The following is a 72,089-nucleotide window of genomic DNA, read 5'->3' on the forward strand; positions in this document are numbered from 1 at the left end:
GCACCATCTCCTCAACCTGAAGTACCAACTGCTGAAATTCCTCACCCTGAGGAAAATGGTGAGGAAAATGCACCTGAACAAGACAATGCATTCGTCGTGCTCAACCCAGAGACTGCCATTGTTGTCTCCCCTCCTATTCCTCAGCAAAATCTTCAGCCCGTTCAGCGTCAGCCATTCTCCAAGCGTCCAAAGTTTCAAAAGTAAAATTTCTTTGAAGAACGCATGTACTTCATTGGAGAGAACCCCTATGACAAGCATCAAATGAGGCATCTGAAGTTTTGGACTAGGACTCAGATGAATTACTATGCCTCTGTGCTATGTGGACGAAAAAGGATATTCCAGCACATGCATATTCCTCATGTTGAACTTGAAGCAATACCGTGCCTGGAGCCAGTCCTCAGTGTACTCCATGATGCAGGTTTACTCCCAATGTGCTCCGACATATCTGATTGGAACATCGAGCTAATTCTTCAGTTCTATGCCACTCTTCACATATCTGGCAACCCTGAAGACATTAACACTTGGGTGTTTGACTGGATGTCACAAAACACTCACTACAAGGCTCCTGCTACTGAACTCCTCAGAGAACTGCCAGTACCAATTCCCTCAGATGAGGCTGTGAAGCTTTATGGTGAGCGTGAGCTGCCAAATAGAATGATGGAAGTCCTCATGAAGCCTTTGGCTAAAGGAGAATCTCCGAGAACAACCTTCCTCATCCACGAGCTCAAGTACACACACATGTCTGTCTACAGAATCCTCTGCAGTGTGCTCGCGCCGATCAAAGGCCATGACGATGAAGAAGATGTTGTAGGCCTCATGAAGAATATCCTATTCAACATCATTCATGGTATTCCTATCAACATCCATGACTTCTTCTTGAGGACTTTGGTCGACAATGCTATGTGCCCTTTTGATCACAAGATATATGCCCCATGGATCATGAGATTCATCCGGACAAGGACATGCATCAACTGTTGGAATTATGCCCTAGAGGCAATAATAAATATAGTTATTATTATAATTCCTGTATCAAGATAATCGTTTATTATCCATGCTATAATTGTATTGAATGAAGACTTATATACATGTGTGGATACATAGACAAAACACTGTCCCTAGCAAGCCTCTAGTTGGCTAGCCAGTTGATCAAAGGTAGTCAGGGTCTTCTGATTATGTACAAGGTGTTGTTGCTTGACAACTGGATCACGTCATTAGAAGAATCACATGATGGACTAGACCCAAACTAATAGACGTAGCATGTTGATCGTGTCATTTTGTTGCTACTGTTTTCTGCGTGTCAAGTATCTGTTCCTATGACCATGAGATCATATAACTCACTGACACCGGAGGAATGCTTTGTGTGTATCAAATGTCGCAACGTAACTGGGTGACTATAAAGATGCTCTACAGGTATCTCCGAAGGTGTTCGTTGAGTTAGTATGGATCGAGACTGGGATTTGTCACTCCGTGTGACGGAGAGGTATCTCGGGGCCCACTCGGTAATACAACATCACACACAAGCCTTGCAAGCAATGTGACTTAGTGTAAGTTGCGGGATCTTGTATTACGGAATGAGTAAAGAGACTTGCCGGTAAACGAGATTGAAATAGGTATGCGGATACTGACGATCGAATCTCGGGCAAGTAACATACCGAAGGACAAAGGGAATGACATACGGGATTATATGAATCCTTGGCACTGAGGTTCAAACGATAAGATCTTCGTAGAATATGTGGGATCCAATATGGGCATCCAGGTCCCGCTATTGGGTATTGACCGAGGAGTCACTCGGGTCATGTCTACATAGTTCTCGAACCCGCAGGGTCTGCACACTTAAGGTTTGACGTTGTTTTATGCGTATTTGAGTTATATGGTTGGTTACCGAATGTTGTTCGGAGTCCCGGATGAGATCACGGACGTCACGAGCGTTTCCGGAATGGTCCGGAAACGAAGATTGATATATAGGATGACCTCATTTGATTACCGGAAGGTTTTCGGAGTTACCGGGAATGTACCGGGAATGACGAATGGGTTCCGTGTGTTCACCGGGGGGGGCAACCCACCCCGGGGAAGCCCATAAGCCTTGGGGGTGGCGCACCAGCCCTTGGTGGGCTGGTGGGACAGCCCAAGAGGGCCCTATGCGCCAAGGATAGAAAATCAAAGAGAAAGAAAAAAAGGAGGTGGGAAAGGAGAGAAGGACTCCACTTTCCAATCCTAGTTGGACTAGGATTGGAGGAGGACTCCTCCTCCCTTGGTGGCGCAGCCCTTGGGGCTCCTTGAGCCTCAAGGCAAGCCTCCCCTCCCTCCTCCTATATATATGGAGCAATTAGGGCTGATTTGAGACAACTTCTTCAAGGCAGCCCGACCACATACCTCCACGGTTTTACCTCTAGATCGCGTTTCTGCGGAGCTCGGGCGGAGGCCTGCCGAGATAAGATCATCACCAACCTCCGGAGCGCCGTCACGCTGCCGGAGAACTCATCTACCTCTCCGTCTCTCTTGCTGGATCAAGAAGGCCGAGATCATCGTCGAGCTGTACGTGTGCTGAATGCGGAGGTGTTGTCCGTTCGGCACTAGATCGTGGGACGGATCGCGGGACGGTTCATGGGACGGTTCGCGGGGCGGATCGAGGGACGTGAGGACGTTCCACTACATCAACCGCGTTCACTAATGCTTCTGCTGTGCGATCTACAAGGGTACGTAGATCGGAAATCCCCTCTCGTAGATGAACATCACCATGATAGGTCTTCGTGCGCGTAGGAAAATTTTTGTTTCCCATGCGACGTTTCCCAACAGTGGTATCAGAGCTAGGTTCATGCGTAGATGTCTTCTCGAGTAGAACACAAAAGTTTTTGTGGGCGGTGATGTGCGTTTTGCTGCCCTCCTTAGTCTTTTCTTGATTCCGCGGTATTGTTGGATTGAAGCGGCTTGGACCGACATTACTCGTACGCTTATGAGAGACTGGTTTCATCGCTACGAGTAACCCCCTTGCTCAAATATGACTGGCAAGTGTCGGTTTCTCCAACTTTAGTTGAATCGGATTTGACCGAGGAGGTCCTTGTATAAGGTTAAATAGGAATTCATATATCTCCGTTGTGGTGTTTGCGTAAGTAAGATGCGATCCTACTAGATACCCATGGTCACCACGTAAAACATGCAACAACAAAATTAGAGGACGTTTAACTTGTTTTTGCAGGGTATGCTTGTGATGTGATATGGCCAACGATGTGATGTGATATATTGGATGTATGAGATGATCATGTTGTAATAGATAATATCGACTTGCACGTCGATGGTACGGCAACCGGCAGGAGCCATAGGGTTGTCTTTAAACTAACGTTTGTGCTTGCAGATGCGTTTACTATTTTGCTAGGATGTAGCTTTAGTAGTAATAGCATGAGTAGCACGACAACCCCGATGGCGACACGTTGATGGAGATCATGGTGTGGCGCCGGTGACAAGAAGATCATGCCGGTGCTTTGGTGATGGAGATCAAGGATCACGTGATGATGGCCATATCATGTCACTTATGAATTGCATGTGATGTTAATCCTTTTATGCACCTTATTTTGCTTAGAACGACGGTAGCATTATGAGGTGATCTCTCACTAAAATTTCAAGACGAAATTGTGTTCTCCCCGACTATGCACCGTTGCTACAGTTCGTCGTTTCGAGACACCACGTGATGATCGGGTGTGATAGACTCAATGTTCACATACAACGGGTGCAAAACAGTTGCACATGCGGAAAACTCGGGTTAAGCTTGACGAGCCTAGCATGTGCAGACATGGCCTCGGAACACATGAGACCGAAAGGTTGATCATGAATCATAAAGTTGATATGATTAGCATAGGGATGCTTACCACTGAAACTATACTCAACTCACGTGATGATCGGACTTGAGCTAGTGTAAGTGGGTCATGAACCACTCAAATGACTAGAGAGATGTACTTTTTGAGTGGGAGTTTAGCAAGTAATTTGATTAAGTTAAACTCTAATTATCTTGAACATAGTCTAAGTACACTTTGAATATATTTGTGTTGTAGATCATGGCTCACGCGACAGTCACCCTGAATTTTAATACGTTCCTAGAGAAAGCTAAATTGAAAGATGATGGAAGCAACTTTGTAGACTGGGCTCGTAATCTTAAGTTGATCCTACAAGCTGGGAAGAAGGATTATGTCCTTAATGCTGCGCTAGGAGATGAACCACCCGCTACGGCTGACCAGGATGCTAAGAACGCTTGGTTAACACGTAAGGAGGGCTACTCAGTAGTTCAATGTGCAGTCTTGTATGGCTTAGAACCGGGACTTCAACATCGCTTTGAGCGTCATGGAGCATATGAGATGTTCCAGGAGTTGAAATTTATCTTTCAGAAGAACGCCCGGATCGAGAGGTATGAGACCTCCGATAAATTCTATGCTTGCAAGATGGAGGAGAATTCGTCTGTCAGTGAACATGTGCTCAAAATGTCTGGGTACTCAAACCGTCTAGCTGAGCTGGGGATTGAACTCCCGCAAGAGGCTATCACTGACATAATTCTTCAATCACTGCCGCCAAGCTATAAGGGCTTTGTGTTGAACTACAACATGCAAGGGATGAACAAGTCACCCGGCGAGTTGTTTGCGATGCTGAAAGTCAAACAGTCTGAACTCCGTAAAGAGCATCAAGTGTTGATGGTGAATAAGACCACTAGTTTCAAGAGAAACAGCAAAGGCAAGAAGGGCAATTCAAAGAAGAGCGGCAAGCCTGTTGCCAATCCGACGAAGAAACCCAAAGTTGGACCTAAGCCTGAAACAGAGTGCTACTATTGCAAGGGTATGGGTCACTGGAAGCGCAACTGCCCCAAGTATCTGGCTGATAAGAAGGCGGCCAAAGAAAAATCAGGTATATTTGATATACATGTTATTGATGTGTACTTAACCGGCTCTCGTAGTAGTGTCTGGGTATTCGATACCGGTTCTGTTGCTCATATTTGCAACTCGAAACAGGAACTGCGGAATAGGCGAAGGCTGGCGAAAGATGAAGTGACGATGCGCGTAGGAAATGGTTCCAAGGATGATGCAATCGCCGTCGGCACAGTTTCACTTCAGTTACCATCGGGATTAGTTATGAACTTGAATAATTGTTATTTAGTGCCTGCGTTGAGCATGAACATTATATCTGGATCTTGTTTATTGCGAGACGGTTACTCTTTTAAGTCAGAGAATAATGGTTGTTCTATTTCTATGAGTAACATCTTTTATGGTCATGCACCCAATGTGAGAGGATTGTTCATATTGAATATTGATAGTGATACACATATACATAACATTGAGACCAAAAGAGTTAGAGTTAACAATGATAGCGCCATGTTTTTGTGGCACTGCCGCTTAGGTCATATTGGTGTAAAGCGCATGAAGAAACTCCATACCGATGGACTTTTGGAGTCACTTGACTTTGATTCATTTGACACGTGCGAACCATGCCTCATGGGCAAGATGACTAAAACTCCGTTCTCCGGAACAATGGAGCGTGCCAGTGACTTACTGGAAATCATACATACTGATGTGTGCGGTCCGATGAGCGTGGAGGCACGCGGCGGATATCGTTATTTTCTCACCTTCACTGACGATTTGAGTAGATATGGTTATGCCTACTTAATGAAGCACAAGTCTGAAACATTTGAAAAGTTCAAGCAGTTTCAGAGTGAAGTTGAAAATCATCGTAACAAGAAGATCAAGTTCCTACGGTCTGATCGTGGGGGTGAATATCTGAGTTTCGAGTTTGGTGCTCACTTAAGACAATGTGGAATTGTTTCACAGTTGACACCGCCTGGAACACCACAGCGCAATGGTGTGTCCGAACGTCGTAATCATACTTTATTAGAGATGGTGCGATCTATGATGTCTCTTACCGATTTGCCGTTATCGTTTTGGGGTTATGCATTAGACACAGCTGCATTCACTTAAAATAGGGCACCATCAAAATCCGTTGAGACGACACCATACGAACTGTGGTATGGCAAAAGGCCAAAGTTGTCGTTTCTTAAAGTTTGGGGATGTGATGCTTATGTCAAAAAGCTTCAGCCTGAAAAGCTGGAACCCAAAGCGGAAATGTGCATTTTCATAGGTTACCCAAAAGAGACAGTTGGGTGCACCTTCTATCTCAAATCCGAGGGAAAAGTGTTTGTTGCTAAAAACGGAGCTTTTCTTGAGGAGTTTCTCTCGAGAGAATTGAGTGGGAGGAAGATAGAACTTGATGAGGTTGTCGAACCTCTCATCCCTCTGGATGGTGGCGCAGGGCAAGGGGAAACCCGTGTCGTTGCGACGCCGGTTGAGGAGGAAGTTAATGATGATGATCATGAAACTCCGGTTCAAGTTCCTATCGAACCACGCAGGTCGACGAGACCACGTGCTGCTCCAGAGTGGTACGGTAATCCCGTTTTGTCAATCATGTTGTTAGACAACAATGAACCTGCAAATTATGAAGAAGCAATGGTGGGCCCAAATTCCAACAAATGGCTGGAGGCCATGAAGTCCGAGATAGGATCCATGTATGAAAACAAAGTGTGGACTTTGGAAGTACTACCTGAGGGCCACAAGGCTATTCAGAACAAATGGATCTTTAAGAAGAAGACGGACGCTGACAGCAATGTGGCCGTTTATAAAGCTCTACTTGTGGCAAAAGGTTTTTCACAAGTTCAAGGAGTTGACTACGATGAGACATTCTCACCCGTAGTGATGCTTAAGTCCGTCAGAATTATGTTAGCAATAGCTGCATTTTTCGATTATGAAATATGGCAGATGGATGTCAAAACGGCGTTCCTTAACGGTTTCCTTAAGGAAGAATTGTATATGATGCAACCCGAAGGTTTTGTCGATCCTAAGAATGCTAACAAGGTGTGCAAGCTCCAGCGATCCATTTATGGACTGGTGCAAGCATCTGGGAGTTGGAACAAACGTTTTGATGAGGTGATCAAAGCATTTGGGTTTATACAAGTGGTTGGAGAATCTTGCATTTACAAGAAAGTGAGTGGGAGCTCTGTGGCGTTTCTAATATTATATGTAGATGACATATTGCTGATTGGAAACAATGTAGAGTTTTTGGAGAGCATAAAGGATTACTTGAATAAAAGTTTCTCTATGAAGGACCTAGGAGAAGCTGCTTACATTCTAGGCATTAAGATCTACAGGGATAGATCGAAACGCCTGATAGGACTTTCACAAAGCACATACCTTGATAAAGTTTTGAAAAGGTTCAAAATGGAACAGTCCAAGAAAGGGTTCTTGCCAGTTTTACAAGGTACAAGATTGAGTAAGACTCAGTGCCCAGCAACTGATAAAGATAGAGAGCATATGAGCACCGTCCCCTATGCTTCAGCCATAGGATCTATCATGTATGCAATGCTGTGCACTAGACCGGACGCTAGCCTGGCCATAAGTATGGCAGGCAGGTTCCAGAGTAATCCTAGAGTGGATCACTGGACGGCGGTCAAGAATATCCTGAAGTACCTGAAAAGGACTAAGGAGATGTTTCTCGTGTATGGAGGTGACGAAGAGCTCGCCGTAAGGGGTTACGTCGATGCAAGTTTTGACACAGATCTGGACGACTCTAAGTCGCAAACCGGATACGTATTTATTCTTAATGGGGGTGCGGTAAGCTGGTGCAGTTCCAAGCAAAGCGTCGTAGCAGATTGTACATGTGAAGCAGAGTACATGGCTGCCTCGGAGGCGGCTAAGAAGGGTGTCTGGATGAAGCAGTTCATGACGGATCTTGGAGTGGTGCCAAGCGCACTGAATCCAATAACCTTGTTTTATGACAACACGGGTGACATTGCCTTAGCAAAGGAACCACGATTTCACAAGAAGACCAGACACATCAAACGACGCTTCAACCTCATCCGCGACTACGTCGAAGGGGAGGACGTAAATATATGCAAAGTGCACACGGATCTGAATGTAGCAGACCTACTGACTAAACCTCTTCCACGGGCAAAGCATGATCAACACCAGAACTGTATGGGTGTTAGATTTATTACAATGTAATTCGCATGATGATGTGAGGGCTAGATTATTGACTCTAGTGCAAGTGGGAGACTGTTGGAATTATGCCCTAGAGGCAATAATAAATATAGTTATTATTATAATTCCCGTATCAAGATAGTCGTTTATTATCCATGCTATAATTGTATTGAATGAAGACTTATATACATGTGTGGATACATAGACAAAACACTGTCCCTAGCAAGCCTCTAGTTGGCTAGCCAGTTGATCAAAGATAGTCAGGGTCTTCTGATTATGTACAAGGTGTTGTTGCTTGACAACTGGATCACGTCATTAGAAGAATCACGTGATGGACTAGACCCAAACTAATAGATGTAGCATGTTGATCGTGTCATTTTGTTGCTACTATTTTCTGCGTGTCAAGTATCTGTTCCTATGACCACGAGATCATATAACTCACTGACACCGGAGGAATGCTTTGTGTGTATCAAACGTCGCAACGTAACTGGGTGACTATAAAGATGCTCTACAGGTATCTCCGAAGGTGTTCGTTGAGTTAGTATGGATCGAGACTAGGATTTGTCACTCCGTGTGACGGAGAGGTATCTCGGGGCCCACTCGGTAATACAACATCACACACAAGCCTTGCAAGCAATGTGACTTAGTGTAAGTTGCGGGATCTTGTATTACGGAACGAGTAAAGAGACTTGCCGTTAAACGAGATTGAAATAGGTATGTGGATACTGACGATCGAATCTCGGGCAAGTAACATACCGAAGGACAAAGGGAATGACATACGAGATTATATGAATCCTTGGCACTAAGGTTCAAACGATAAGATCTTCGTAGAATATGTGGGATCCAATATGGGCATCTAGGTCCCGCTATTGGATATTGACCGAGGAGTCAGTCGGGTCATGTCTACATAGTTCTCGAACCCGCAGGGTCTGCACACTTAAGCTTCGACGTTGTTTTATGCGTATTTGAGTTATATGGTTGGTTACCGAATGTTGTTCGGAGTCCCGGATGAGATCACGGATGTCACGAGCGTTTCCGGAATGGTTCGTAAACGAAGATTCATATATAGGATGACCTCGTTTGATTACCGGAAGGTTTTCGGAGTTACCGAGAATGTACCGGGAATGACGAATGGGTTCCGGGTGTTCACCGGGGGGGGGACCCACCCCGGGGAAGCCCATAGGCCTTGGGGGTGGCGCACCAGCCCTTGGTGGGCCGGTGGGACAGCCCAAGAGGGCCCTATGCGCCAAGGATAGAAAATCAAAGAGAAAGAAAAAAAAAGAGGTGGGAAAGGAGAGAAGGACTCCACTTTCCAATCCTAGTTGGACTAGGATTGGAGGAGGACTCCTCCTCCCTTGGTGGCGCAGCCCTTGGGGCTCCTTGAGCCTCAAGGCAAGCCTCCCCTCCCTCCTCCTATATATATGGAGCAATTAGGGCTGATTTGAGACAACTTTTTCAAGGCAGCCCGAACAAAGGCCGAGATCATCGTCGAGTTGTACGTGTGCTGAATGCGGAGGTGTTGTCCGTTCGGCACTACATCGTGGGACGGATCGCGGGACGGTTCGTGGGACGGTTCAATAGGCGGATCGAGGGACGTGAGGACGTTCCACTACATCAACCGCGTTCACTAACGCTTCTGTTGTGCGATCTACAAGGGTACGTAGATCGGAAATCCCCTCTCGTAGATGAACATCACCATGATAGGTCTTCGTGCGTGTAGGAAAATTTTTGTTTCCCATGCGACGTTCCCCAACATCAACTTCCACGCTGATTTCCAGAACCATGTTGGTTATATGCCTCCTATCCGGGTCAACAAGAAGACTTTCGAGTCAATTGAAGGAAAAGGCAAATCTGTGATTGAAGAAGGCAGTAGGCCCCTTGATGGCCAGTTCAGAGAGCCAGAAGCTTATTCTTCATGGGATGATACTGAGACTCGTCCGACAAGCCCCGTTCCTCCTCGCGTGATGAATACCAGAGAGCTCCTCCTCAGTCTTCACCAGAAGGTGGATCGCAACCACAAATGGGTCAAACGCCAGTTTGGTGCCATTGTGAAAACCCTCACTGAAACACAGAACTCTGTGAAGCTCAACCATCACTATCTGCATGAGGTTTTCGACCGCACGTGGGCTACACTTGCACATATGAAGACTCAGGCTGAGCTTGAAGAAATGGACTTTGAGCGAGACTTTGAATGGTCATGGCCTCCCAAGAAGAAGTTCAGGCCTATTCCAGTGCCAGACCTTGAAGACAGCTCCTTTTCTTCATTCCGCACTGCTGAAACTGATGAAGAACAGCTCGGCACTGCTACCGGTCCAAGGAAGAAGACTACTCCCAAGAAGCATCACGGCTCTTCCTCAACCGCCAAGAAGTGAAGTCTTCACGGGCGTTAGTCCTCAGTTTGTCCCTTTTTGTCACTTGATGACAAAGGGAGATAAACTTGAGAGTTAGTCTTCAAGCGGGATATTTTTGGGGCTTATGAACTATATTTAAGTTACAAACTCTTGGCTCTTCTGAAGTTTTTATGTAATGAGTTGTAACTTAAGCCCGATGGTACTCTGACGCTTTTGAATGTTTTTCTTCGCATGCTTATTCCTCAAGTTTTAATGCACGCATGCTGGAATTCGTCAGATACCATCTGTCATCATGCATCTTCATTTTCTTCATATGATATGTTACATGTATGCATGATTTACAAGACTCAGGGGGAGATCTCCATGATATAAATCATCAAATGTGCATTTGCTGTAAAAAGCAAAATCCTCAAAAGATGCACATCTTCAGGGGGAGTCTCTCTGAATCTTGATTTCAAATTCCTCAAATGAGCATGTACACTTCATATTTTTGATCCCTGTTGAAGACTTAACCTAATTGTCATCAACCACCAAAAAGGGGGAGATTGTAAGTGCATCTAGTGCCCCTTAGTGATTTTGCTGGTTTGAAGACTTATAGGTTAAGTATCTAATGTGTTCGTGAGTGTACACACGATCTATAAGTCATTGAGGAGTTTGAGATATTTGAAGAATATCGACCCCTAAAAATATATGTCTTCAGTTGAAGAGATTGGTCTGAAGCTGAAGAAATGAATCGCGAGGAATCTGCGATGAAATTGATATTCCTCATGAAGATACTGATATTGAGAAGTCCGGTGGTTCCTGAAGAAAATCACTCTCAAGAATTGAAGCATGAAGATTTACACTTTCTGTTTTACTTTCTTCGCATTCGAGTAATAGGAACACCGTACTGTTAAAGGGGGTCGAAGTTACACTATGGAATGAATTTCCTCATGATGCTCAACCCAAGCCTAATCCTACCAAAAGCCTCAAGTGAGGAATATGAGTGACATGAGGACTCTCACAGTTGAGGGTTCTGACCGTTTCGATAGCCACGCCAAGTCACCGGTCTTATCCACTCCAACGGTCATATTACTTAAGGACATTAGTGTCAAATCATGTCGGGATGCTCCCAGGCTATAAATAGCCACCCCCCACAACCACTAGCTGGTTGGCTGCTCCGTTAGAAACTGACACTTGTCATAAGAGCAACCCAATTCCTCAGAGCCTTCGAGAGTAATTCATCAGTGAGGAAATACACCATCCACCGAAACCACAAACCAAACCTAGTGATTGAGCATCACTGAAGAAGTTGTTCCTGTGTGGGACTGGAGCCTTTTACCTTTGAGGACTGTGCATCCTCCAGACGGTTAGGCATCATGGTCTAGAGCTTTCCAGCAGTCAATTGTGGATCGCTGGGTGACCAAGTTTGTGAGGGTTTGGAAGTCTGCCCTGAAGACTTACCACGAGTGTTGGGCGAGGACTGTGTGTCCTTAGCTCAAGGAGAATACGGTAGGGACTGTGTGTCCCTGGACTGGGTGTCCTTTGGTTTCAATACCAAGCCGCTCCAAACCAGATGTACGACTGTCACATCAGTTGGAACTGGGTCATCAACGACTGTCTTCACTGAGAAACGGGTTCTAATTCTTCAACTCCTTACTTTCCCCGTATTATGTGTTGATGATTTTCACTATGACTGTTTGAAGAATTTGCTGAAGACTTTCTCTGAATTTCCTCAACCCCAAATTCTTCACGTCTGTTAGTCCTCATCTGAATTCTGCGTGCCTGCTCACTGTGCAATCTGTTTCACATTCTTCACTCTGAAAAACTGCTGTTGTGAAACTTTGCACTTCTGATCCTTTACTGTTTCCGCTGTAATTAGTCATCAGTGAGGAATTTCCTCAAAAGGAATTTCTCAGTGATGAAATTCTAAAAATCTCCTATTCACCCCCTATAGTCGATATAACGCACTTTCAATATTCCCGAGAGCGCCACTCGGGAACTCAACGATTGCGGAGAGGCACCACTGGGTAGAGGGGGACACTTGATTGGTAGCATAGACTTTTCCAATGGTGCCGCTCGGGAGAAACAACTTTTCCCGAGGGGGACTCTTGGTAGAGTTGCCACCTGACTCATTGCACATGTCTATGTCAAGAGCAGTCACATCCAGCGAAAACTATGGCTTTCTCCTCTTTGCCTCATGTGTGATTCGAATTCGTGTCGCTGGCGTGCGAGCGCATTGTAGGAGCCAGCTGGATAGAGCGTGTGTTTGATAGAGAGAGGTGCACAAAACCTTTTGTGTTGGGCTCGAGCTGACAAGTGGGCGCGCACGAGTCACCTTTTAAACTACAAATTGAAAAATGGGCCGGGGTGTGGTGATCGGTGACGTTGCTGCTGACTAGACATAAAGGAAGTTGTCCCTCACATGTGGACCAGGTTTAATTGAATAATCACTCAAAGATTATTTTTTAAATATATGTCGAGATCCTTGCCGTAGTGCTCAACAAAGTCTCGATGAAGTCTTGGCGTCGTCAAGCGCAACCGAACATGACACGCGGCGACATATTGTCGTGTCTTCACTGTTTGGCTCTCGCCATATAGGTTCATCGCCGTGATTTTGGTGTTTGTAGTGTGGTTGTTAGCTATGTTTCAGGAAATACATCTTTTTTGTCGTGTTCTAGATGTCGCGGAGGGTGGTACTCGACATATGTCTTTGTTGAGAGCTTGTTGTTTGAATCTCGGCGCACAACCAAACACTCGGCGTAAAGTGAAAGTGAAATTTTAGTAGTGGGGTGTACAAGATAACTCTGCTTGCATTTTAAATCGATTTACCAAAGAGAATAGCTTGTAAACAAGACTTGTGAAAGGCGGTAAATTGTGAACACATATCAAGCAAGATGCTTTCTTCTTTGTGAGTTTGGTGTTAAGACCCAACAATTCAATCTACCTCGTGCTATTTCTTGTGCCTATTTGATTATGAGCCTGTTATATCACGCACAAACATTTTGTAATAATAACTAGTGAAACTAAGAAGTATTTTCGTGGGTCTACTCCTACTTTTTTTTTGATTGGTTTAAAACTTTATTTCTCATATAATAGACATGTCGTTTACAAGGAGGTGGGAAATAAAATCCGGGACTGAAGAATCCCAAGAACCAGAAGATCTAGTCCTAAAGCTTTGTTTAGCTAACTCATCAACTACCCGGTTTGCCTCTCTAAAGCAATGCCATTTTTTAGCAAAGTCGATGGATAATTGCTTGCACTCCGCAATAACAACACTGTAATCCCCATACAATTGCCCAAGAGTTGTATGGATTCCACCACAAAAGAACAATCAGATTCAACCTCCGCTTTAGTGCATCCAATGCTAGATAGGAGATAAATGCCATTCTGATAGCAAAAAGTTAAGCGGCATCAGCATCACACACATGCGGTATGAACCAGTTGACTGCAACAATAACGTCACCCTTATCATCTCGGACCACAGCTCCACTTACTCCTGAAAGTGTATCCGCATGAAAAGATGCATCAACATTCACCTTCACCATGCCACAAGTTGGTTTCTTCCACATATGATTTCCCAGCCTCATCGATAGCTTAGAGGTAAGTGATCCGGTGTAATTGGTTGCTAAAACTCTAATGAACATGGCTGTTTTCTCCGGTGTTTGTGCTAATACCCCTTTCACAATCTGTCATCGCTGTCACCACAAGAACCAAGCTGCATCAGATACAAGTTCTGTCGTAGGAATGCCATCACTTATTGTGACTAGTTTGAGAAGAATTTCCATTGTTACAGAGCCGGGTCTGTCCTCAGTGATTGCCTTCTATATTGTATCAGTTAAACCCAGTAGCGACCAGACCTTCTGAACTTCTCGACAGTTAAAGAATGTATGTTGGATATCTTCCATCCCAACTTTGCAGTGAGGGCACTAGAGCAAAAACGGAATATATCATGTAGCCAATACGCCAAAACATGACAAGACTCCCTGTAAAACTTTCCATTCTAAGGGTTTGACCTAATCAGGGACTTTAAGTTTCGAAGCCTCTTTTCATATGTTGGGGCTACTGCTACTTGGTTGGGTTAAAAACACAGATCTGTGTTTAATCATTTTTTAAGAAAGAATTTGCATTTAACCTGACACAGTAGTTCGATGGGCCACGAATGTTATTAGGGCATGACCATCGCTCCACAATGGACAGATGCCCCAGCTGTCCACGTCGACCTGCTTGGTCCAGCTAAGTCAAACCTGATGCTTGCAGGCCAGAACGATCTCCTGCAGAAGAGGCAGTCTCTTCACGGACAAAAGCATGAGAAAGTGGTAAAATGGCAGGAATCGTGTCCAGGGAGAGCTGGTTACCATGGTTTGTTTTTCACATAAAAGAAGGAAAACTTTTGAGAGAAAAAGTTGATGGTGGTCCACATGTGATGCCTGCGTTGGACAAGGGCAACTGTGATAGTAGTCTCATCGTCTATTTTCTTGCTGAAAGTACTGAGACTACCGTATAGTGATGCTACCATAGCTCACGCCTTTAACGAACTAGGACGCGAGTGTGTGTGCGCACGGATCAAAGCTGCTTGGAAAGTGGAAACAATTATTTTTTTAATTGTTTTAAAAAAGTATTTTTAAACTTATTTTTAAAAAGAAAGTAAAAAAAAAAAACCTGCCTGGAACGAATGATCCCGAACGATTGCCTGTCCTAAAAAAAAAGATAAAAAATCCCGAACGATTCGCGTGCAGTCTTTTAAATTCTTTTCTTTTTAGTAACACCCAACGCTTCCGCTTCTTGCTTCATTCAGGAACCGCGGAGGGGTCGCTGCTGGGTGCTCGCTAAGCCCAATCGCAGGATTGGAGCTCTCCCCAGGCGATCCACGGTCCGCATCGTCTTCCTCCTCCGCCCCGTGGTACGGTTTGCTCCGCTTCCCTTTCCTTTCCCTACCAAATCAGTTGCCGCTGCCGCTGCTCTGCTCCGGCTGCGGCTTGGGGTTGGGTGGGGCGAGGGGTCCGGGTTTTTTGGGGGCATTTGAGCGGTCCGGCGTCCGGCGTCCGGCGGCTGTCCCTTTTGTTGTTTGTTCCCGTGGGTGGGTCGGCTGCCGGAGTCGAGGTCGAGCCTTTCTTCGTCCTCCTCCTCCTTCTTTCCCCTCTGGACTGGAGCCTGGACCGTTTGCCGGAGCCGACTGTCGCCACCATCGCACCTTTCTTTTTCCTCCTTTCTCCCCGGCCCCTCACTCAAATACGCTCGCCACGACGGTGCCACCAGAGTCTGCGGCATCGTCTCCTCGTGGAGAAGACGACGTCCCCATGTGACAAACTCGCCGCACGGATCTCTCCCCCACCATGGCCGCATGGTCGGGGGATGTGCGCATGCTTTTCTTTTCGAAAAGGGTCGGGGGATGTGCGCATGCTTTTCTTTTCGAAAAGGGTCGGGGGATGTGTGCTACTGCTACGCTCGCTCAAGGTCAAGTCAGGCTGTCCTGCCCGCGCCATTGGTTTCACTCGCCCACAGCATGTTCGATCAAATACTCACAAGGAATTGTCAGGTTAATTCGTCGTCTATAATCGATCATCTCGTTAGGTCTTCTGCTACATATATATACTCTCTCGTAATGCTGCAATCGTGCGCATCATCTCGTCGTCTGGCGTCTCATGATCTGATGATGCCGGAAAGACGTCACACTGCGCGGGCATCATCTCGGCGTCTGAAGAACATGTGCGCATGCATGTACGGTTCTCTCCGAAACATGTACTGCAATTGTGCCCTTGGGAAACATTTTCTTTCTTCCGCAGAGCTTTTAGCTTGTTTACCCTCTGTGCTCATGAGACCCTTATTCTTAAAATCTGATTGTGCAAGCTATTATTGTGTCCTCTTTTCAGAACACCATTGTAGTCACAGCAAAACTTCGTAGATTGAATTCACGGCATCCTCCTTTTAATTACTCCCTCTGTAGTCTGTTCTTAAATATAACTCTTTTTAGAGATTTCACTACAAACTACACACGGAGCAAAATGAGTGAATCTACACTCTAAAAGTATGTCTATATACATCCGTATGTAGTCCGTAGTGAAATTTTTAAAAAGACTTATATTTAGGATTGGAGGGAGTAAATGTTGTTAGGATAACTTCCGTGAGGATCCTCCCCCATTGGACTTGTTTTTATACCATTAAACTCTTACTCCAGTTGATACTAAATGCTCTTGTGCCAAATTGTGGGCGATGACAAATTATTGCAGTGATCTTTCGGCATGGCAAAGCATGCTACGCTGCTACTGCTTCTAGTTCAGTTACGTTCCTCGTAGATAAGATCCCCCCCACCCTCACACCCATCCCTTCACTCTGTTCAGTTCGTGGGGTTTGAGCCTTTGGGGTTTTTGGACCGCATCATTGGGGACTGATTAATGTCTTCTGTTTGGGTAGGATCATTTTACTGACCTTGTCTATCATACTGGAGGGTTTCGTAGTTTGTAGGTCTGAATCGACTGGTTTATTGAGGTCAGAAGTAAGAAATCGCATCAATTAATATTGGGCTCTGGATGGTTGCTAGCTTTGGTGTACTAGTTGTTCACCGAGATCTGCAGACTTTCAAGCAGACAAAATTTGTGACATTGTTATCCTCTGTTTGCTCACTGGATTTTTTGTGCATTTTGGTGATAATCCACTTTACGTTTCCTTAGGTTGAGATGGTTGGATTCCGCTGAGCTTTTCATTCCTAATGGTGTTTATTTTCTGAAGGTCCACAAAAAGATTCGTTTGAAGTCATTTAAAATTGCAGTTCTAATATTCCTGAAATCGATTATTTTGTGAGGCCATTCATCAATTAATTTCAAAAAATAAATGACCAAAAGAGTGTATTTCCCTTATGACTATGGTGTATAAAATTGCAGATATTAATGGGGTTAGAATGAAAACGTGGATGTTGGTATTTAATTTGTGACGAAACCGTTGATCTGTTTCTCGAATTTACAGGAAAATGTTATTTTTACAAGTAGTAGTTATTTCCACAACTTTTTTTTCAAGAAAACGCAGTGAGATACATGCGTTTCTTTGTATTGAAAAGGTAGAGTTTATGTTACAATCCTCCTAGGAGGGGCATTACTGGTAATGGAAAACCTATAGCTAGTGTACATCCCAGGTCTGGGGGAAGATGACGCGGAGACCAGCCGCTCCTGCCTTGGTCCAGAGGGACGCTTCGTCTTTGATCCTCGTAACCAGGTCGTTCACCGAGGGTTGGGTGCCCTCGAACACGCAGCTGTTGCGGTGCTTCCAAATCATCCACGGGGTCAGCAGGGTCACGGAGGCGAAGCCTTTGCGCATGGGCTGCGGCATACTCCGCTTGGCGCGATGCCACCAGGCAAGAAGGGAAGGCTCGTGGCTGGGGGCGGTGCACGGCAAGCGGAGCCAGGCGATGACGTCTTGCCATACCTGCCTGGAGAAGGGGCAGCGGAGGAGCAAGTGGTCCATCGTCTCGGGGTCCTGGCAGCACAAGAGGCAAGGGTCGTGGTGCTGCAGCCCACGACGAGCTAGGCGATCGGAGGTCCAACATCTATCCTGGTCAGCAAGCCAATGGAAGAAGCGCACCCGGGGTGGTGCCCAGCTCTTCCATAGGAGCTTCCAGGAGGCGCTGGGATGGATCCCTGGAAGGTAGCCTTGTAGCAGGACTTGGCATTCCTGGTCCACTTCCAGGTGAGCTGGTCAGGCGTGTTGAGCAGGATGGTGTGCGCAATGGCGTTCCAGAGGCGGATGTACTGGTCAATCTCGTGGACGCCGAGAGTGCCCTCGATGTCGCGAGCCCAAGCATTGGCATTGAGCCCCTCCGCGACGGTCCACGCCTTCCTCTTGCGCGTGGGGATGCAGGCGAGGAGCCGCGGTGCTATCTCGCCGACGGATCGGCCGCCGATCCAGCGGTCGTCCCAGAAGAGGGCCGAGAGGCCGTTCCCCAGGGACATCGTGGTGCAGGCGAAGAACAGGGCACGTTCATCCGCCGAGAACTGCAGGTCGAGCCCACTCCATGCTCTGTTTTGGTCGGTGCGGCTGAGCCATAGCCATCGCAGGCGGAGAGCCAACCCGGTGCGCTCGAGGTCCGGGATGCCAAGGCCTCCAAGCTCGATGGGGCGGAAGTTCGCCGCCAGTTTACATGGCAGTTGCCCCCATTGGCTGCCTCACGGCCAGCCCACAAGAAGCCGCACTCAATCTTCTCTAGTTGCTTGATGGTTTTCTTGAACGGTGCAAAGACGAGCAGTTGGTGAATGGGGACTGCGCAGAGGACGGATTTCACCATCGCGAGGCGCCCAACCTTGTTCATGAGCCAGGCCTTCCAAGACGGCAGTTGGCCCCGCACCTTGTCCACCAGGGGCTGCAGCTGCGCCGCCGTCGGTCGCCGGATCGTGAGTGGAATTCCCAGGTAGGTGACCGGGAGCTCGGCGATGGGACAGCCGAGCAGCTGTACTGCAGCGGTTGCCGCATCCTCGTCGCAGTGAATGAGGGTCGCCGTGCTCTTGGCAAAGTTGACGTGGAGTCCGGAGGCGCGGCCGAAGAGGTGCAGGATACCCTTGACTGCGGTGATCTTGGCCGGCGATGGATGGCAGAACAGCACGACGTCGTCTGCGTACAGCGAGATCGCCGGTACCGTGCGCCGCGGGTGGAGCTGCTGCAAGATACCCAGCGAGGTGGCCCGGTTGACGAGCCGGCCGAGGACGTCCACGGCGAGGACGAAGAGCATGAACATGGTGCTACCATCTGTTCGGACATGGTGTTTGCATGTACATGCAAGCATGAAAACTCACAAACGGTGTTTTCAGTGCGCTCTATACACTAGTTGAATATCTTTTCTACCAGCTCCAGTCTTTTTTTGTTATTTTGAGCATACTTGCATTAAACGCCCCAATAAATTGATTATTTTTTGTTCTCTTCTTCAGGATGGATCCTACTAACTGCAAAAGGCAGAAGCATGAAATCGGGTGTGATAGCTCGCCGAGCACCCAGTCCCTGTCAACCATCATCAGTCATAACAGATCTGTACGTCTTAGATTTCTCAAAGAATTCAAGGAGTTGAAGTACGGGAGTGTCACTGAAGATTACAAGGCAATCAATAGAAAGAGGCATGAACTTATCAGCACGCTTGAAAAGCTGCAACTTGTACCTATCAAGTTGCCCTATGCCAGTGTAGCTCTCAAGTCTTCAAATGTGACATTACATGATGAAGCACAAACTGGGAACAATATTAATTCTGATAATATTATCGAATTGGATCTGTACAGTGTTGGATATGATACCCATGCTACCATGGACAATACTGGGGCTCAGAAAACTGTTTGCTTACTTGATTCTGATGATGAGGACATGGTTCACTCCTTTGTAGATGGAAATTTATCCGATTCTAAGCAAAATAACTATTTTATCCAAGAATGCATGCTGGCTGAGCAGCCTTGCCAATACCAGGACATCAGTTCTGAAGCTCAACTTGTAGTTGAGCCAGGAAAGGACAGCATGGACATTGACAATGAGGTGCATTCAACTCCTCATATATCTTTTTTTTCTTAATGCATTTAATATAATGCACAATTCTACATTTTTTTAACTACATGAATAAGAGAGGAGGGAAATAGACATTATTCATTCCCATGCTCGCAAATAGCTTATGTGGTCCTTAAACCCATAGGTCGTCTTTTTTATGCACAATTGTCTCATTATTTAGTTTGTCTAAAGTGCTTTACAGTATCAAGTTTGTCTAAACTTATGCCGACATGATAAATTGCATTGTGCTGAAATTACTTATTACTGACTAGCTTCCATCTATATTTCAAGCCCAAGGAAATTGCTTTTATTGATGGCCATAGTACTTCAGAGCCACAAGTGATCAAGCAAGGACAGAATGACATAAACATTTACGCCGAGGTCTGCTTTGATGTTAACTCTCAATTTGCGTTTTTTCTACAAAGTTTGATTAGAGAACTACTGGTAATCACTGAGTACGTAAATATTTATGCCTAGATGCTAATCAACATCATAGTATGAATAACATCAAAAGTCCTTCGCCTGTTGCCCAAGGACTTCCTGTCCTAGTAAGATATTGTTATATTGCACTTGACTCAACTCAAGTTACTCAATGATGTCCCTGAAGTAAATTTCTAATGTGCTTTTTACAGGAATATGTTTTTAATTTTTTGAATATTCCGCTTTTTCTCTGTTTGGTAACAAACAAAATTGATTTTTGTTTCATAACTTTTTTCCAGAAAATATGCCTACTAAGTTTCAAGAAATAAAAACTGATTGATTTAGTTCAGATATGACTATATGAGAGATACTACTGTTTGTTAATCTCAATATCTGGATTTGTAAATGGAATCGTTTCTCCCTGTCATATTCACTATCTTGCATTTCGACAGGGTCGTGACAGGGAGAGAGAAAGAAGGGAAGGAGAAGGTGAGGATGTCCAAAGTAAACAATGCGTGGAGAAAAAGAATATATCTGTTATAGATTCTTATGAAATATCTTGTGAGGTCATACAAAGTGAGTCAACGGCAAATGGACATTATAATCACTATGATAGCAATGACAATCCAGTTGATGACCTGGATGACCTTTGGAATGACATGTCGATTGCATTGGCATGTTCAAAGGTATCTGTTTAATAAACTCATTGCAATTGTCTCTTAGATATCCTCCCTTTTTTGTGTCTTATATCAAGTTAGACTTCAATATCTCATGATCTCATGGCCTTGCTTCCTTGATAATGGTTTTCAACTTTTCATGTCTGGACTGATGAAATGGTTCTCATCAAGTACACCACATATAATATAATATTTGTAGTGCATGCCTATCGAGCACCATTTCTCTATCTACTTGGTGTATATTGTCAAAAATAAAATAAAAATGTGATTGTTGTCTTCCACATAATGCTTGAGGTCAGTTATAGAGCTGGAGCACATGATCTTACTGGTTGTTTTGAAACAGCTAGATTTATGTTTGCCTCCGGTCCTTTTTCGTTCTCGCACACATACTTTTATGCTTTACCATCATCATACTATTGGTTTCTTAATTGTATCCCTTTACGCATCTTTCTTCTGTTGTCTACCTTTACTTGCTTCTTGATGAGACTGACCAACATACTTTATCTAACCAGACCATTGGAAGTGATCACAGTATTGTTCCGCCGGAGAATAATAATTCTGAAGTAGTGGATCGTTGTCATCATGACTTCCTGATGAAAGATGATTTGGGCATTGTATGTCGTGTTTGTGGTCTGATCCAGCAACACATTGAGAGTATTTTTGAGACAAACTGGAAAAAGGTATGGGGTTTCTGATCCAAATTAGTCTAATTTACTTTATTGAGTACTCTCTGGCGATATAATTACTGAAAGATCAAATGGCATTAACTAGTAATAACATCCTGTCAATCAATGCATTGGTTAGTTCTGGATGTTATTACTAGTTATTTGCCATTAATGATTGATAGACCAAACAAATTTCCTATACGAACACCCATTAGGCCATTACATGTATTTTAGCTTTTAAGTAACTAATGCAGTTGGACAACTCGAAAAAAACAACTAATGCAGTTGATTTTGTTTTTTAGTTTCTACTTCTCTCTCTTTGAATGAGGATTTTACTGGGATATATTTCAAATTTTGACTAAGTTAAATCCTATCCCAACCCCACATGTTAAGATGTAGATTTTGAAAAAGAACAATTCAATAATTCAATTTAGTTTCCATATTGGCGGAGCCACATCTCTCATTCCCTCTTTCTTGCATCAGCGTATGCAATCCAACAGAACGTACGCGCCAGAACCTAGAAACTACAATGATCTGGAGGCAACTACCAATCCTTCAGGAAATATTCTTCAGGTGGTCAGTGGTGCTCTATCGATCGACCCTCGGCATTCAGAACAGATGAAACCTCACCAAGTGGAAGGTTTTCAATTTTTGATCAAGAACTTGGCAGATGAGAACAACCCTGGGGGTTGTATTCTAGCACATGCACCAGGTTCTGGAAAGACCTTTATGGTAATTAGCTTTGTTCAAAGCTTCCTGGCCAGATACCCTACTGGAAGGCCGTTGATTATTCTTCCTAAGGGCATTATGGCAACATGGAGAGCAGAATTTCTCTATTGGCAAACTGACGAAATTCCCTTGTATGACTTCTACTCCAAAGGTGATAACTGGTCTGAACAACAACAGTCAAAAAAGAGAAAATGTTCTGAACAACAACGGCCAAAGAAGAAAATACGGTCTGAACAACTCAAAGTGTTGAACATGTGGGAAGAAAAGAGAAGCGTATTGCTGCTAGGGTATCAGCAATTCGCAGGCATAATTTCTGATGAGGACACTTCTGATGCAGTAGCTGTCATGTGCCGAGAGAAGTTGTTGAAGGTCCCAAGCCTCGTCATTCTAGATGAAGGCCACACCCCGAGAAATGAGCAAACTAACTTACTCACTGCACTTGGAAGTATAAGAACTCCTAGAAAAGTGGTGCTCTCAGGAACCTTGTTTCAGAATCATGTAAGAGAGGTTTTCAACATTTTGAACCTTGTGCGGCCAAAATTCCTGAAGATGGAGAAATCTCGTGCAATAGTGAAGCGTATGCTAAGCAAGGTTGATATGTTGGGGAAGAGTGCACGGTCAAAGTACACTTCAGATAAGTACTTCTATGATGTGGTTGAAGGAAACCTTAAAAAGGATGCAGATGATAAAATGAGAGTGATGATCATCCAGAATCTACGCGAGCTAACTGCGGATGTGCTCCACTATTATAAAGGTGAGCTTTTGGACGAGCTACCCGGACTTGTGGACTTCACTGTTTTTCTGAATATGAGTACCGAGCAGGAAGAGATCCTTAGGAGTTTGATGCGACTAGATAATTTTAGCAGAAAAACAGCATGCAGCGCTATTTATCTTCATCCTTGCTTAAAGAATATTCAGAATGATGAAGAGAAGAATCGAGATATTGCCGTTCAGAAGATTGATTCCATAATTAAAAGAGGAATCAATATCAAGGTTGGGGCAAAGGCAATGTTTGTATACAATTTGTTGTGTCTTTCAGAGGCTGCAGGAGAGAAGGTACTCGTGTTCAGCCGGTATCTGAACCCTCTGGTTTTCTTGGAAATGCTGCTCAGAAGAATGAAAGGATGGAAACCAGAGGTGCAGATGTTTAAGTTAAATGGTAAATTAACGCAAGAACAGCGAGACAAGGCGGTTGAGCGATTTAACCGCTCAGCGGATGCTAAAGTTTTGTTTGGTTCCATCAAGGCATGCGGCGAGGGCATCTCCCTTGTTGGTGCATCACGTGTTGTCATTCTGGAGGTCCATGAAAATCCCTCTGTGACGCGACAGGCAATCGGACGCGCATTCAGACCAGGGCAGTCCAAAATGGTGTATTGCTACCGCCTTGTTGCTGCTGACTCGCCAGAAGAGGAGGATCACAAAACAGCCTTGGGAAAAGAATGGGTATCCAAGATGTGGTTCGAATCGAACGAGCTTTGCACCAATGATGATTTTCAGCTTGCGTCTGTGGATGTTTCAGTCAGTGGGGACAGGTTTTTCGAAAGCCCTGAACTGCGGCAGGATGTCAAATCTCTACACAAAAGGTATGTATATCTTAATCATGAGAATAAATCTAACTAAACCTTTTGTTATTCTGCCAGAAGTTTGAATGCATCAATGAGTACACAATACTTCGTCTTGTTTGCAGGTGAACAACAGCGACAAGCGCTAACCAGTGAGAAAGAGAACAGGGGAAGGAACTGAAGCGAACTTTCCGTGCTTCTTTGGGGTATTTTGCTGATCGTCTGAAGTATGTAAGTCTGATCATCTCGAATGTTAAGGTGTCTAGTAGTGTCTATTTGTTGATATTTTCTCTCCATTAAAATTTTAAATGATGATGAATTCCTGGAGTCACGGTAATTTGGTACTGCTAATGACTATTCGGACGCAAGTTATCTAGGTTTCAGTCTTTGTTGTCCTGTGGAACCAATTGCGCGATGTTCGTTGTCTGATAAACAAATGTTTAACTGTATAAGAATTGTTACTTTTATTAATTTTACTGTCACGACCAATTGTGTATGTTACGGCTGCCTGAATCTGATGATTCTATGCCTGTCCATGGACATAATCTGAACATTTCACGCAGTGTCATGATACATTCGTCGACACATCATCAGGTTTTCTCAGGTTTAGAAAACCTGGTATTTTGACTTGCAAAGAAGTTCAGAAGAGTGATACGGAGTGCGGAAGCATGAGGCAAATGAAGCTCAACGTCAACTTGAGGCAAAGAGTGATACGGAGTTGTACATACTTTGCCAATGAAGCTCAACGTTAACATGAGGCAAAGATATTGATGATTAGAAGTGACAATGGCATCAAATTCAAGAACTACACCTTGAATTAGTTTCTTAGCGATGAAGGGACCAAGCATCAATACTCCGCACCATATACCCCTCAACAAAATGGTGTTGCGGAAAGGAAGAACCGGACTTTGATGCACGTGGCAAGGATCATGATGACGGAGTTCAAATCTCCGTATAACTTTTGGGCCGAAGCCATCAACATCGCATGTCATGGATCTAATCGGATCTACCGTCGCAAAGGCTTGAACAAGACTCCTTATGCAATTCTTACTGGTAACAAGACCAACCGAATTACTTTCGGGTGTTCGGTTGTAAGTGTTTCGTTCTCAAGAAAGGTGCTTGTTCGTCTAAATTTGAACCTAGAGCTCAAGAGGGCACATTTGTTGGTTATGCTACAAACTCTCGTGCTTATTGTGTCCTCAACAAGTCTAATGGACTCATTAAGGAGACATGTAACGTGGAGTTTGATGAGAATAATGGCCCACAAGTGGAGGAAAGCAGTCTTTGTGATGTAGGTGATGAAATTCCTCCCCAAGCCATAGGAAGAATGGGTATGGGACAATTCCTACCCGTTGAGGAACCCCTTGTGGCCGAAGGAGAAGGACAATGTTCCAATCTAGTGGAACCATCACCGATGCAAGACCCACACGCTTCCGAAGAACAAAGTGAAGGCCCTCAACCTTGTGATCAAGATCAAGAACAAGATCAACCTCATGATGGTGGTTCACCAGGTGATGTCCTTGATCAAGCTCACACCTCCGAGCAAGCTCAAGATCAAGAGCAAGCTCACGATGGAGGTCAAGGTCACAAAAATGTTCCTCCTCAACTGTCCATGGAGGAGATTCTAGAAAGACGTGCCGCCAAGAATGCTGCCAAGCTTAAACATAAACAACACATCCTGGAGAATGTCTATGGTAGCTTGAAGAGAGAGGTAACCACTCGTAGACAATTAACAAACTTTAGTGCACATCATGCGTTTGCTTCCTACATTGAATCCCTCAAGGTACAAGAAGCGCTCGAGGACATGGAGTGGCTTGAAGCCATGCATGATTAACTCAACAACTTCGAGCGCAACAAAGTGTGGCGATTGGTGCTAAGACCAAAGGAGAACCACAACGTCACTAGAACCAAATGGATCTTTAAGTACAAGCAAGATGCAAACGGTGTCGTCATTCGCAACAAGTCAAGATTGGTAGCACAAGGCTATTCACATGTTGCTTGCATTTGCTTCTCATCACAATTTCAAATTATATCAAACGGATGTGAGCGGTAGTACCGCTCTGGCGGTACTGCCGCCCTCCTGTTCCAGCTCCACTTCCGCTTATTTTATCTCTCTGTTGTCTTCGACACTCGAGCAGTTTTTGAGCGGCAGTAAAACGCAGAAGTGCTAAGTCCGGGCGTCCTTCAGTGCCAAGCGGAAGTACCGCTGGCGGGAACGGTAATACCGCTCCGGTGGATCTACCGCCTCTCGGACCGTGTCCAACTGACTGCGATGCCCGATACTTTCGTGCAAGCGGAAGTATCGCTCCCCTGAGCGGTATTACCTCTTATGCATGACTTGTGGACAGAAAACAGTCAGATTCTTCTCCCCTATATAAGTACTCCCTCCGGTCCTTTTTTGTCTGCGTTTTAGAAAAATCAGTTTTTCTCGCAATGCTCTGCGCATTGGCATGTTTAGCCTGATGTTTCCCTTTATGCCCTGGTTTACATTCCATCGTGTTAGACTTAGAGATATATTATTGTTGTAATCTCAATCTATCTCTATCTCTTCCTTAAACGAATCCTATCTGTATTCCTTTCTTGTAAACCAAGGCACGGGTTTTGCCCAATATAAATAAACACCGCGGCTCCTCTTGAGGAGTAGGAACGCTTCCATCTGACATGGTATACAGAGGCAACCTCTTCCCATCTATCTAGCCACACCAGAAACCCATCGATCGACAACATCGATCGCCATGTCCTCTTCTTCGGCCACCGTCGCCCTAAACCTTGGAGCGCCGCCCGCCGAGAAGCTAACCAAGGGGAATTTCCTCCTATGGAAAGCCCAGGTAATGCCAGGCCTGCGAGGAGCCCAGGTCACCGGCCTCCTGGATGGATCCGATGCAGCGCCCGCAGAAACAGTGGAGCAGCAGCAGATGGACAAGACAATGATCACGGTGCCTAATCCACTTTATGCACCGTGGTTGGCCAGAGACCAACAAGTTCTTAGCCATCTCCTCAACTCCTTATCAAAGGAAATCCTCGCCCAAGTTGTGAGTAAAGAAAATACCTTTGATTTGTGGACTGCCATCATCACCATGTTTGCTTCGCAGTCCCAATCTCGAATTACCAATTTGAGAATTGCCATCGCCACCACCAAGAAGGGCTCCATGTCGAGCACCTCCTACATCGTCAAGATGAAAAACCTAGGCGATGAACTTGCTGGTGCAGGACGACCTGTCTCTGATCCAGAGATGGTGGACTATGTCCTTGTCGGTCTAGATCGTGACTACGACTCGGTTGTGGCGGCGATCAGCGCTGCCAAAACCTCCATCACCGTCGACGAACTCTTAGCTCAAATCTCCGCCTTTGATCAAAGGGTGGAGATGCTCGGCGATGGACCAGAAGCTGGCTACAATACCTCTGCAAATATGGCGTACAGGGGGCGTGGCCAGTCCCATGGCAGAGGACGCGGGCGCGGCAGTAGAGGCCGTGGTCGAGGGAGACGCTCACCCTCGTCATCCTCTCCAAACGGCAACGGCAGGAGAGGCGGTCGGTCTCAGCAACAACAACAACGTCCACCGCACCGAGACTACCCCGAGTGCCAGATCTGTCTCAAGCATCATCGCGGGGGTGCCCGTGAATGCTGGGATCGCTATGAGGAAGATGAATATGAGGACAAGGAGGCCAATATCGCCTCAGACTCCTACGGCATCGACACCAACTGGTATGCCGACTCTGGCGCCACCAACCACATCACAGGCGAGCTGGACAAGCTGACGATCAGAGACAAATATCGCGGCCATGATCAAGTCCACACTGCAAACGGATCTGGTATGAAAATCACTCATGTTGGAAGTTCAGTTGTTAAAACCCCCATGAAAAACCTACATCTAAACAAAGTCCTATATGTGCCCACAACATCAAAAAACCTTCTTTCTGTTCATAGGTTTACTCTTGATAATCGTGTTCTCATTGAGTTCTATCCTTATTTCTTTTTGGTAAATGACTTGGACACGAGGAAAATACTTCTTAGGGGCAAATGTGTGGGAGGTTTCTACCCACTCATATCTTCATCAACACCATCCAATAAACAAGCTCTTGCTGCTGTCAAGCCCTCTTCATCAAAGTGGCATAATAGACTAGGTCATCCCTCCTTAGTTATTATCAAATTTGTTCTTAACAAGAACAATCTTCCTTATTCTCATGAGTCTAGTGTTGAGTCTATTTGTGATCCATGTCAGCAAGCTAAAAGTCATCAGCTACCATACCCTATTTCTACTAGTATTTCCACTGCTCCTCTACAACTTGTGTTTTCAGATGTATGGGGGCCAGCCCCCACCTCTATCGGCAGACACTCATATTATGTTAGCTTTATTGATGATTTTAGCAAATTCACATGGATCTATCTCCTCAAGAAACGTTCTGAAGTTTTTCATGTCTTTAAGAACTTTCAAAAGCTTGTTGAGCGCTAGCTAAACACCAAAATCATTGCCATGCAAACAGATTGGGGAGGTGAATATAGAAAATTAAATCTCTTTTCCCAAGAGCTTGGTATATCACATCATGTTGCATGTCCCCATGCACATCAACAAAATGGCTCAGCCGAGAGAAAGCATCACCATGTTGTCGAGGTAGGACTAGCTCTTCTTGCAAACTCATCTATGCCACTAAAATTCTGGGATGAAGCTTTTCTAACCGCCACCTACCTGATAAATCTGCTACCTAGCAAAGTCATCAACTTTGAGACACCCATCACTCGCCTTTTTGGCATCTCCCCTGACTATAAGTCACTTCGTGTCTTTGGTTGCGCTTGTTGGCCCAATCTTAGGCCATACAACACACGCAAACTTGCGTTTCGTTCAAAAAAATGTGTCTTTCTTGGCTATAGTCCCATTCATAAAGGAGTCAAATGCCTAGATGTTTCTACTGGCCGAGTCTATATCTCACGAGATGTGGTCTTCGATGAGTCAATTTTTCCCTTTGCAACTCTCCATCCCAACGCCGGAGCACTTCTCAAACAAGCCATCCTTCTTCTTCCCCCACATCTCCAAACTTCCGATCATGGGGGCGACAATTGTACTAACCCAACTAATGATTGTATTACCAGAGAGTTATCTCCATGTGTGCAGGATTCTACAGCAGAAATCGGGGCAGAAAACGGTGAAGCAAATGATCAAAATTTTGCAGATTTGCCACCCATATTGCATGCAACAGAAGAAGACGAAGGCGGGGCAGAACACGAGGAAGATTTGGCGGCGGCGGCAGCACCTGGAACTCCTGTGCGCGCGCAACCCCGTACGCCAGTCAGCCCCTCCATCGCCCCGCACCAATCAGCGAGCTCCACGTCAGGCGGGAGCACACCGCGTCCCACGTGCGGGCCGACCGCGCCAGGCACGACAGCGACGCGTCTCACGAGCGGGCCGACCGCGCCAGGTACGACGTCGCGTCCCACGAGCGGGTCGACCGCGCCAGGCGCGACAACAACGGCAGATTTGGTGGGACCTGCATCGGGATCTCTGTCCCCTGCGCGCATGCATGCGGCGGTTGGCAGCGGCGGATCCTCTGCGGCAATTTCTTCAGGGACATCAGCCACACCGCAGGCAACACAGATGTCCTCCGGATCTGCTGCGAACGGCGATCTCGACAGGGGCTCGGGATCTGCGAGCGAGACGGCTGCGTCATCTCCTGTGCCTCAACCAGCGCAAATACGAAGAAGTAAAACCCAACCGGTTGCAACTTCTCGTGTCACGACTCGGTCACAAAGAGGTATAAAAAATCCAAAGGTTCGAACTGATGGCACTATTCCATATGGCATGTTATGTGTAGCAGGGGAACCAGGAAATTTGGATGATGCACTCAGAGATCCAAAATGGAAACATGCAATGGATGAAGAGCACTCAGCGCTCATGAGAAACAAGACTTGGCATCTTGTGCCAGAACAGAGAGGTAAAAATGTCACTGATTGCAAATGGGTTTACAGAATAAAAAGGAAAGCAGATGGCTCCATTGACAGGTATAAAGCTCGTCTAGTTGCAAAAGGTTTTAAACAGCGATATGGTTTGGACTATGAGGATACTTTTAGTCCTGTGGTTAAAGCTGCAACTATTAGACTTGTGTTAGCTATATCTGTATCCAGGGGATGGAGCTTGAGACAGCTAGATGTCCAGAATGCGTTTTTGCATGGTGTTCTGGAAGAGGAGGTTTACATAAGACAACCACCTGGGTATGTTGACAAAAAGGTACCTCATTATGTGTGCAGGCTTGACAAAGCACTCTATGGTCTGAAGCAAGCATCAAGGGCATGGTACTCAAGGTTAAGTTCACAGTTGAAACGTTTAGGTTTTGTTGCATCCAAAGCTGATACTTCTCTGTTTATTTACAACAAGGCAAACACAACTATATTTGTGCTAGTATATGTTGATGATATCATAGTTGCAAGCTCCTCACAAAGTGCCACCAATGCTCTCCTACATGATTTAAGTTCAGAGTTTGCATTAAAGGATCTTGGTGATCTACATTTCTTCTTAGGCATTGAGGTTAAGAAAATTCAAGATGACATAGTGTTAAATCAAGAGAAATATGCCACTGAACTTCTGGTTTGAATGGGAATGAAGGACTGTAAGCCTTCATCCACACCTTTATCATCCTCAGAGAAACTATCATCTTTTGAAGGTGAGCCACTGAAAGAAGAGGAGATCACAAAATATAGGAGTGCAGTAGGAGCACTGCAATACTTGACACTGACAAGACCTGATATTTCTTTTGCTGTTAATAAAGTTTGCCAGTATCTTCATGCACCTACTAGCATACATTGGACTGCAGTCAAAAGAATTGTACGATACATAAAACATTCTGTGAGCTTGGGTCTTCAGGTAAAACACTCCAAATCCACTCTTGTTAGTGCCTTCTCTGATGCTGACTGGGCAGGATGCAGTGATGATAGAAGATCAACATGAGGTTTTGTAGTGTTCTTTGGTTCTAATCTTATATCTTGGAGTGCTAGAAAACAAGCCACAGTGTCCAGGTCAAGTACTGAGGCTGAATATAAGTCATTAGCAAATGCAACTGCTGAGATCATTTGGCTTGAATCATTGTTAAAAGAACTAGAAGTTAAACAGCATCGTGTGTCATGTTTATGGTGTGACAATCTAGGAGCCACATATCTCTCTGCAAATTCAGTGTTTCATGGCAGAACAAAGCACATAGAAATTGACTTTCATTTTGTCAGAGAAAGGGTTGCAGAGAAGAAGTTGGACATACGGTTCATTCCCTCTAGAGATCAAGTCGCAGATGGGTTCACTAAAGCCTTGCCAGTTAAACCATTCGAGGAGTTCAGGAGGAATCTTAATATAGGATAGTTGAGATTAAGGGAGGGTGTTAGACTTAGAGATATATTATTGTTGTAATCTCAATCTATCTCTATCTCTTCCTTAAACGAATCCTATCTGTATTCCTTTCTTGTAAACCAAGGCAAGGGTTTTGCCCAATATAAATAAACACCGCGGCTCCTCTCGAGGAGTAGGAACGCTTCCATGTGACACATCGCATGCACGCGTGCGGTTACTTGCTTCTCTCTCTCCAACGCATTCGCGTCTTTCTGAACCAGCCGCCTCACTCTTCTTCTCCTTCCCAGTTCCCACCGGTCCCATCTACTCTCTCCTCTTTCACTTCTCTCTAGCTGCTCTCATCCGTCTCCTCCACATCCTCTCATTTCTTCCATGGATGAACTCCACCCATCATGGTTGTGGGAGGACAGCCAACCTATAGAGGGCAGTCAGTCCATGGACAACAACTTGCGCTCACGGAGGACAACTTGCTGGTGGACGACAGCTTGCTCGAGGTGGACGACAGCGAGCTCGCATATGGCGACATGATCTCTCTCTTGGACGGCGACATGCTGCAGGAAGGCATGCCCCCATGGACGGCGGCGTGCTCCCGGTTGCAAAGGGCCGCAAGCTCGCGGATGGCGGTGTGTTCCATGAAGATGGCGCACCCACGGACGACGGCTTCCTCCCGCTCGCGTACGATGAAGAGCTCGCGGACGACGAAGCACTCGCGGACGGCGGCGTGATCCATTTAGGCGACGCACCCGCGAACGGCACCGCGCTCGTGGATGACTGCGTGTTCCAGGAAGGTGACTCACAAAACAATCTACTGTTGTTGATTTGCATGTCGAAAAGCGATCAAACAAAGCAGAAAAAAGTCATAGCGAAATCAAATAGTAAGAATCAATTCATACTGTCGTCACTCTTCTCGAATACATAGACGTGATTCATGTCCTCGGCATGGCTGTTGTATTGATCCTCCACCTCATCCCAATTAATGGCTGAAGTGAGGTCGAAGCTAGCCATTGCATTCCCGTGGCAAAAGAGGGATAAACAAAGAAAGTGAGGATAGAATTTGGTGCGGCTCTGTTCATGGTGGTGAGATTTATAGACATGAGTTTTGAGTTTTAATGGTCAAGGCGCTAAGCTAAATTTTGAGCTGCTAACCTATGGCGGGTGTTCAGTTTAGGAGGGAGTTGGTGTTTTTGACGGAAATATTTCATCTGCCAAAATCAAACGAATTGTTTTGGCTCCAATTCCACCAGTTTCAAGCGCAACTGCTATTCTTCCTGCCTCGATGTTCTTCTTGCTCATAGGTCATGCAACCGGTGAAAGATTGGTGCGGATATTGAGGATATTTTGCAAAGAGAAAGAGAGCTGCATGCAGTCGCATGCAGAGAGATGGAGAGGAGAGAGAGAACCGCATGCACGCAGAGAGGTGGAGACAGGAGAATCGTGGGCACGAGAAGAACAAATCCTTGCATGCGTGCAGTAACTACCCGACGTCCCTTCCGTAGCAATAGAGGGGTAGAATCATCCGATTTTTGTTGCTCTCCCCTTTCCTTGGTATGCGAGTTGAGCATAGAACGCAAAGTAAAAAGTACCGGAGGGAGTAGGTCTTCTTCCCCAAGAGACCTCACCTTTCTTCCGCAAAAAGCTTCGTTGTTGCTCCTAAGCTTAATCTTGCCCAATCTCTCTTTCTAGCAATCGATTCTTGTTGATGTTCTAGGGTTTGGAGAAAAAGGCCTTGATCTACACTTCCACCAAAAGAAAAGATGTTCCCCTCATTAATCTCTTGCGTATTTTGTTACTCTTGGTTGTTTGAGCACCCTAGACGGAAGATGTCACCTTGAAGCCATAGTCCATTAGGGTGAAGCTTCGTGGTTTCGTTGGGAGCCTCCAATTCAGTTGTGGAGATTGCCCCAACCTTGTTTGTTAAGGTTCAGTCGCCGCCTTCAAGGGCACCACTAGTGGAATCACGACATATCGCATTGTGTGAGGGCGTGAGGAGAATACAGTGGCCTTAGTGGCATCTTGCGAAGCATTGTGCCTCCACACCACTCTAACGAGGACGTACTTCCCCTCAAAGGGAAGAAACTTTAGAAACACATCATCGTCTTCATCGGTTCCACTTGTGGTTACTTCTTACATTTACTTGCCTTTGTTACTTGTTTGTTATTGTTGTTGTTATCATCATATAGGTTGCTCACTTAGTTGCATATCTAGACAACTTATTTGTTGCTAAACTTAATTTGTTAAACAAAAGCTTAAAATTGATAGTTGCCTATTCACCCCTCTCTAGTCTACCATATCGATCCTTTCACCGTAAATACCTCAAGCTCCTCAGGTAGGGAGTTATTGAAGGTCAGTGTGCTGATTCAATGAGGAATATTTCTACGCATTAGGGGGAGATTTCAAATACCATAAAGAATGCCAGGAAATTAGTGGAATATTCAACACATTCGTGCCTCAAATCCACGTACTCAAAGATGTGAACCACGCGTTTAGAAGATGTACAACATTACTGATTCATTTACCAGATTCATTTACTGAATATAAAGGTATCACACAATCCTGCAATCCTGCAAAAATGTGCGTGAAAGAGTGAAGGTATCAACAAAAATTACTCCACTCCCCGTTCAAAGCAATAGGGGAGAAGTATGGCAAAAGTACATTAGGATTCAACTTCCCGCAAACAAGAATATCGAGGCCTCTCAATCAATAAATGCAAGTCAACTTGACGTTGACAAACACCCACTGGATGGGAAACCTCCACCAACCCAAGCATACGAGCATTCTGTTCCAATTGTCTGCTAACATAATCGTTGAAACTTTATTGTTTGGCAACAAAGTTATCAAATTCATCCAAGCATAAGCTAGCAGGTTTATCAAAAGCAATATCACTCTCATCAAACCTATGCAGAGAATTTACTTCTACTACCTGTATCGGGTTATCAAGACCATGGATCTCTTCGATAGGTGGTAGATTTTTGACATCTTCAGATTTAATGCCTTTCTCTCGCATGGATTTCTTGGCTTCTTGCATATCTTCAGGACTGAGGAATAGAATACCTCTTTTCTTCGGAGTTGGCTTAGGAGGTGGTTCGGGAATAGTCCAAGCATTCTCATTGCATAAGATGTTATTCAATAGGATCTCAGCTTGTTCTACGGTTCGTTCCCTAAAAACACAACCGACACAACTATCTAGGTGGTCTTTGGAAGCATCAGTAAGTCCATTATAGAAGATATCAAGTATTTCATTCTTCTTAAGAGGGTGATCAGGCAAAGCATTTAGCAGCTGGATAAGCCTCCCCCAAGCTTGTGGGAGACTCTCTTCTTCAGCTTGAGCAAAGTTGTATATTTCCTGCAAGGCAGCTTGCTTCTTATGGGCAGGGAAATATTTTTCAGAGAAGTAGTAGACCATATCCTGGGGGCTACACACACAACCAGGAGCAAGAGAAGTGAGCCAGGTCTTAGCATCATCCTTTAGCGAGAAAGGAAATAGCTTGAGGATATAGTAGTGGCGGATCTTTTCCTCACTAGTGAATAGGGTGGCTATATTGTGCAGTTTGGTAAGATGGGCTGCAACCGTTTCAGACTCATAACCGTGAAAAGGATCAGATTCGACCACAGTGATTACTCAGGATCGACAGAGAATTCATAATCCTTATCGGTCACAAAGATAGGTGAAATGGCAAACTTCGGGTCGTATTTGATCCTAGCATTCAGAGATTTTTCTTTCCACTTGCGTAGTAATTTCTCAACATCATAGCTATCCTTACACGCAAGAAAATCCTCAGCTATCTCTCCCTCCATAACATAACGCTCAGGTCTAACAGGCAATTCAGGCATAATAGCAGGTTCTACTTCAATAGTATCAGCAGTTTCAGAAGTATCATCACATCTAGCAGCAACCCTAGCAATTTGTGCATCAAGGAATGCACCTAGTGGCAAAGCAGTATCAAGCATATAGCATCATCAGACATAGTATCAAGCATAGCATCATCATAAGAATCATGGGCAGCAGAAGTAGCATCATCAAGCACAGGTGACATATCAAGATTTCTAGCAGTAGGTGATGTCGCAAACTTACTCATAACTGAAGGTGAATCAAGTGCAGAGCTAGATGGTAGTTCCTTACCTGTCCTCGTAGTTGAGGGCAAGATTTTAGTTCCTGGATCTTTCGGATTCTTCATATTGACCAGAAGACGTCAATCCCAAGTGACTCAGAGAATATAGTTGTGCTTCCCCGGCAACGGCGCCAGAAAATAGTCTTGATAACCCACAAGTATAGGGATCGCAACAGTTTTCGAGGGTAGAGTATTCAACCCAAATTTATTGATTCGACTCAAGGGAAAGCGAAAGAATATTCTCAAGTATTAGCAGTTGAGTTGTCAATTCAACCACACCTGAAAGATTTAGTGTTTGCAACAAAGTATCAGTAGCAAGGTGGTATGATAGCAGCAGTAGCAATAGTAACCAGTAGCAGCAGAGTAACAACAGTAGCATCAAAGTAACAACAGCAGCAGCAAAGTAACGTAGCAAGGACCAGTAGTAAAAGACTCGTAGGCATTGGATCGGTGATGGATGATTATGCGGGATGTGATTCATCATGTAACAGCTATAACACGGAGAGATAAGTAACTAGCTCCCGTTCGTCAATCTAATGTAGGCATGTATTCCGTATGTACTCATACGTGCTTAGGGAAAAGAACTTGCATGACATCTATTGTCCATCCCTCCCGTGGCAGCGGGATCCTAATGGAAACTACGGGATATTAAAGTTCTCCTTTTAATAAAGAACCGGGCCAACGCATTAACACTTGGTGAATACATGAACTCCTCATACCATGGTCATCTTCGGGAGTGGTTCCGGCTATTGTCACTCCGGGGTTGCCGGGTCATAACACATAGTAGGTGACTACAACTTGCAAGATAGGATCTAAAACACACATATATTGGCGACAACATAATAGGTTCAGATCTGAAATCATGGCACTCGGGCCCTAGTGACAAGCATTAAGCATGGCAAAGTAATAGCAACATCAATCTCAGAACATAGTGGATACTAGGGATCAATCCCCGTCAAAACTAACTCGATTACATGATAGATCTCATCCAACTCATCATCGTCCAGCAAGCCTACGATGAGATTACTCACGAACGGTGAAGAGCAACATGGAATTGGCGATGAAGGAAGGTTGATGATGACGATGGCGACGATCTCCCCTCTCCGGAGCCCAGAACGGACTCCAGATCTGCCCTCCAGATGAAGAACAGGAGGTGGCGGCGCCTACGTATCGTAAAACGCGATGAATGCTTCTCCTTTATTTTTTTCCGGGCGAAACGGAATAAAACGAGCTGAGTTTGGAGGCGGTGGAGCCATGTGGGCCCCACAATCCTGCCAGGCGCGGCCAGGGGGTGGCCGTGTTGGAAATATGCCCTAGAGGCAATAATAAAATGGTTATTATCATATTTCCTTGTTCATGATAATTGTCTATTGTTCATGCTATAATTGTGTTAACAGGAAACAGTAATACATGTGTGAATAAATAGATCACAATGTGTCCCTAGCAAGCCTCTAGTTGGCTAGCTCGTTAGTCAATAGATGATCATGGTTTCCTGATGATGAGCATTAGATGTCATTGATAACGGGGTCACATCATTGGGAGAATGATGTGATGGACAAGACCCAATCCTAAGCATAGCACTAGATCGCATTGTTCGTATGCTAAAGCTTTTCTAATGTCAAGTATCTTTTCCTTCGACCGTGAGATTGTGCAACTCCCGGATACCGTAGGAGTGCTTTGGGTGTATCAAACGTCACAACGTAACTGGGTGAATATAAAGGTGCATTACGGGTACCTCCGAAAGTGTCTGTTGGGTTGGTACGAATCGAGATCGGGATTTGTCACTCCGTGTGACGAAGAGGTATCTATGGGCCCACTCGGTAGAACATCATCATGAGCTCAATGTGACTAAGGAGTTAGTCACACAATGACGTGCTACGAAACGAGTAAAGAGACTTACCGGTAACGAGATTGAACAACGTATTGGTATAACGACGATCGAATCTCGGGCAAGTTCTATACCGACAGACAAAGGGAATCGTATACGGGATTGATTGAATCCTTGACATCGTGGTTCATCCGATGAGATCATCGTGGAGCAAGTGGGAGCCACCATGGGTATCCATACCCCGCTGATGGTTATTGTCCAAAGAGGTGCCTCGGTCATGTCTGCGTGTCTCCCGAACCCGTAGGGTCTACACACTTAAGGTTCGATGACGCTAGGGTTATAGGGAATTGTTATACGAGGTTACCGAAAGTTGTTCGCAGTCCTGGATGAGATCCCGGACATCACGAGGAGCTCCGGAATGGTCCGGAGGTAAAGATTTATATATAGGACGGATGGTTTCGGATACCGGAAGTGTTTCGGGCATCATCGGTAACGTACTAGGACCACCGAGACCACCGGAGGTGGCCCCGGGGGACCATCGAAGGGGGGCAACGACACCGGGAGGTAAGATGGGTCAAGTGGGGGTGGGAACCAGCCCCTAGGTGGGCTGGTGCGCCTCCCCACTCAGCCCAATGCGGAGGGGAGAGAAAAGGGGGAGGCAAACCCTAAGCCAGGTGGGCCTAAGGCCCACCAGGTGGTGCGCCACCCCCTCCTCCCCCCTCTGGCCGCCGCACCTCCCATCTGGGGGGGCTGCCGCACCACCTAGGGTGGGAACCCTAGGGGTGGCACCCCCTCTCCCCTTCCCCTATATATAGTGGGCACTTTTGGCCATTGGAGATTAGACTTTTGCCTCTCCCTCGGCGAAGCCCTGCCCTTCTTCCTCCTCCTCTCTGCCGGTGCTTGGCAAAGCCCTGCCGGGAGACCTCGTCTCTCCATAGACACCACGCCGTCGTGCTGCTGGAGTTCTTCCCCAACCTCTCCCTCCTCCTTGCTGGATCAAGGTGCGGGAGACGTCACCGGGCTGCACGTGTGTTGAACGCGGAGGTGCCGTAGTTCGGCACTAGATCGGAATCGCTGCGAGTACGACTCCATCAACCGCGTTCTAGCAACGCTTCCGCTTAGCGATCTTAAAAGGTATGAAGATGCTCTTACCCCTCTCTCGTTGCTGGTCTCTCCATAGGAAGATCTGAATATACGTAGGAAAATTTTGAATTTATGCTACGTTACCCAACAGTGGCATCCGAGCCAGGTTTTCTATGCGTAGATTCTATGCACGAGTAGAACACAAAAGTTGTGGGTGATGATTTGTCAATTTGCTTGCCGCTACTAGTCTTATTCTTTTCCGGCGGTATTGTGGGATGAAGCGGCCCGGACCGACTTTACACGTACGCTTACGTGAGACTGGTTCCACCGACACACATGCACACCGTGCATAAAGGTGGCTAGCGGGTGTCTGTCTCTCCTACTCTAGTCGGATTGGATTTGATGAAAAGGGTCCTTATGAAGGGTAAATAGCTTTGGCATATCATCGTTGTGGCCGTCACGTAGGTAAGAAGGCGTTCTTACTAGAAACCCAAATCAGCCACGTAAAACTTGCAACAACAATTAGAGGACGTCTAACTTGTTTTTGCATGGTTTGACATGTGATGTGATATGACCAAAGTTGTAATGTTGCATGTATGATGTATGAGATGATCATGTTATTGTAATAGGTTTCACGACTTGCATGTCGATGAGTATGACAACCGGCAGGAGCCATAGGAGTTGTCTTAATTTATTGTATGAGATGCAACGCCATGTGCTTACTACTTTTACTTCATTGCTAACGGTTAGCTATAGTAGTAGTGATAGTATTAGTTGGCGTGACGACTTCATGGAGACACGATGATGGAGATCATGATGATGGAGATCATGGTGTCACGCCGGTGACGATGATGATCATGCGATGTCTGAATATGGAGATCGAAAGGGCGAAGATGATAATGGCCATATCATGTCACTATATGATTGCATTGTGATGTTTATCATGTTTTACATCTTATTGCTTAGAATGACGGTAGCATAATAAGATGATCCCTCTTAAAGTTTTGAGAACGTATTCCCCTAAGTGTGCACCATTGCGAAGGTTCGTTGTCTCAAAGCACCACGTGATGATCGGGTGTGATAGATTCTAACGTTCGCATACAACGGGTGTAAGCCAGATTTACACACGCGAAACACCTAGGTTGACTCGACGAGCTTAGCATGTACGGACATGACCTTGAAAAAAGAGACCGAAAGGTTGAACATGAGTCGTATGGTTGAATACGATCAGCATGGAGTTGCTCACCATGGTGACTAGTAGATGGCCAACGTCAACCGATATTTCAACGCATTCCTAGAGAAAAACAAGCTGAAAGATGATGGTAGCAACTATGCGGACTGGGTTTGCAACTTGAAGCTCATCCTTGAAGCAGCTAAAAAGGCTTATGTCCTTGATGCGCCGCTAGGTGACCCTCCCGCTCTCGCAGCAGCCCAGGACATTCTGAACGTCTGGCAAACGCGGAGTGATGACTACTCTCTGGTTAGGTGTGGCATGTTATACAGTTTAGAAACGGGGCTCCAAAGGCGTTTTGAGCAACACGGGGCATATGAGATGTTCCAGGAGCTGAAGCTAGTTTTTCAAGCTCATGCCCGTGTCGAGAGATATGAAGTCTCCGACAAGTTCTTTAGCTGTAAGATGGAGGAGAACAGTTCTGTCAGTGAGCACATACTCAAAATGTCTGGGTTACACGGTCGTCTGACTTCACTTGGAGTCGAACTTCAGGATGATGCTATAATTGACAGAATCCTCCAGTCTCTCCAGCAAGCTACAAAGGCTTTGTGCTTAACTACAACATGCAAGGGATGGAGAAGACCATTCCCGAGTTGTACTCGATGCTCAAGTCTGCAGAAGTAGAAATCAAGAAAGAGCATCAAGTGTTGATGGTCAACAAGACCACTAGTTTCAAGAAAGGCAAGGGTAAGAAGAACTTAAAGAAAGACGGCAAAGCTGTTGCCGCGCCCGGTAAGCCAGATGCTGGGAAGAAGAAAAAGAATGGACCCAAGCCTGAGGCTGAGTGCTTCTATTGCAAGGGAAAAGGTCACTCGAAGCGGAACTGCCCCAAATACTTAGCGGACAAGAAGGCCGGCAACGTTAAAGGTATATTTGATATACATGTTATTGATGTGTACCTTACCAGCGCTCGTAGTAGCTCCTGGGTATTTGATACCGGTGCTGTTGCTCACATTTGCAACTCAAAGCAGGAACTGCGGAATAAACGGAGACTGGCCAAGGACGAGGTGACGATGCGCGTCGGGAATGGTTCAAAGGTCGATGTGATCGCCGTCGGCACGCTACCTCTACATCTACCGTCGGGATTAGTTTTAAACCTTAATAATTGTTCTTTAGTACCAGCTTTAAGCATGAACATTGTATCAGGGTTTTGCTTAATGCGAGACGGCTACTCATTTAAGTCAGAGAATAATGGTTGTTCTATTTATATGAGTGATATGTTTTATGGTCATGCTCCGCTGGTGAATGGTTTATTCTTGATGAATCTCGATCGTGATCTTACACATATTCATAGTGTGAGTACCAAAAGATGTAAAGTTGATAATGATAGTCCCACATACCTGTGGCACTGCCGCCTTGGTCATATCGGCGTTAAGCGCAAGAAGAAGCTCCATACTGATGGACTATTAGAGTCTTTTGACTTTGAATCATTTGACACATGCGAACCTTGCCTCATGGGCAAGATGACTAAGACACCATTCTCAGGAATAATGGAGAGAGCAACCGACTTATTGGAAATAATACATACTGATGTGTGTGGTCCAATGAACGTTGAAGCTCGCGGGGTTATCGTTATGTTCTCACTCTCACCGATGATTTGAGTAGGTATGGGTATATCTACTTGATGAAACACAAATCTGAGACGTTTGAAAAGTTCAAGGAATTTCAGAGTGAGGTTGAGAATCAACGTGACAGAAAAATTAAATGTCTACGATCTGATCGTGGAGGAGAATATTTGAGTCACGAGTTTGGCACACACCTAAGGAAGTGTGGAATCGTTTCACAACTGACGCCGCCTGGCACACCGCAACGCAACAGAGTGTCTGTACGTCGTAATCGCACTTTATTAGATATGGTACGATCTATGATGTCTCTTACTGACTTATTGCTATCATTTTGGGGATACGCATTAGAAACTTCAGCATTCACTTTAAATAGGGCACCGTCTAAATCCGTTGAGACGACACCGTATGAACTATGGTTTGGCAAGAAACCTAAGTTGTCGTTTCTTAAAGTTTGGGGCTGCGATGCTTATGTGAAGAAACTTCAACCAGAAAAGCTCGAACCCAAAGCGGAGAAATGCGTGTTCATAGGATACCCTAAGGAAACTATTGGGTATACCTTCTATCTTAGATCCGAAGGTAAAACCTTTGTTGCCAAGAACGGATCCTTTCTAGAGAAGGAGTTTCTCTCGAAAGAAGTAAGTGGAAGGAAGGTAGAACTTGATGAGGTAATTACACCCCCTCTCGAACAGGATAGTAGCGCAGCGCGGGAAGTTGTTCCTATGGCACATACACCAACTGAAGAGGAAGTTAATGATGATGATCATGAAGCTTCGGATCAAGTCACTACTGAACCACGAAGGTCCACAAGGGCACGCTCCGCACCAGAGTGGTACGGCAACCCTGTGATGGAAATCATGTTGTTAGACAACGGTGAACCTTCGAACTATGAAGAAGCGATGGCGGGCCCGGATTCCAACAAATGGCTTGAGGCTATGAAATCTGAGATAGGATCCATGTATGAGAACAAAGTATGGACTTTGGTGGACTTGCCCGATGACCGGCGAGCCGTAGAAAGTAAATGGATCTTCAAGAAGAAGGCTGATGCAGACGGTAATGTAACCGTTTATAAAGCTCGACTTGTCGCAAAGGGTTTTCGACAAATTCAAGGAGTTGACTACGAAGAGACTTTCTCTCCCGTAGCGAAGCTGAAATCAGTCTGAATCATGTTAGCAATTGCCGCCTTTTATGATTATGAAATTTGGCAAATGGACGTCAAAACAGCGTTCCTTAACGGGAATCTTAAGGAAGAGTTGTATATGATGCAACCAGAAGGTTTTGTCGACCCTAAGGGTGCTAACAAAGTGTGCAAGCTCCAGCGCTCCATCTATGGGCTGGTGCAAGCATCTCGGAGTTGGAACATTCGCTTTAATGAGGTGATTAAAGCCTTTGGGTTCATACAGGTTTACGGAGAAGCCTGTGTGTACAAGAAAGTGAGTGGGAGCTCTGTAGCTTTCCTCATACTGTATGTGGATGACATATTATTGATGGGGAATAATATAGAGATGTTGGAGAGCATAAAGGCCTATTTGAACAAGAGTTTTTCAATGAAGGACCTTGGAGAAGCTGCATACATATTAGGCATCAAGATCTATAGAGATAGATCGAGACGCCTCATAGGTCTTTCGCAAAGTACATACCTTGACAAGATATTGAAGAAGTTCAATATGGAAAACTCAAAGAAAGGGTTCTTGCCAGTTTTGCAAGGTATGGGATTGAGTAAGACTCAGTCGCCGACCACGGCAGCAGATAGAGAGAAGATGAGTTCTGTCCCCTACGCTTCAGCCGTGGGCTCTCTAATGTATGCCATGATGTGTACCAGACCTGGTATAAACCTTGCCATAAGTTTGGTAGGGAGGTACCAAAGTGATCCTGGTATGGAACACTGGACAACGGTCAAGAATATCCTTAAGTACCTGAAAAGGACTAAGGAAATGTTTCTCGTTTATGGAGGTGACGAAGAGCTCGTCGTAAAGGGTTACGTCGACACTAGCTTCGACATAGATCCGGATGACTCTAAGTCACAGACCGGATACGTATATGTGTTGAATGGTGGGGCAGTGAGCTGGTGCAGCAGCAAGCAAGAAGTCGTGGCAGCATCTACATGTGAAGCGGAGTACATAGCTGCTTCAGAAGCAGCTCATGAAGGAATTTGGATGAAGGAGCTCATCACCGACCTTGGAGTGGTTCCAAGCGCGTCGGGTCCAATGACACTCTTCTGTGATAACACTGGGGCCATTGCCATAGCCAAGGAGCCCAGGTTTCACCGGAAGACGAAGCACATCAAACGCCGCTACAACTCCATCCAGGACCATGTCCAGAGTGGAGTGATAGATATTTGTAAAGTACACATGGATCTGAATATTGCAGACCCGTTGACTAAACCTCTTCCACGAGCAACACATGATCAACACCATAATGCTATGGGTGTTCGATACATCACAATGTAACTAGATTATTGTCTCTAGTGCAAGTGGGAGACTGTTGGAAATATGCCCTAGAGGCAATAGTAAAATGGTTATTATCATATTTCCTTGTTCATTATAATTGTCTATTGTTCATGCTATAATTGTGTTAACAGGAAACAGTAATACATGTGTGAATAAATAGATCACAATGTGTCCCTAGCAAGCCTCTAGTTGGCTAGCTCGTTAGTCAATAGATGATCATGGTTTCCTGATGATGGGCATTAGATGTCATTGATAACGGGATCACATCATTGGGAGAATGATGTGATGGACAAGACCCAATCCTAAGCATAGCACTAGATCGCATTGTTCGTATGCTAAAGCTTTTCTAATGTCAAGTATCTTTTCCTTCAACCGTGAGATTGTGCAACTCCCGGATACCGTAGGAGTGCTTTGGCTGTATCAAACGTCACAACGTAACTGGGTGAATATAAAGGTGCACTATGGGTACCTCCGAAAGTGTCTGTTGGGTTGGTACGAATCGAGATCGGGATTTGTCACTCCGTGTGACGGAGAGGTATCTCTGGGCCCACTCGGTAGAACATCATCATGAGCTCAATGTGACTAAGGAGTTAGCCACACGATGACGTGCTACGAAACGAGTAAAGATACTTACCGGTAACGAGATTGAACAAGGTATTGGTATACCGACGATCGAATCTCGGGCCAGTTCTATACCGACAGACAAAGGGAATCGTATACGGGATTGATTGAATCCTTGACATCGTGCTTCATCCGATGAGATCATCGTGGAGCAAGTGGGAGCCACCATGGGTATCCAGACCCCGCTGATGGTTATTGTCCAGAGAGGTGTCTCGGTCATGTCTGCATGTCTCCCGAACCCGTAGGGTCTACACACTTAAGGTTCGATGACGCTAGGATTATAGGGAATTGTTATACAAGGTTACCGAAAGTTGTTCGTAGTCCCGGATGAGATCCTGGACGTCACGAGGAGCTCCGGAATGGTTCGGAGGTAAAGATTGATATATATGACGGATGGTTTCGGATACCAGAAGTGTTTCGGGCATCATCGGTAACGTACCGGGACCACCGGAGGTGGCCCCGGGGGACCACCGAAGGGGGCAACGACCCCGGGAGGTAAGATGGGCCAAGTGGGGGTGGGAACCAGCCCCTAGGTGGGCTGGTGCGCGTCCCCACTCAGCCCAATGCGCAGGGGAGAGAAAAGGGGGGGCAAACCCTAAGCCAGGTTAGGCCCACCAGGTGGTGCGCCACCCCCTCCTCCCCCCTCTGGCCGCCGCACCTCCCATCTGGGGGGGCTGCCGCACCACCTAGGGTGGGAACCCTAGGGGTGGCACCCCCTCTCCCCTTCCCCTATATATAGCGGGCACTTCCGGCCATTGGAGATTAGACTTTTGCCTCTCCCTCGGCGCAGCCCTACCCTTCTTCCTCCTCCTCTTTGCCGGTGCTTGGCGAAGCCCTGCTGGGAGACCTCGTCTCTCCATCGACACCACGCCGTCGTGCTGCTGGAGTTCTTCCCCAACCTCTCCCTCCTCCTTGCTGGATCAAGGTGCGGGAGACGTCACCGGGCTGCACGTGTGTTCAACGCGGAGGTGCCGTAGTTCGGCACTAGATCGAAATCGCTGCGAGTACGACTCCATCAACCGCGTTCTAGCAACGCTTCCGCTTAGCGATCTTCAAAGGTATGAAGATGCTCTTACCCCTCTCTCGTTGCTGGTCTCTCCATAGGAAGATCTGAATATGCGTAGGAAAATTTTGAATTTATGCTACGTTACCCAACAGGCCGCGCCTCCTGGGCTTGTCGCCCATTGGCTCACCCCCTCCGGTGGATATTTGCGCAGGTATCACTTGTGAGTAGTTACTTTTGTTATTGAGGCCACGGGAGAAGTCATGTTGCAAGTAGTCATGTGAAGTTGATATTCGTTCGATATTTTGATGATATGAATGTTGTGATTCCTTTACTAGTGTCATGTGAACGTCGACTAGATAACACTTCACCATCTTTGGGACTAAGGGAATGCATTGTGGAGTAGTTATTAGATGATGGGTTGCGAGAGTGATAGAAACATAAACCCCAGTTTATGCGCTATTCTGTAAGGGGCAGATTTGGATCCCTATGTTTGATGCTATGGTTAGAATTTATTCTTAATACTTTTCTCGTAGTTGAGGATGATTGCGGGAGGGTTAATCATAAGTGGGAGGCTTGTTCAAGTAAGAACAACACCCAAGGATCGGTCCACCCACATATCAAATTATCAAAGCATCGAACACGAATTAACCCGACATGACGAAAGTGACTAGATGCTATTTCCGTGTGCCCTCAAGAACGCTTTTCCTATTATAAGAAACCGTTCTGGCCTGTCCTTTTCCACAAAAGGATTGGGCTACATTGCTGCACTTATTGTTACTATTGCTACTCTTTACTTGTTACAATTATCTTGTTATCAAACAACTTGTTACCGCTATTTCAGTTCTTGCAGAAATTACCTTGTTGAAAACCGCTTGTCATTTCCTTCTGATCCTTGTTGGGTTCGACATTGTTACTTATTAAAAGGACTACAATTGATCCCCTATACTTGTGGGTCATCAAGGGTCACGAGGCGTGGCCTCGATGTGTTGCACTCCGAGCACACATGCTCGATTGAGCAGGACACATGTGTGCACGACAGCGTCTACATGCGCGATGCACGCTAGGCGAGGGGCAATGGGGATGAGTGTCAGTGGCAAAGCCCAAGGGAGCTGGCTTGGGCTTGGCTCGGTGCGGCTGGCGCGAGGAAGGTCTTGGTGCTGATGAGCATGGAGACGAGGACCCCCTCGGGAGGCGCGGGCAAGGCGTCGTGGAGCGCGGCTCCGGCGGCTCGCCGACCGATAAAGACGGGCGGAGCTGGGGTCGCCGGAGGTTGGCTCCGCGGTAGCATGAGAGGGAGCTCGATGACGATCTTGAGCGTAGGGCACTGGTTGGGTGGATCGGGGCTGGATTGATATTGGCGGAGGCCAAAATCGAGGGAGGTGGCCGGGTCAGCTCGGGATCTAGGAGTATCCCGATGTGGGAGGTGATTGTTGGCTGGCTAGCGGCGACATGGGACTAGAGATGGATGGGACACATCCTAGGGTTTGCCCAGATTATATAGTAGGTGATCTAATGCGGGACATTTTTGACTCTTCGATTAGATCGAACGGTCAAAATAAATGGATTAGGGAGACCAATTGCAAAACCAAATGGCATATCAGGGTTGATTCGGACCCAACGATCACGACTACCGGGTTCGGGTGAGGGGAGAATTTTCGGACTAGGTTGCGAGCGCATTGGTGCACTGTTCAGAGAGGCTAGGCGGAGGAGAGGGAAGACGGGCAACCCGACAACATGTTTTTATATACAAAGAAGTCAGCAATTTGACCGGCTATAGTGCCGCTATAGGTTTAATGGTTCATGTATTAAACGACCTTCGAATGAAATGAAATTTGGCGGGCGGTCTACCTACACTATATTGAGACCGCACGCTAACTTTCAACCCATTCGAAGAATATTTCATACGTACTTTCAAACAATGTTTTAATGAAGCCAGGGGCGCGTGTTTGTGTGGTTGGTCTCGAAACGGTTAACGATGAGAATGGAGAGAACCGGAACCTATGAACGGATGCAAGTTTTTTTAAATGATGGCGACGGAGTGCCCATGCAATGCGAATGATTCGAATGATGCGTCAATGAATGCAACAAACAAACACGACACAAAACGAAACTCGAAATAACTAGAAGGCATCTGAAGCTTCAATCTCGGGCTGTTACACCATGGCCATGGCAAAGTTTGAACAACACTCGGACTAAACTCAAGAAAAGCGTATAATCTAGGTAGAAATGATCCTTCTTAATAAAGGGAAGCTATTCACATAAGCAATACCTACACGAGTTTTCTTATGGGAATCGAATTTAGAACAACAATGTGGTGAAACATAGAACAACTATTGCAGCACAAGGGTCCACGCAGATACTCAACTATTCTCCAGAGGTGGAATCTCTTTCCGATAACTTATATCATTGGCAGTACAAAACCATCTATCTGTGCAATTGATAGATGTAGTGATTACATTGTTGGGGAACGTTGCATGGGAAACAAAAAATTTCCTACGCACACGAAATACCTATCCATGGTGATGATCATCTACCAGAGGGGAGAGTGAATCTACATACCCTTGTAGATCACTAAGCAGAAGCGTATATAACGCGGTTGATGTAGTGGAACATCTTCGCGGTCCAAATCACAGCCCGTCCCGTGATCTCATCACGATCCATCCCGCGATCCCATCACGATCCTTCCCGATCTAGTGCCGAACGGACGGCACCTCCGCGTTCCGCACACGTACAGCTCGATGAAGATCTCCACCTTCTTGATCCAGCAAGAGGAGGCGGAGAGGTAGTTGAGTTCTCCAGCACGGCAGCGTGGTTCTGGTGGTGGTGGTGCTATTCCAGTAGGGCTTCGCCTAAGCATCGCTGAAACTAGAGGAGAAACAGATCTAGAGAGAGAGGGCAGGACGTGGCTGTTTTCTGTTGTCCCAAAAACCCTCAAAACCCTTAGTATATATAGGAGGAGAGGAGGGAGAGGGCTGCACCCTAGGGCTGCCCTTTTTCCCCTTGCACAAGGAGGAGAGGAGTCCTCCTCCTGTCCTCCTATTTGGAGTAGGATTCCTCCTTTCCACTTGGAAACTCTTTCCACCTTGTGTTTTTTCCTTCTCAAACCTTATGGGCCTTAGTGGGAACTTATTTCAGCCCACTAGGGGCTGGTTTATCTCTTACACAGCCCATGAGGCCCCTTGGGGCGTGACACCCCTCCCGACGGTCCCCGGCACCCCTCCCGGCACTCCCGGTACACTATCGATGAGCCCGAAACTTTTTCGGTGACCAAAACAGGACTTCCTATATATCAATCTTTACCTCCAGACCATTTCTGAGCTCCTCATGATGCCCGAGATCTCATCCGGGACTCCGAACAACCTTCGGTCACCAACACCTATAACTCAACTATACCAAAACGTCACCGAACCTTAAGCGTGCAGACCCTGCGGGTTCGAGAACTATGCAGACATGACGTGAGACACTCTCCCGTCAATAACCAATAGCGGGACCTGGATGTCCATATTGGCTTCCACATATTCTATGAAGATCTCTATCGATTGAACCTCTATGTCAAGGATTCAGTTAATCCCGTATGTTGTTCCCTTTATCCTTCGGTATGTTACTTGCCCGAGATTCGATCGTCGATATCTCCATACCTAGTTCAATCTCGTTACCGGCAAGTCTCTTTACTCGTTTTGTAATACAAGATATCGTAACTAACTCCTTAGTCACATTTCTTGCAAGGCTAGTTGTGATGTTGTATTACCGAGTGGGCCCCGAGATACCTCTCCGTCACACGGAGTGACAAATCCCAGTCTTGATCCATGCAACCCAACATACACTTTTGGAGATAGCTGTAGAGCACCTTTATAGTCACCCAATTACGTTGCAACGTTTGATAACCCACAAGGTATTCCTCCGGTGTCCGGGAGTTGCATAATCTCATGGTCATAGGAACAGATACATTGACATGCAGAAAACAATAGCAATAAAGGGACACGATCATATGCTACGTTCATAGTTTTGGGTCTTGTCCATCACATCATTCTCCCATTGATGTGATCCCGTTATCAAGTGACAACACTTGTCTATGGTCAGGAAACCTTGACCATCTTTGATCAACGAGCTAGTCAACTAGAGGTTCACTAGGGACAGTGTTGTTGGAAATATGCCCTAGAGGCAATAATAAATTAGTTATTATTATATTTCTTAGTTCATGATAATCGTTTATTATCCATGCTATAATTGTATTGATTGGAAACACAACACTTGTGTGGATACATAGACAAAACACTGTCCCTAGTAAGCCTCTAGTTGACTAGCTCGTTGATCAAAGATGGTCAAGGTTTCCTGGCCATAGGCAAGTGTTGTCACTTGATAACGGGATCACATCATTAGGAGAATCATGTGATGGACTAGACCCAAACTAATAGACGTAGCATGTTGATCGTGTCATTTTGTTGCTACTGTTTTCTGCGTGTCAAGTATTTGTTCCTATGACCATGAGATCATATAACTCACGGACACCGGAGGAATGCTTTGTGTGTATCAAACGTCGCAACGTAACTGGGTGACTATAAAGATGCTCTACAGGTATCTCCGAAGGTGTTCGTTGAGTTAGTATAGATCGAGACTGGGATTTGTCACTCCGTGTGACGGAGAGGTATCTCGGGGCCCACTCGGTAATACAAATCACACACAAGCCTTGCAAGCAATGTAACTTAATGTAAGTTGCGGGATCTTGTATTACGGAACGAGTAAAGAGACTTGCCGGTAAACGAGATTGAAATAGGTATGCGGATACTAACGATCGAATCTCGGGCAAGTAACATACCGAAGGACAAAGGGAATGACATACGGGATTATATGAATCCTTGGCACTGAGGTTCAAACGATAAGATCTTCGTAGAATATGTAGGATCCAATATGGGCATCCAGGTCTCGCTATTGGATATTGACCGAGGAGTCTCTTGGGTCATGTCTACATAGTTCTCGAACCCGCAGGGTCTGCACACTTAAGGTTCGACGTTGTTTTATGCGTATTTGAGTTATATGGTTGGTTACCGAATGTTGTTCGGAGTCCCGGATGAGATCACGGACGTCACGAGGGTTTCCGGAATAGTCCGGAAACGAAGATTGATATATAGGATGACCTCATTTGGTTACCGGAAGGTTTTCGTGCATTACCGGAAAAGTTTCGTGCTCATCGGTAGTGTACCGGGAGTGCCGGGAGGGGTGCCGGGGACCATTGGGAGGGGTGTCACGCCCCAAGGGGTCTCATGGGCCATGGGAAGAGATAAACCAGCCCCTAGTGGGCTGGAATAAGTTCCCACTAAGGCCCATAAGGTTTGAGAAGGAAAAAACACAAGGTGGAAAGAGTTTCCAAGTGGGAAGGTGGAATCCTACTCCAAGTAGGATTGGAGTAGGACTCCTCCACCTCCAATTTCGGCCAAACCTTTAGGTTTTGAGGCTACCTCCTCCCCTCCCTCCCACCTATATATACGGAGTTTTTAGGGCTGATTTGAGACGACTTTTCCACGGCAGCCCGACCACATACCTCCACGGTTTTTCCTCTAGATCGCGTTTCTGCGGAGCTCGGGCGGAGCCCTGCTGAGACAAGGTCATCACCAACCTCCGGAGCGTCGTCACGCTGTCGGAGAACTCTTATACCTCTCCGTCTCTCTTGCTGGATCAAGAAGGCCGAGATCATCGTCGAGCTGTACGTGTGCTGAACGCGGAGGTGCCGTCCATTCGGTACTAGATCGCGGGACTGATCGCGGGATTGTTCGCGGGGCGGATCGAGGGACGTGAGGACGTTCCACTACATCAACCGCGTTCACTAACGCTTCTGCTGTACGATCTACAAGGGTACGTAGATCACTCATCCCCTCTCGTAGATGGACATCACCATGATAGGTCTTCGTGCGCGTAGGAAAATTTTTGTTTCCCATGCGACGTTCCCCAACAAGTGTGTTGTCTATGTATCCACACATGTATTTGAGTTTCCAATCAATACAATTCCAGCATGGATAATAAACGATTATCATGAATAAAGAAAAATAATAATAACCAATTTATTATTGCCTCTAGGGCATATTTCCAACAGTCTCCCACTTGCACTAGAGTTAATAATCTATTTCACATCACTACGTGATTGTAATGAACCTAACACCCATACAGTTATGGGGTTTGATCATATCTTGCTTGTGAGAGAGGTTTTTAGTCAATGGGTCCGAACCTTTCAGATCCATGTGTGCTTTACAAATCTCTATGTCATCTTATAGATGTTGCTACCACGCACCATTTGGAACTATTCCAAATGACTGCTCCACTATACGAATCCGGTTTACTACTCATGGTTATTCGGATTAGTGTCAAATATTGCATCGACGTAACTCTTTACGACGAACTCTTTAATCACCTCCATAATTGAGAAATGTTCCTTAGTCCACTAGTTACTAAGGATAGCTTTTGACCACTATTCAGTGATTCAATCCTGGATCACTCTTTGAACCCCTTAACAGACTCATGGCAAGGCACACATCAGGTGCGGTACACAACATGACATACTTTAGAGCCTACGGCTAAGGCATAGGGGATGACCTTCGTCCTTTCTCGTTCTTCTGCCGTGGTCGAGCTTTGAGTCTTACTCAAATTCACACCTTACAACACAGCCAAGAACTCCTTCATTGCCGATCTATTTTGAACTCCTTCAAAAACTTGTCAAGGCATGCATTTCATTAGAAGTTCTATTTAGCGTTTTGATCTATCTCTATAGATCTTGATGCTCAATGTTCAAGTAGCTCTATCCAGGTTTTCCTTTCAAAAACTCCTTTCAAACAACCCTTTATGCTTTCCATTAATTCCAATCAACAATATGTCAACCACATATACTTATCAGAAATTCTATAGTGCTCCCACTCACTTCTTTGGAAATACAAGTTTCTCATAAACCTTGTATAAACCCAAAAGCTTTGATCATCTCATCAAAGCGTATATTCCAACTCCGAGATGCTTGCACCAGTCCATAGAAGGATCGCTGGAGCTTGCATACTTGTTAGCATCCTTAGGATCGACAAATCCTTCTGGTTGTATCACATACAACCTTTCCTCAAGGAAACCGTCGAGGAAACAATGTTTTGACATCCTATGTGCAATATTTCATAAATAATGCAACAATTGCTAACATAATTCCAACAGATTTTTAGCATCACTACGAGTGAGAAAGTCTCATCATAGTCAATTATTTGAACTTGTCGGAAACATCTTTGCGACAAGTCGAGCTTTTCTTAATGGTGACTTTTCACCATCACCGTATGTCTTCCTTTTAAAGATCCATATGTACTTAATAGTCTTACGACCATCAAGTAGTTCTTCCAAAGTCTACACTTTGTCTTTATACACGGATCCTCTCTCGGATTTCATGGCCTCCAGCCATTTGCCGGAACCAGGGCCCACCATCGCTTCTCCATAGCTCGTAGGTTCATTGTTGTTCAACAACATGACCTCCAAGACAGAGTTAACGTACCACTCTGTAGCAGTACGCGACCTTGTCGACCTACGAGGTTTGTAGTAACTTGATTCGAAGCTCAATGATCACTATCATCAGTTTCCACTCCAATTGGCGTAGGCGCCACAGGAACAACTGTACGTGTGCTGAACGCGGAGGTGCCGTCCGTTCGGTACTAGATCGTGGGACTGATCGCGGGATTGTTCGCGGGGCGGATCGAGGGACGTGAGGACGTTCCACTACATCAACCGCGTTCACTAACGCTTCTGCTGTACGATCTACAAGGGTACGCAGATCACTCATCCCCTCTCGTAGATGGACATCACCATGATAGGTCTTCGTGCGCGTAGGAAAATTTTTGTTTCCCATGCGACGTTCCCCAACAGTGGCATCATGAGCTAGGTTCATGCGTAGATGTCTTCTCGAGTAGAACACAAAAGTTTTTGTGGGCGGTGATGTGCGTTTTGCTGACCTCCTTAGTCTTTTCTTGATTCCGCGGTATTGTTGCATTGAAGCGGCTTGGACCGACATTACTCGTACGCTTACGAGAGACTGGTTTCATCGCTACGAGTAACCCCGTTGCTCAAAGATGACTGGCAAGTGTCGGTTTCTCCAACTTTAGTTGAATCGGATTTGACCGAGGAGGTCCTTGGATGAGGTTAAATAGCAACTCATATATCTCCGTTGTGGTGTTTGCGTAAGTAAGATGCGATCCTACTAGATACCCATGGTCACCACGTAAAACATGCAACAACAATATTAGAGGACGTCTAACTTGTTTTTGCAGGGTATGCTTGTGATGTGATATGGCGAACAATGTGATGTGATATATTGGATGTATGAGATGATCATGTTGTAATAGATAATATCCACTTGCACGTCGATGGTACGGCAACCGGCAGGAGCCATAGGGTTGTCTTTATAACTAACGTTTGTGCTTGCAGATGCGTTTACTATTTTGCTAGGACGTAGCTTAGTAGTAATAGCATGAGTAGCACGACAACCCCGATGGCGACACGTTGATGGAGATCATGATGATGGAGATCATGGTGTGACGCCGGTGACAAGAAGATCGTGCCGGTGCTTTGGTGATGGAGATCAAGAAGCACGTGATGATGGCCATATCATGTCACTTATAAATTGCATGTGATGTTAGTCCTTTTATGCACCTTATTTTGCTTAGAACGACGGTAGCATTATGAGGTGATCTCTCACTAAAATTTCAAGACGAAATTGTGTTCTCCCCGACTGTGCACCGTTGCTACGGTTCGTCGTTTCGAGACACCACGTGATGATCGGGTGTGATAGACTCAATGTTCACATACAACGGGTGCAAAACAGTTGCGCACGCGGAACACTCGGGTTAAGCTTGACGAGCCTAGCATGTGCAGACATGGCCTCGGAACACATGAGACCGAAAGGTCGAGCATGAATCGTATAGTTGATATGATTAGCATAGAGATGCTTACCACTGAAACTATTATCGACTCACGTGATGATCGGACTTGAGATAGTGGATTTGGATCATGTACCACTCAAATGACTAGAGAGATGTATTTTTTGAGTGGGAGTTCTTAAGTAATATGATTAATTGAACTAGTTGTCATGAACATAGTCTAATGGTCTTTGCGAATTACGATGTAGCTTGCGCTATAGCTCTACTGTTTTATATGTTCCTAGAGAAAATTTAGTTGAAAGTTGATAGTAGCAAACTTTGCAGACTGAGTCTGTAAAACCGAGGATTGTCCGCGTTGCTGCACAGAAGGCTTATGTCCTTAATGCACCACTCGGTGTTCTGCACCTCGAGCGTCGTCTGTGGATGCTGTGAACATCCGACATACACGTTTCTGATGACTACACGATAGTTCAGTACAAAAATACTTAATGGCTTAGAAGCAAGGCGCCGAAAACGTTGTAAAACGTCACGGAACATAAGTGATGTTCTAAAGAGATGAAATTGTGATTTCATGCTTGTGCCCTTGTTAATAGGTACGAGACCTCCGACAAGATTCTTTGTCCACAAAGCACAGGAGAAAAGGCTCAATCGTTGAGCATGTGCTCAGATTGTCTGAGTACGACAATCACTTGAATCAAGTGGGAGTTAATCTTCCAGATGAGATAGTGATAGTTCTCCAAAGTCACTGCCACCAAGCTGTGAGAGATTCGTGATGAACTATAACATATCAAGGATACATACAATGATCCTTGAGCGATTCGCGATGTTTGACACTGCGAAAGTAGAAATCAAGAAGGAGCATCAATAGTTGATGGTTTGTAAAACCACTAAGTTTCAAGAAAGGCAAGGGCTAGAAGGGATACTTCGTGAAACGGCAAAACAGTTGCTGCACTAATGAAGAGACCCAAGATTAAATCCAAACCCGAGACTAAGTGCTTCTGTAATGAGGGGAACAATCACTGAGGCGGAGCAACTCAAGATACTTGGTAGATAAGAAGGCTGGCAAAAGTCGAAAGAAGTGTATTTGATATATATGATGTTGATGTGTACTTTACTAGTACTCCTAGTAGCACGAGGGTATTGGATACCGGTTCGGTTGCTAAGTGATTAGTGACGCGAAATGAAAGCTACGGCATAAACGGAGACTAGCTAAAGGCGAGGTGACGATACGTGTTGGAAGTGTTTCCAAGATTGATATGATCAAACGTCGCACGCTCCCTCTACCATCGGGATTGGTGTTAAACCTAAATAATTGTTATTTGGTGCTTGCGTTAAGCATGAACATGATTGGATCATGTTTATTGCAATACGATTATTCATTTAAAGAGAATAATGGTTACTCTATTTTCTTGAATAATCACCTTCAATGGTTTATTGAATCTCGATCGTAGTGTTACACATGTTCATGATATTGGTGCCAAAAGATACGAGTTGATGATGATAGTACCACTTACTTGTGGCACTGCCGCTTGAGTCATGTTAGTATAAATTGCATGAAGAGGCTCCATGCTGATGGATCTTTGTACTCACCTGATTTCGAATCACTAGTGACATGCGAATCATACCACATGAGCAAGGCCTTGTTTTCATTGAGATGAAATAAGATAGTAACTTGTTGGAAGTGATACATTTTGATGTATGCAGTCCAATGGGTGCTGAGGCACGCAGTGGATATCATTATGTTCTTACTTCACTGACGATTTGAGTAGATACTAGAGTATTTGCTTAATGAATCACAAGTCTGAAATATTGAAAAGTTCAATTCTGTTTCGGAGTGAAGTTCGTCGTAACAAGAGGATAAACTGTCTACGATATGATCATAGAAATGAATATCTGAGTTACGAGTTTTGGTACGCAGTTGAGACAATGTGGAAATTGTTTCGCAGTTCATGCCACCTAGAACATCATAGTGTGATGATGTGTCTGAACGTCATAGCCACACACTATTTGGTATGGTGCATGCTATGATGTCTCTTATCGAATTACCACTATCGTTTATGGGTTAAACATTAGAGACAACCGCATTCACTTTAAATAGGGCACCACGTATTTTCGTTGAGATGACACAGTATAGACTGAGGTTTAGAGAAATCTAAACCGTCGTTTCTTGAAAGTTTGGGGTTTCGACACTTATGTGAAAAAGTTTCAGTCTGATAAGCTCGAACCCAAAGCGGATAAATGCATCTTCATAGGATATCCAAAACAGTTGGGTACATCTCCTATCTCAGATCCGAAAGCAAAGTGTTTGTTTCTAGAAACAGATCCTTTCTCGAGGAAAGGTTTCTCTCAAAAGAATTGAGTGGGAGGGTAGTAGAACTTGATGAGGTTACTGAACCATCACTTCAACCAGTGTGTAGCAGGGCGCAGGAAGTTGTTCATGTGGCGCCTACACCAATTGAAGTGGAAGCTGATGATGATGATCATTGAGCTTCGAATCAAGTTACTACAAACCTCGTAGGTCGACAAGGTCGCGTACTGCTGCAGAGTAGTACGGTAACCCTGTCTTGGAGGTCATGTTGTTGAGCAACAGTGAACCTACGAGTTATGGAGAAAGCGATGGTGGGCCCAGATTCCGACAAATGGCTGGAAGCCATGAAATCCGAGAGAGGATCCATGTGTGAAAACAAAGTGTAGACTTTGGTAGAACTACTTGATGGTCATAGGACTATTGAGTAAAAATGGATCTTTAAAAGAAGACAGACGATGATGGTGATAAGTCACTATTAAGAAAAGCTCGACTTGTCGCAAAGATGTTTTCGATAAGATCAAACAGTTGACTATGATGAGACTTTCTCACTCGTAGCGATGCTAAAAGTCTGTTAGAATTATGTTAGTTGTTGATGCATTATTTATGAAATATTGCACGTAGGATGTCAAAACATTGTTTTCTCGACGGTTTCCTTGAGCAAACATTGTATGTGATACAACCAGAAGGTTTTGTGGATCCTAAAGATACTAGCAAGTATGCAAGCTCCAGTGATCCTTCAATGGACTGGTGCAAGCATCTCGGAGTTGGAATATACACTTTGATGAGATGATCAAAGATTTTGGGTTTGTACAAGGTTTATGAGGAACTTGTATTTCCAAAGAAGTGAGTGGGAGCACTATAGAATTTCTGATAGGTATATGTGGTTGACATATTGTGGATCAGAAGTAATGTAGAATTTCTATAAAGCATACAAGGTTGTTTGAAAGAAGTTTTCAAAGGAGTACCTGGATTACGCTACTTGAACGTTGAGCATCAAAGATCTATGGAGATAGATCGAAAGCGCTTAATAGAAGTTTCAACAAGATGCATGCCTTGACAAGTTTTTGAAAGAGTTCAAAATAGACCAGCAAAGAAGGAGTTCTTGGTTGCGTTGTGAGGTGTGAATTTGAGTAAGACTCAAAACCCGACCACGGCAGAATAAAGAGAATAGACGAAGGTCGTCTTCTATGCCTTAGCCGTAGAATCTAAAGTATGCCATGCTGTGTACCGCACGTGAAGTGTGCCTTGACTCAAAGTATGTTGAGAGGTACAGAGAGTGATCCATGATTGAATCACTAGCAGCGGTCGAAATTTATCCTTAGTAACTAATGGACTAAGGAATTTTTCTCGATTATGGAGGTGGTTAAAGAGTTTGTCGTAAAGGGTTACGTCAATGCAAGCTTTGACACTAATCCGGATAACTATGAGTAGTGAAACGGATTCGTATAGTAGAGTAGATATTTGGAGCATTTCCGAATAGCACGTAGTAGCAGCATCTATAAAATGACATAAAGATTTGTAAAGAACGCACGAATCTGAAAGTTTCAGAACCGTTGACTAAAACCTCTCTCACGAGCAAGACGTGATCAGACCCCATAACTATATGGGTGTTGGATTCGTTGGAATCACATGGTGATGTAAACTAGATTACTGACTCTAGTGCAAGTGGGAGACTGTTGGAAATATGCCCTAGAGGCAATAATAAATTAGTTATTATTATATTTCTTAGTTCATGATAATCGTTTATTATCCATGCTATAATTGTATTGATTGGAAACACAACACTTGTGTGGATACATAGACAAAACACTGTCCCTAGTAAGCCTCTAGTTGACTAGCTCGTTGATCAAAGATGGTCAAGGTTTCCTGGCCATAGGCAAGTGTTGTCACTTGATAACGGGATCACATCATTAGGAGAATCATGTGATGGACTAGACCCAAACTAATAGACGTAGCATGTTGATCGTGTCATTTTGTTGCTACTGTTTTCTGCGTGTCAAGTATTTGTTCCTATGACCATGAGATCATATAACTCACGGACACCGGAGGAATGCTTTGTGTGTATCAAACGTCGCAACGTAACTGGGTGACTATAAAGATGCTCTACAGGTATCTCCGAAGGTGTTCGTTGAGTTAGTATAGATCGAGACTGGGATTTGTCACTCCGTGTGACGGAGAGGTATCTCGGGGCCCACTCGGTAATACAAATCACACACAAGCCTTGCAAGCAATGTAACTTAATGTAAGTTGCGGGATCTTGTATTACGGAACGAGTAAAGAGACTTGCCGGTAAACGAGATTGAAATAGGTATGCGGATACTAACGATCGAATCTCGGGCAAGTAACATACCGAAGGACAAAGGGAATGACATACGGGATTATATGAATCCTTGGCACTGAGGTTCAAACGATAAGATCTTCGTAGAATATGTAGGATCCAATATGGGCATCCAGGTCCCGCTATTGGATATTGACCGAGGAGTCTCGGGTCATGTCTACATAGTTCTCGAACCCGCAGGGTCTGCACACTTAAGGTTCGACGTTGTTTTATGCGTATTTGAGTTATATGGTTGGTTACCGAATGTTGTTCGGAGTCCCGGATGAGATCACGGATGTCACGAGGGTTTCCGGAATAGTCCGGAAACGAAGATTGATATATAGGATGACCTCATTTGGTTACCGGAAGGTTTTCGTGCATTACCGGAAAAGTTTCGTGCTCATCGGTAGTGTACCGGGAGTGCCGGGAGGGGTGCCGGGGACCATTGGGAGGGGTGTCACGCCCCAAGGGGTCTCATGGGCCATGGGAAGAGATAAACCAGCCCCTAGTGGGCTGGAATAAGTTCCCACTAAGGCCCATAAGGTTTGAGAAGGAAAAAACACAAGGTGGAAAGAGTTTCCAAGTGGGAAGGTGGAATCCTACTCCAAGTAGGATTGGAGTAGGACTCCTCCACCTCCAATTTCGGCCAAACCTTTAGGTTTTGAGGCTGCCTCCTCCCCTCCCTCCCACCTATATATACGGAGGTTTTAGGGCTGATTTGAGACGACTTTTTCATGGCAGCCCGACCACATACCTCCACGGTTTTTCCTCTAGATCGCGTTTCTGCGGAGCTCGGGCGGAGCCCTGCTGAGACAAGGTCATCACCAACCTCCGGAGCGCCGTCACGCTGTCGGAGAACTCTTATACCTCTCCGTCTCTCTTGCTGGATCAAGAAGGCCGAGATCATCGTCGAGCTGTACGTGTGCTGAACGCGGAGGTGCCGTCCGTTCGGTACTAGATCGTGGGACTGATCGCGGGATTGTTCGCGGGGCGGATCGAGGGACGTGAGGACGTTCCACTACATCAACCGCGTTCACTAACGCTTCTGCTGTACGATCTACAAGGGTACGTAGATCACTCATCCCCTCTCGTAGATGGACATCACCATGATAGGTCTTCGTGCGCGTAGGAAAATTTTTGTTTCCCATGCGACGTTCCCCAACAAGTGTGTTGTCTATGTATCCACACATGTATTTGAGTTTCCAATCAATACAATTCCAGCATGGATAATAAACGATTATCATGAATAAAGAAAAATAATAATAACCAATTTATTATTGCCTCTAGGGCATATTTCCAACAGTCTCCCACTTGCACTAGAGTTAATAATCTATTTCACATCACTACGTGATTGTAATGAACCTAACACCCATACAGTTATGGGGTTTGATCATATCTTGCTTGTGAGAGAGGTTTTTAGTCAATGGGTCCGAACCTTTCAGATCCGTGTGTGCTTTACAAATCTCTATGTCATCTTATAGATGTTGCTACCACGCACCATTTGGAACTATTCCAAATGACTGCTCCACTATACGAATCCGGTTTACTACTCATGGTTATTCGGATTAGTGTCAAATATTGCATCGACGTAACTCTTTACGACGAACTCTTTAATCACCTCCATAATTGAGAAATGTTCCTTAGTCCACTAGTTACTAAGGATAGCTTTTGACCACTATTCAGTGATTCAATCCTGGATCACTCTTTGAACCCCTTAACAGACTCATGGCAAGGCACACATCAGGTGCGGTACACAACATGACATACTTTAGAGCCTACGGCTAAGGCATAGGGGATGACCTTCGTCCTTTCTCGTTCTTCTGCCGTGGTCGAGCTTTGAGTCTTACTCAAATTCACACCTTACAACACAGCCAAGAACTCCTTCATTGCCGATCTATTTTGAACTCCTTCAAAAACTTGTCAAGGCATGCATTTCATTAGAAGTTCTATTTAGCGTTTTGATCTATCTCTATAGATCTTGATGCTCAATGTTCAAGTAGCTCTATCCAGGTTTTCCTTTCAAAAACTCCTTTCAAACAACCCTTTATGCTTTCCATTAATTCCAATCAACAATATGTCAACCACATATACTTATCAGAAATTCTATAGTGCTCCCACTCACTTCTTTGGAAATACAAGTTTCTCATAAACCTTGTATAAACCCAAAAGCTTTGATCATCTCATCAAAGCGTATATTCCAACTCCGAGATGCTTGCACCAGTCCATAGAAGGATCGCTGGAGCTTGCATACTTGTTAGCATCCTTAGGATCGACAAATCCTTCTGGTTGTATCACATACAACCTTTCCTCAAGGAAACCGTCGAGGAAACAATGTTTTGACATCCTATGTGCAATATTTCATAAATAATGCAACAATTGCTAACATAATTCCAACAGATTTTTAGCATCACTACGAGTGAGAAAGTCTCATCATAGTCAATTATTTGAACTTGTCGGAAACATCTTTGCGACAAGTCGAGCTTTTCTTAATGGTGACTTTTCACCATCACCGTATGTCTTCCTTTTAAAGATCCATATGTACTTAATAGTCTTACGACCATCAAGTAGTTCTTCCAAAGTCTACACTTTGTCTTTATACACGGATCCTCTCTCGGATTTCATGGCCTCCAGCCATTTGCCGGAACCAGGGCCCACCATCGCTTCTCCATAGCTCGTAGGTTCATTGTTGTTCAACAACATGACCTCCAAGACAGAGTTAACGTACCACTCTGTAGCAGTACGCGACCTTGTCGACCTACGAGGTTTGTAGTAACTTGATTCGAAGCTCAATGATCACTATCATCAGTTTCCACTCCAATTGGCGTAGGCGCCACAGGAACAACTGTACGTGTGCTGAACGCGGAGGTGCCGTCCGTTCGGTACTAGATCGTGGGACTGATCGCGGGATTGTTCGCGGGGCGGATCGAGGGACGTGAGGACGTTCCACTACATCAACCGCGTTCACTAACGCTTCTGCTGTACGATCTACAAGGGTACGCAGATCACTCATCCCCTCTCGTAGATGGACATCACCATGATAGGTCTTCGTGCGCGTAGGAAAATTTTTGTTTCCCATGCGACGTTCCCCAACAGTGGCATCATGAGCTAGGTTCATGCGTAGATGTCTTCTCGAGTAGAACACAAAAGTTTTTGTGGGCGGTGATGTGCGTTTTGCTGACCTCCTTAGTCTTTTCTTGATTCCGCGGTATTGTTGGATTGAAGCGGCTTGGACCGACATTACTCGTACGCTTACGAGAGACTGGTTTCATCGCTACGAGTAACCCCGTTGCTCAAAGATGACTGGCAAGTGTCGGTTTCTCCAACTTTAGTTGAATCGGATTTGACCGAGGAGGTCCTTGGATGAGGTTAAATAGCAACTCATATATCTCCGTTGTGGTGTTTGCGTAAGTAAGATGCGATCCTACTAGATACCCATGGTCACCACGTAAAACATGCAACAACAATATTAGAGGACGTCTAACTTGTTTTTGCAGGGTATGCTTGTGATGTGATATGGCGAACAATGTGATGTGATATATTGGATGTATGAGATGATCATGTTGTAATAGATAATATCCACTTGCACGTCGATGGTACGGCAACCGGCAGGAGCCATAGGGTTGTCTTTATAACTAACGTTTGTGCTTGCAGATGCGTTTACTATTTTGCTAGGACGTAGCTTAGTAGTAATAGCATGAGTAGCACGACAACCCCGATGGCGACACGTTGATGGAGATCATGATGATGGAGATCATGGTGTGACGCCGGTGACAAGAAGATCGTGCCGGTGCTTTGGTGATGGAGATCAAGAAGCACGTGATGATGGCCATATCATGTCACTTATAAATTGCATGTGATGTTAGTCCTTTTATGCACCTTATTTTGCTTAGAACGACGGTAGCATTATGAGGTGATCTCTCACTAAAATTTCAAGACGGAATTGTGTTCTCCCCGACTGTGCACCGTTGCTACGGTTCGTCGTTTCGAGACACCACGTGATGATCGGGTGTGATAGACTCAATGTTCACATACAACGGGTGCAAAACAGTTGCGCACGCGGAACACTCGGGTTAAGCTTGACGAGCCTAGCATGTGCAGACATGGCCTCGGAACACATGAGACCGAAAGGTCGAGCATGAATCGTATAGTTGATATGATTAGCATAGAGATGCTTACCACTGAAACTATTATCGACTCACGTGATGATCGGACTTGAGATAGTGGATTTGGATCATGTACCACTCAAATGACTAGAGAGATGTATTTTTTGAGTGGGAGTTCTTAAGTAATATGATTAATTGAACTAGTTGTCATGAACATAGTCTAATGGTCTTTGCGAATTACGATGTAGCTTGCGCTATAGCTCTACTGTTTTATATGTTCCTAGAGAAAATTTAGTTGAAAGTTGATAGTAGCAAACTTTGCAGACTGAGTCTGTAAAACCGAGGATTGTCCGCGTTGCTGCACAGAAGGCTTATGTCCTTAATGCACCACTCGGTGTGCTGCACCTCGAGCGTCGTCTGTGGATGCTGTGAACATCCGACATACACGTTTCTGATGACTACACGATAGTTCAGTACAAAAATACTTAATGGCTTAGAAGCAAGGCACCGAAAACGTTGTAAAACGTCACGGAACATAAGTGATGTTCTAAAGAGATGAAATTGTGATTTCATGCTTGTGCCCTTGTTAATAGGTACGAGACCTCCGACAAGATTCTTTGTCCACAAAGCACAGGAGAAAAGGCTCAATCGTTGAGCATGTGCTCAGATTGTCTGAGTACGACAATCACTTGAATCAAGTGGGAGTTAATCTTCCAGATGAGATAGTGATAGTTCTCCAAAGTCACTGCCACCAAGCTGTGAGAGATTCGTGATGAACTATAACATATCAAGGATACATACAATGATCCTTGAGCGATTCGCGATGTTTGACACTGCGAAAGTAGAAATCAAGAAGGAGCATCAATAGTTGATGGTTTGTAAAACCACTAAGTTTCAAGAAAGGCAAGGGCTAGAAGGGATACTTCGTGAAACGGCAAAACAGTTGCTGCACTAATGAAGAGACCCAAGATTAAATCCAAACCCGAGACTAAGTGCTTCTGTAATGAGGGGAACAATCACTGAGGCGGAGCAACTCAAGATACTTGGTAGATAAGAAGGCTGGCAAAAGTCGAAAGAAGTGTATTTGATATATATGATGTTGATGTGTACTTTACTAGTACTCCTAGTAGCACGAGGGTATTGGGTACCGGTTCGGTTGCTAAGTGATTAGTGACGCGAAATGAAAGCTACGGCATAAACGGAGACTAGCTAAAGGCGAGGTGACGATACGTGTTGGAAGTGTTTCCAAGATTGATATGATCAAACGTCGCACGCTCCCTCTACCATCGGGATTGGTGTTAAACCTAAATAATTGTTATTTGGTGCTTGCGTTAAGCATGAACATGATTGGATCATGTTTATTGCAATACGATTATTCATTTAAAGAGAATAATGGTTACTCTATTTTCTTGAATAATCACCTTCAATGGTTTATTGAATCTCGATCGTAGTGTTACACATGTTCATGATATTGGTGCCAAAAGATACGAGTTGATGATGATAGTACCACTTACTTGTGGCACTGCCGCTTGAGTCATGTTAGTATAAATTGCATGAAGAGGCTCCATGCTGATGGATCTTTGTACTCACCTGATTTCGAATCACTAGTGACATGCGAATCATACCACATGAGCAAGGCCTTGTTTTCATTGAGATGAAATAAGATAGTAACTTGTTGGAAGTGATACATTTTGATGTATGCAGTCCAATGGGTGCTGAGGCACGCAGTGGATATCATTATGTTCTTACTTCACTGACGATTTGAGTAGATACTAGAGTATTTGCTTAATGAATCACAAGTCTGAAATATTGAAAAGTTCAATTCTGTTTCGGAGTGAAGTTCGTCGTAACAAGAGGATAAACTGTCTACGATATGATCATAGAAATGAATATCTGAGTTACGAGTTTTGGTACGCAGTTGAGACAATGTGGAAATTGTTTCGCAGTTCATGCCACCTAGAACATCATAGTGTGATGATGTGTCTGAACGTCATAGCCACACACTATTTGGTATGGTGCATGCTATGATGTCTCTTATCGAATTACCACTATCGTTTATGGGTTAAACATTAGAGACAACCGCATTCACTTTAAATAGGGCACCACGTATTTTCGTTGAGATGACACAGTATAGACTGAGGTTTAGAGAAATCTAAACCGTCGTTTCTTGAAAGTTTGGGGTTTCGACACTTATGTGAAAAAGTTTCAGTCTGATAAGCTCGAACCCAAAGCGGATAAATGCATCTTCATAGGATATCCAAAACAGTTGGGTACATCTCCTATCTCAGATCCGAAAGCAAAGTGTTTGTTTCTAGAAACAGATCCTTTCTCGAGGAAAGGTTTCTCTCAAAAGAATTGAGTGGGAGGGTAGTAGAACTTGATGAGGTTACTGAACCATCACTTCAACCAGTGTGTAGCAGGGCGCAGGAAGTTGTTCATGTGGCGCCTACACCAATTGAAGTGGAAGCTGATGATGATGATCATTGAGCTTCGAATCAAGTTACTACAAACCTCGTAGGTCGACAAGGTCGCGTACTGCTGCAGAGTAGTACGGTAACCCTGTCTTGGAGGTCATGTTGTTGAGCAACAGTGAACCTACGAGTTATGGAGAAAGCGATGGTGGGCCCAGATTCCGACAAATGGCTGGAAGCCATGAAATCCGAGAGAGGATCCATGTGTGAAAACAAAGTGTAGACTTTGGTAGAACTACTTGATGGTCATAGGACTATTGAGTAAAAATGGATCTTTAAAAGAAGACAGACGATGATGGTGATAAGTCACTATTAAGAAAAGCTCGACTTGTCGCAAAGATGTTTTCGATAAGATCAAACAGTTGACTATGATGAGACTTTCTCACTCGTAGCGATGCTAAAAGTCTGTTAGAATTATGTTAGTTGTTGATGCATTATTTATGAAATATTGCACGTAGGATGTCAAAACATTGTTTTCTCGACGGTTTCCTTGAGCAAACATTGTATGTGATACAACCAGAAGGTTTTGTGGATCCTAAAGATACTAGCAAGTATGCAAGCTCCAGTGATCCTTCAATGGACTGGTGCAAGCATCTCGGAGTTGGAATATACACTTTGATGAGATGATCAAAGATTTTGGGTTTGTACAAGGTTTATGAGGAACTTGTATTTCCAAAGAAGTGAGTGGGAGCACTATAGAATTTCTGATAGGTATATGTGGTTGACATATTGTGGATCAGAAGTAATGTAGAATTTCTATAAAGCATACAAGGTTGTTTGAAAGAAGTTTTCAAAGGAGTACCTGGATTACGCTACTTGAACGTTGAGCATCAAAGATCTATGGAGATAGATCGAAAGCGCTTAATAGAAGTTTCAACAAGATGCATGCCTTGACAAGTTTTTGAAAGAGTTCAAAATAGACCAGCAAAGAAGGAGTTCTTGGTTGCGTTGTGAGGTGTGAATTTGAGTAAGACTCAAAACCCGACCACGGCAGAATAAAGAGAATAGACGAAGGTCGTCTTCTATGCCTTAGCCGTAGAATCTAAAGTATGCCATGCTGTGTACCGCACGTGAAGTGTGCCTTGACTCAAAGTATGTTGAGAGGTACAGAGAGTGATCCATGATTGAATCACTAGCAGCGGTCGAAATTTATCCTTAGTAACTAATGGACTAAGGAATTTTTCTCGATTATGGAGGTGGTTAAAGAGTTTGTCGTAAAGGGTTACGTCAATGCAAGCTTTGACACTAATCCGGATAACTATGAGTAGTGAAACGGATTCGTATAGTAGAGTAGATATTTGGAGCATTTCCGAATAGCACGTAGTAGCAGCATCTATAAAATGACATAAAGATTTGTAAAGAACGCACGAATCTGAAAGTTTCAGAACCGTTGACTAAAACCTCTCTCACGAGCAAGACGTGATCAGACCCCATAACTATATGGGTGTTGGATTCGTTGGAATCACATGGTGATGTAAACTAGATTACTGACTCTAGTGCAAGTGGGAGACTGTTGGAAATATGCCCTAGAGGCAATAATAAATTAGTTATTATTATATTTCTTAGTTCATGATAATCGTTTATTATCCATGCTATAATTGTATTGATTGGAAACACAACACTTGTGTGGATACATAGACAAACTAATCACCTCCATAATTGAGAAATGTTCCTTAGTCCACTAGTTACTAAGGATAGCTTTTGACCACTATTCAGTGATTCAATCCTGGATCACTCTTTGAACCCCTTAACAGACTCATGGCAAGGCACACATCAGGTGCGGTACACAACATGACATACTTTAGAGCCTACGGCTAAGGCATAGGGGATGACCTTCGTCCTTTCTCGTTCTTCTGCCGTGGTCGAGCTTTGAGTCTTACTCAAATTCACACCTTACAACACAGCCAAGAACTCCTTCATTGCCGATCTATTTTGAACTCCTTCAAAAACTTGTCAAGGCATGCATTTCATTAGAAGTTCTATTTAGCGTTTTGATCTATCTCTATAGATCTTGATGCTCAATGTTCAAGTAGCTCTATCCAGGTTTTCCTTTCAAAAACTCCTTTCAAACAACCCTTTATGCTTTCCATTAATTCCAATCAACAATATGTCAACCACATATACTTATCAGAAATTCTATAGTGCTCCCACTCACTTCTTTGGAAATACAAGTTTCTCATAAACCTTGTATAAACCCAAAAGCTTTGATCATCTCATCAAAGCGTATATTCCAACTCCGAGATGCTTGCACCACTCCATAGAAGGATCGCTGGAGCTTGCATACTTGTTAGCATCCTTAGGATCGACAAATCCTTCTGGTTGTATCACATACAACCTTTCCTCAAGGAAACCGTCGAGGAAACAATGTTTTGACATCCTATGTGCAATATTTCATAAATAATGCAACAACTGCTAATATAATTCCAACAGATTTTTAGCATCGCTACGAGTGAGAAAGTCTCATCATAGTCAATTATTTGAACTTGTCGGAAACATCTTTGCGACAAGTCGAGCTTTTCTTAATGGTGACTTTTCACCATCACCGTATGTCTTCCTTTTAAAGATCCATATGTACTTAATAGTCTTACGACCATCAAGTAGTTCTTCCAAAGTCTACACTTTGTCTTTATACACGGATCCTCTCTCGGATTTCATGGCCTCCAGCCATTTGCCGGAACCAGGGCCCACCATCACTTCTCCATAGCTCGTAGGTTCATTGTTGTTCAACAACATGACCTCCAAGACAGAGTTAACGTACCACTCTGTAGCAGTACGCGACCTTGTCGACCTACGAGGTTTGTAGTAACTTGATTCGAAGCTCAATGATCACTATCATCAGTTTCCACTCCAATTGGCGTAGGCGCCACAGGAACAACTTCCTGTGCCCTGCTACACACTGGTTGAAGTGACGGTTCAATAACCTCATCAAGTTCCACCACCCTCCCACTCAATTCTTTCGAGAGAAACTTTTCCTCGAGAAAGGACTGTTTCTAGAAACAAACACTTTGCTTCCGGATCTGAGATAGGAGGTATACCCAACTATTTTGGGTGTCCTATGAAGATGCATTTGTCCGCTTTGGGTTCGAGCTTATCATGCTGAAACTTTTCTACATAAGCATCGTAGCCCCAAACTTTTAAGAAACGACAGCTTAGGTTTCTCCAAACCATAGTTCCTACGGTGTCATCTCAACGGAAATACGTGGTGCCCTATTTAAAGTGAATGTGGTTGTCTCTAATGCATAACCCATAAACGATAGTTGTAATTCGATAAGAGACATCATAGTATGCACCATATCAAATAGGGCGCGACTATGACGTTCGGACGCACCATCACACTATGGTGTTCTAGGTGGCATGAGATGTGAAACAATTTTCACATTTATCTTAATTGTGTACCAAACTCGCAACTCAGATATTCATCTCTATGATCATATGGTAGACATGTTACCCTTTTGTCATGATGATCTCCAACTTCACTCTGAAACTACTTGACCCTTTCAATAATTCAGACGTGTGTTTCATCAAGCAAATACACTAGTATCTACTCAAATCATCTGTGAAGTAAGAACATAACGATATCCACTGCGTGCCTCAACACTCATTGGACTGCATACATCCAAATGTATTACTTACAATAAGTTACTTTCTAGTTCCATCTCACTAGAAAACGAGGCCTTTAGTCATCTTGCCCATGTGGTATGATTTGCATGTCTCAAGTGATTCAAAATCAAGTGAGTCCAAAGGATCCATCTGCATGGAGTTTTTCATGCGTTTATACCAATAGGTATGGTTTGCGTGTCTCAAACATTTCAAAAATGAGTGAGTACAAAGATCCATCAACACGGAGCTTCTTCATGCATTTTACACCAAGTATGTGGTACTATCATTACTACTTTGTATCTTTTGGCATCAATATTATGGACATGTGTAGCACTACGATCGAGATTCAATAAACCATTGAAGGTATTTATTCAAGCAAATATAATAACCATTATTCTCTTTAAATGAATAATCGTATTGCAATAAACACGATCCAATCATGTTCATGCTCAACGCAAACACCAAATAACAATTATTTAGGTTTAACACCAATCCCGGTGGTAGAGGGAGCGTGCGATGTTTGATCACATCAACCTTAGAATTACTTCCAACACACATCGTCACCTCACCCTTGCTACTATCCATTTAATCCGTAGTTATAATTTCGAGTTACTAACACTTAGCAACTGAACTGGTATCTAATACCCTGGTGCTACTAGGAGTACTAGTAAGATACACATCAATATCAGGTATATCCAATATACGTTTGTCGACTTTGCGAGCCTTCTCATCTACCAAGTATCTAGGATAGTTCCGCCTCAGTGATCGTTCCCCTCATAACAGAAGCACTTAGTCTCGGGTTTGGGTTCAACCTTGGGTTTCTTCACTAGAGCAGCAACTGGTTTGCCGTTTCATGAAGTATCCCTTCTTGCCCTTGCCCTTCTTGAAACTAGTGGTTTTACTAACCATCAATAATTGATGCTCCTATTTGATTTCTACTTTCGCGATGTCAAACATCATGAATAGCTTAAAGATCATCATATCAATCCTTGATCTGTTATAGTTCATCATGAAGCTCTAGTAGCTTGGGGGCAGTGACTTTGGAGAACCATCACTATCTCATCTAGAAGATTAACTCCCACTCGATTCAAGCGATTGTAGCACTGAGACAATCTGAGCATATGCTCAACGATTGAGCTTTTCTCCCTTACTTTGTAGACAAAGAATCTCGTCGGAGGTCTCATACCTGTCAACAAGGGCACGAGCATGAAATCCCAATTTCATCTCTTGGAACATCTCGCATGTTCCGTGATGTTCAAAACGTCTTTGGCGCCTCAATTCTAAGCCGTTAAACATTACGCACCGAACTATCACGTAGTTATCAAAAACGTGTATGTCAGTTGTTCGCAACATCCACACACGACGCTCGAGGTTCAGCACACCGAGCGGTGCATTCAGGACATAAGCCTTCTGCGCAACAATGAGGACAATCCTCAGTTTACGGACCCACTCCGCATAATTGCTACTATCATCTTTCAACTAAATTTTCTCTAGGAACGTATAAAAATTAGTAGAGCTACATCGCAAGCTACAACATTATTTGCAAAGACCTTTTGACTATGTTCATGATAATTGAGTTTAGCTAATCATATTACTAATAACTCCCACTCAAATAGACATCCCTCTAGTTATTCGAGTGGCGCATGATCCAAATCCACTAACTCAAGTCCGATCATCACGTGAGTTGAGTATAGTTTCAGTGGTGAACATTTCCATGTTGATCATATCAACTATATGATTCATTCTCGACCTTTCGATCTCTTGTGTTCCGAGGCCATGTCTGTACATGTTAGGCTCATCAAGTTTAACCCGAGTGTTCCGCGTGTGCAACTGTTTTGCACCCGTTGTATGTGAACGTTGAGTCTATCACACCCGATCATCACGTGGTGTCTCGAAACGACGAACTGTTGCAATGGTGCACAGTCGGGGAGAACACAATTTTATCCTGAATTTTTAGTGAGGGATCACCTTATAATGCTACCGTCGTTCTAAGCAAAGTAAGGTGCATAAAAGGATTAACATCACATGCAAATCATAAGTGACATGATATGGCCATGATCTTGTGCTTCTTGATCTCCATCACCAAAGCACTGGCATGATCTTCATCGTCACCGGCGCCACACCATGATCTCCATCATTGTGCCGCCATCGAGGTTGTCGTGTTATTTATGCTATTACTACTAAAGCTACTACCTAGCAATATAGTAAACGCATCTGCAAGCACAAACGTTAGTTTCAAGACAACCCTATGGCTCCTGTGGGTTGCCGTAGCATCGACGTGCAAGTCAATATTTAACTATTACAACATGATCATCTCATACATACAATATATCATATCAGGTCTTGTTGGGGAACGTCGCATGGGAAACAAAAATTTTCCTACGCGCACGAAGACCTATCATGGTGATGTCCATCTACGAGAGGGGATGAGTGATCTACGTACCCTTGTAGACCGTACAACAGAAGCGTTAGTGAACGCGGTTGATGTAGTGGAACGTCCTCACGTCCCTCGATCCGCCCCGCGAACTATCCCGCGATCAGTCCCACGATCTAGTGCCGAACGGACGGCACCTCCGCGTTCAGCACACGTACAGCTCGACGATGATCTCGGCCTTCTTGATCCAGCAAGAGAGACGGAGAGGTAGATGAGTTCTCCGGCAGCGTGACGGCGCTCCGGAGGTTGGTGGTGATCTAATCTCAGCAGGGCTCCGGCCGAGCTCCGCAGAAACGCGATCTAGAGGTAAAACCGTGGAGGTATGTGGTCGGGCTGCCGTGGAAAAGTCGTATCAAATCAGCCCTAAAACCTCCGTATATATAGGTGGGAGGGAGGGGGCCTTGCCTTGGGGCTCAAGGAGCCCCAAGGGGGTCGGCCGAGCCAAAGGGGGGAAGGACTCCCCCCCAAACCGAGTCCAACTTGGTTTGGTGGGAGGAGTCCCTCTCTCCTTTCCCACCTCCTCTTTTTTTTTCCTTTTCCTTTGATTTTTCTATCTCTTGCGCATAGGCCCCTCTTGAGCTGTCCCACCAGCCCACTAAGGGCTGGTGCGCCACCCTCAAGGTCCATGGGCTTCCCCGGGGTGGGTTGCCCCCCTCCGGTGAACACCCGGAACCCATTCGTCATTCCCGGTACATTCCCGGTAACTCCGAAAACCTTCCGGTAATCAAATGAGGTCATCCTATATATCAATCTTCGTTTCCGGACCATTCCGGAAACCCTCGTGATGTCCGTGATCTCACCGGGACTCCGAACAACATTCGGTAACCAACCATATAACTCAAATACGCATAAAA

General features: G+C 44.8%; 1 protein-coding gene across 1 annotated transcript; it reads left to right on the top strand.

Moving 5' to 3' along the window:
• The first annotated feature begins 15,115 nt into the window (after window positions 1-15,115).
• LOC123449526 (protein CHROMATIN REMODELING 35-like) lies at window positions 15,116-24,367 on the top strand. The gene is made up of 7 exons (XM_045126777.1): window positions 15,116-15,236; window positions 19,246-19,834; window positions 20,135-20,224; window positions 20,716-20,949; window positions 21,453-21,620; window positions 22,089-23,917; window positions 24,022-24,367. Exons 2-7 carry the CDS (start codon window positions 19,247-19,249, stop codon window positions 24,023-24,025), a joined length of 2,913 nt encoding a protein of 970 aa, XP_044982712.1. The 5' UTR covers window positions 15,116-15,236; window position 19,246; the 3' UTR covers window positions 24,026-24,367.
• The last annotated feature ends 47,722 nt before the right edge of the window (window positions 24,368-72,089 follow it).

Source organism: Hordeum vulgare, chromosome 4H (genome assembly GCF_904849725.1).
Source record: "Hordeum vulgare subsp. vulgare chromosome 4H, MorexV3_pseudomolecules_assembly, whole genome shotgun sequence".
NCBI classification, from domain to species: domain Eukaryota; kingdom Viridiplantae; phylum Streptophyta; class Magnoliopsida; order Poales; family Poaceae; genus Hordeum; species Hordeum vulgare.

What these genes read in the sequence shown, in the direction of transcription:
- LOC123449526 (XM_045126777.1), top strand. Translation starts at nt 19,247, where the DNA reads ATGGATCCTACTAACTGCAAAAGGCAGAAGCATGAAATCGGGTGTGAT. An exon ending in GCATGGACATTGACAATGAG is followed by an intron (nt 19,835 to 20,134) that starts GTGCATTCAACT and finishes CTATATTTCAAG; the next exon opens with CCCAAGGAAATTGCTTTTAT. An exon ending in ACATAAACATTTACGCCGAG is followed by an intron (nt 20,225 to 20,715) that starts GTCTGCTTTGAT and finishes GCATTTCGACAG; the next exon opens with GGTCGTGACAGGGAGAGAGA.